At 36.8% G+C, this 72,089-nt stretch overlaps 2 protein-coding genes across 3 annotated transcripts; both read right to left on the reverse strand.

Moving 5' to 3' along the window:
* Nucleotides 1-13,058: 13,058 nt before the first annotated feature.
* LOC115985819 lies at nucleotides 13,059-13,803 on the reverse strand. The gene is made up of 3 exons (XM_031108721.1): nucleotides 13,632-13,803; nucleotides 13,189-13,434; nucleotides 13,059-13,075 (listed from the first exon to the last, which is right to left on the reverse strand). Exons 1-3 carry the CDS (start codon nucleotides 13,801-13,803, stop codon nucleotides 13,059-13,061), a joined length of 435 nt encoding a protein of 144 aa, XP_030964581.1.
* An 871-nt stretch (nucleotides 13,804-14,674) lies between these two features.
* Nucleotides 14,675-26,828, reverse strand: LOC115984272 (collagen alpha-2(IX) chain-like). 2 transcript variants are annotated; one of them, XM_031107236.1, is made up of 3 exons: nucleotides 26,209-26,828; nucleotides 26,136-26,172; nucleotides 14,675-14,907 (listed from the first exon to the last, which is right to left on the reverse strand). In XM_031107236.1, exons 1-3 carry the CDS (start codon nucleotides 26,744-26,746, stop codon nucleotides 14,868-14,870), a joined length of 615 nt encoding a protein of 204 aa, XP_030963096.1. In that variant the 5' UTR covers nucleotides 26,747-26,828; the 3' UTR covers nucleotides 14,675-14,867. The 2 variants fall into 2 exon arrangements, with proteins under 2 accessions (XP_030963096.1, XP_030963095.1); XM_031107235.1 differs by having other exon boundaries at nucleotides 14,676-14,907; nucleotides 26,136-26,827.
* Nucleotides 26,829-72,089: the final 45,261 nt, after the last annotated feature.

Raw genomic sequence — 72,089 nt, forward strand, 5'->3', positions numbered from 1 at the left:
AAAGAGGACACATTTTTCAATAGGAGTGTATGACCCTAACTTGTTCAGATCTTATGCTGCATTTTAGAACTATACAAACTACTTTCGAGATGCTCCATTGCTAGTTGAAACGGCCGTTGATCAGCTATCTCTCCTAGACACCAATATTCCCATATGGTTTACCACCAAGGATTGGAACTTTCTTCTCTCAAATCTTGAGGATGCATACGAAAACTTGGTGAAATAATTTTAAGCCAATGCCATTGTTGAAGGAGAGGAAATTAAGTGCTAGGTGAGAGGAAAGTGGTTCTCAGTTACACGTGTCTACTTGGCCGATATTACACACATCAACAGGCCAATATTACCTATCCCACCGATATATGATGAACTGAATCCAGATAAGGAGGTTCTTCAGGAAGCCGTAAGAGCTAATTTGGAATTCTCCTCCAATGGGAAGCCAATAAGTGTGGCATCTCTTTCTCCTAAATTAAGGCTACTCATAATGATCATGTTTAGCAACCTCTATCCTCTATCTAGCACTGGTTACATGAATCTCAGTTGAGCATTATTCTTGGATGATCTGATCACAGACGTGGAGATTGATGTGTGTTCTCATATTTTCCAAATTGTGGCAAAAATGGTTGACCAGACTACTTCAAGGAATTGTATTCCATTCTGTCGCCTTATCTCAAGGATTTTGAAGCTCAAAGGTGTGCATCCCTCGGAAGATAGGCGCCCATATCCAAGGCCAAGTCCAATTAATATCCGTACTCTCCATGCAAGCATGAGTCATACCAAGAAGAATACCAAGCAAGAAAATCATGCCACTCAAGGAAGCTAAAGCTCTACCTCCCATGTTTATGATGAATAGCTAGACAAGATCATGGCTACTCTCCAAGAGATCACTACCAAAATATCCAGACTAGCTACCATCATGCACTCCCAACACATTCGTTTCGATACGAAGTTCACATCTCTCCAGACTCAAATGGACCAAATTCAGAGGAAGCTAAAGGAACATGAAGACTAGCTATTCCATGACAAAAAAGAGGGAGATGGTGTCGTTGATAGGGGGAGGAGAAGCTAGTAACTACGGTTTGGTTTATTTTTTTTACTACTTTCATTTAAAGCTTTAGTACTCTGATTTTAATTTCAGTTTATATTTAGTAGTTGTGTTTATCTCAATGCTTTGTAGCATTTTTTGTTTTTTTTATTTTTTATTTTTAAGATATTGCTAATATGTCTTAAGTACCTCACACTTGTACCCTAGTAGAATCTTGTATCCTAAATGCATATATTTCGTGTATTTTGCATTGGTTGTGTATTGGACATGAAATTGATCATTGTGGTTGGTCTTCATTGCATTGCATGTCCGGATGAGCATTTACTAGTTAAATGTTCATTGTAGTCATTCTTTAATGACTGTTCTTGTATGATCAAGATATGCTTACATGTTTTATAGTGTTTACAAACTTGATCGCATTTTACTTGCTCATGTACGTACCATGTATTCAACTTGTTATAAGCTTAATAAAAGTTTTGTTTGTGTGCAAGTGTTGTAGGTTACAAGTATATACGTGCAAGTGCTTCACAGCTTCTAGATTACGTGTGAGTGAGTTTTGCCACTGTTCCTAAACTCACGTTTAAGTCTAGAGTCTGTTTTAGGGGTTTTGTCATGGAATACCCGAAGTGGGAGACTGTAAAGTTGTAATTTACATATATATTCTTTGTTAGCTTTAATTCCGTGCCAAATTTGATTATAATTTTATTCAATATTTTGTACCTTGTATTTATTGTGGGATTTAATTGTAAGGATTGTGTGATAGAGAGAGAATGTGTGAAGACTCAATTAATTGAAGACAGAAGAGTTTTCGCGGGTAGCTCAAGACTAAGCATCCCGCGAAATGATGCATGGCCTTGCACATGACTAGAATGTGAAGAGTCAGGACAGATGGAGACAACTATGTTTTGCGAGTAGTTCGTGGGTAAGGCCTTCCCGCGAGACACTCGCGAAACATTCTGTTTTGCCAAACTGTGCTATCTGATACACACTTTCTGTACCCACACTATATATACCCACAATACCCACAAAAGTTAAGGAGTGCTTTAGAGAGAAAACCCTAACCACAAACCTTGAGAGTTAGAGATTGTTATATCCACAATCCTCTACACAATTGCTTGTGGATATTCCTCAACTCCTGTCTTTCCATTTCCATACCATTGAGAGGTTGATCGCCCAAACACTTACCACACCCTTTCAGAGTGTTCAGTGAGGTTTTGGTGCTGTTGGAAAGCATTCGAAGAAGCTAAGGATGGTAGATGCAACATGGAGCTTGTTGCGAGATCCAGAGAGCTAGACAAGACATGGTTCCGAGAAGCTTTGTTGGAATAGGAGCTTGGAAGGCTTAGGTACATAAGGTAGATTAGGCTTAAAGGGTCTCTTGCTAACCCATGTATCCCAACTGATTGTCTAGTGGATCGATTACTGCTTGGAGGATGGCGAAGAGGTTTTTCGTCGAGTTCTGAGGTTTCCTCTTCGATAACACATTGGCATGTTATCTTGTGTTTGCATTCTTCTTCCCTACTCTTTTACCTTTCATTTTACTGCTATGTTATAATGTTTTTGGGTTAAAGTAGCTTGTTTGTTTATCCGCTTGCATTTACTCTACTCTGCACTTAGTATTAAGTTAGAGTAAAATCAATCAAGCCGTCTCTTTAATTTGGGGGTCTAAATAGCTCTTATGTTTTCACAGATTGTCGAGCATTTAGATAATGACTCTCATGTAAAATCATTAAAGAGAAAGTTTCCTTCTACTAGTGATGCATATCTTTGGCACTTGCATTTGGGTCATATTAATTCAAACAAAATTCAAAAACTAATCAAAGATGGACTCTTAGAGCCCATGGACTTTGATGAATTTCCAGTTTGTGAATCTTGTTTGGAGGGAAAAGTGAACAAACGACCTTTTAATGTAAAAGGTAGAAGAGCCCAAGCGTTGCTTGAATTAGTTCATACAGATGTATGTGGTCCTATGTCAACCGAAGCAAAAGGAGGTTATGAGTATTTCATCAGTTTTACCGATGATTACTCAAGATATAGTTATGTGTACCTAATGAGACGGAAGTCCGAAGCCATTGAAAAGTTCAAAGAGTTTAGGGCTGAAGTTGAAAATCAATTAGGAAAACGCATAAAAGCCATTTGATCTAATCGAGGTGGTGAATACCTTCTTGGGGATTTCAAGGATTTCTTAACTCAAAATGGGATTGTATCCCAATTGACTGCACTTGGAACTCCCCAACAGAATGGTGTAGCAGAAAGAAGGAATATGACTCTTATGGAAATGGTTAGGTCCATGATGAGTTACTCAACTTTACCAGTTTCCTTTTGGGGATATGCATTAAAAACTGCAGTGCATATTTTGAATTTAGTTACATCAAAATCTGTTCCCAACACACCTAAGAAATTGTGGAGTGGGCATAAGCCTAGTATGAAATATCTCCACATTTGGGAATGTCCAACATATGTGTTGAAAAGGATGTCTAATAAGTTCGAAGCTAAAACCGAAGTATGCATGTTTTTAGGGTATTCAAAGGAAACAAAGGGTTATTTATTCTATAATGATAGGCCACAAACTGAATGACTCCTTGTGATAGAAATTAATTAATGGGATAATTACACATAACCCACCTGTGGTTAGGGAGAAAATCACGTTGCCTACCCGTGGTTTGAAAAGTGTCACTTAACCCACTTGAGGTATGTTCTGTTTGTTTTCCATAACCTACCTCTATTAAAATCAAGGGTAAATAGATATTTTTGCTCCTATTTTATATCTCTCTCCTCCCAAAACAAAAAAAAAAAGACACTAAAACAAGAGAAAATAAGATCAAAAGATGCTATTTGTAAGAATTTAGAAACTTGTCTCAAGAACTCCAATAAATCACAAACTATATTTTTGTAACACACTCAAAAGAAAATAACACAAGGAAAATTTTACTTATCACGTTAACTTATTTTCTTTTCAATACATTAATTTATTCCTCACGCAGACACACAAACAAAGAGAAAGAGAAAGAGAGAGAATATCACAGTGAGACACGAAAGGAGAGAACCCAACCCCAGAGCTTGAAATCGACCTCACCAACCTCACTCTATTGTACGGTCTTTCATTCTCCGAGAAGACACAAAAATTTATTCCTCACGCTCTTTTTGCCCTTCTCTCTCTCTATTATGTCCATGTCTCTCACCATTCAAAAGTTTGATCGATGGTTTTATCATGTAGGTTGTGGGTCTTGGGTTTGATCGATGTTTCTGGGTTTTGAAGATTGGTCTTGGGTCATGGTGTTTGATTGGCAGTGGTGGCTGGTGATTCAGCAGTGGGTTTGGCAGCGGTAATGGGTGTGGATCTTGGTGGTTGTTTGTGGTTCTGTGGGTTGGAAATTTGGTTGGAATTTTTGGGTTTGTGATGTGTTAATGCTGTAGTGGTGGTGGCAGGTGATTTGTGGGTGGTTGTGGTTCGATGGTGGTGGCTGGTGTTGTGGTGTTTTGTTTTTTTGTTTTTGTTTTTTGATTCTATAGTGTTTCAGTGGTAGTGGTGGTGATGGCTTTGTTGGGTTCTTCATGTTCTTCATGTTCAAAATTTGTGTGAAGGGAGGGACAGACAAATTCCAATTTTTGATTTTGTTCATTTTGCATTTTTGTTCTATTTTTTGTTTTGGGAGGAGAGAGATATAAAATGTGAGCAAAAATATCTATTTACCTCTAATTTTAACAGAGGTGGGTTACGGAAAACAAATGGAACATACCTCAGGTGGGTTAAGTGACACTTTTCAAACCACGGGTAGGCAACGTGATTTTCGCCCAAACCACAAGTGGGTTATGTGTAATTATCCCTTAATTAATTAATTAGCCAAGTTATTAATTAATCAATTTATCATGCTAACGCGTGGTAGTACAAAAAAAATCACAAATAAACTAAATATGCAGTGAAAGATAAATAACACAGTGATTTATTTACAAATGGGGAAAACCTAATGGCAAAAACCCCATCGGGTGATTTTCAGGTCACCACTCCCGAAACTCCACTATTATCACAACAAGCGGTTACAAGTAAAGGAATCCAAGTACCTTACCAACCTACAGTTGAACCTTTACCCCAACAGCCAATTGGACTTGTTCTATAGTGATAGTTCCCTTTTCTGATGCACGACTCCCAAGTACGTGACTAACCAATTTGATGTGCGAATCCCAGTACGCAGCTTACTCCTTTGCATGAATCTCAGTACGTGACTAACTCCACGGCAACCCTTTGATTGTTGTAGTTGATTTGCAGCAGCTTTACATAGGAACACCAATAAGATCTTCAATGTTGGTGCAAGAGACTTTGCTTGGTTACAAAACATGAAGCTCTCTAGGATTAGGTTTTTCTTTTTCCACCTCCTTTAAATAGGAGTTTAATGGGTTCTACTATTTCAAATAGGTTTACACAAACCTTGGGCTTTCCTAGTTCTATAAAGATTATACAAACCCATAAACAAATAGCCTTTTAGAATAAAACATTTCTGGCTATAATCTGAAAACCCATAAGCTCGATCGATCGATACATCTATCAAGCTTTAATGAATCTTGATAGATCGAGCTTCTGTCAAGGAGGTATTGAGACCTGCAGATTTGCACTTTTCTTGAGCAGTTCTTGAGTAGTCTTCATATCTTCAATTTAACCACTTGTAATGATCATCTTGAACCTACTTAGATTTATCCAAATACAAGTAAAGTGTGTTTTGTCAATGGATATGCCAATTACATAGAAATATGTCCCTAACATATAATCTTAAAGATAACAAAGTGTTTTTTAGCACACATGCCAAATTTTTGGAAGATGATTATGTGAATAATTTTAATCCTAGAAATAAAGTTGTTTTGGCTGAAATGAATGAACCTGTAAACGAACACCCAATGGATGAAACTAGGGATGATGTGGCTGTATTGGATACACCACAAGATACTACTCATAAGATGACTAGTACACAGGTGCCTCGTCGTAGTGGGAGAATTGTTCAGCCTCCTATAAGATTTATAGGTTTGGGAGAAACTTATGAAACTATCTCAGAAGAGGCTGAATCAGATCCCTACACTTATGAAGAGGCAATGAATGATATAGATGCACATCATTGGGTTAAAGTTATGAAATCTGAATTAGATTCTATGTATTCCAATCAAGTTTGGGATCTTGTAAAGGCATCTAGCAATATTAAACCTACTGGTTGCAAATGGGTTTACAAGAGAAAGAGAGGGATAGATGGAAAGGTTGAAACCTTTAAAGCAAGGCAAGTGGCGAAAGGGTATACACAAAAAGAAGGTATTGATTATTAAGAAACCTTTTCACCAGTAGCAATGCTTAAATCTATCAGAATTCTCTTATCCATTGCCGCTCATTATGATTATGAGATTTGGCAAATGGATGTCAAGACTGCATTTCTTAATGGCAATCTTGAAGAAGAAATCTATATGATGCAACCAAAAGGTTTCATAGCAAAGAACCAAGAGCATATGGTATGTAAGTTAAAAAGGTCCATTTATGGACTTAAGCAAGCATCTAGGTCATGGAACATTAGATTTGATCAAGCAATCAAATCATTTGGTTTTGAACAAAATCTTGATGAACCATGTGTGTATAAAAGACATCAAGACAAAGTAGTAATGTTCTTAGTGCTTTATGTTGATGATATTCTACTCATTGGAAATGATGTAGGGGTAATGTCATTAGTAAAGGTTTGGTTGTCAAGCCAATTTTATATGAAGGACTTGAGTGAGGCTAACTTTATTCTAGGGATCAAGCTATGGCAAGATCACAAGAATAAGATGTTAGGCTTATCACAAGCTGGATATATAAATAAGGTTCTAGAACGGTTTAGCATGCAAAACTTCAAGAAAAGATTACTTCCTTTCAGACATGGAGTTCCTCTGTTTGATGACCAAAGGCCTAAGACTCAAGAGGAAGAAAATATAATGAGACAAGTTGCTTATGCTTCTGCTATAGGAAGTCTCATGTATGCCATGCTTTGTACTAGACTAGATATTTGTTATTCAATTGGCATGGTCAGTCGGTATCAATCAAATCCAGGACCAAAACATTGGTAAGCTGTAAAGCATATTCTCAAGTATCTACGGAGAACGAGAGATTATATGCTTGTTTACGGGTGTGAGGATTTGATTCCCATTGGCTATACAGATTCAGACTTTCAATCGGATCTAAATTTCAAAAAATCCACTTCAGGATGTGTATTCACCTTGGGAGGTGGAGCCATAAGTTGGAGGAGTACTAAGTAATCTTGTATTGCTGACTCCACCATGGAAGCTGAGTATGTTGCTGCTTGTGAAGTAGCAAAAGAAGTTGTATGGCTCAAGAAATTCCTTTCTGACCTTGGTGTAGTGAGAATGGAGCAAGTTCTTATTACTTTGTTTTGTGACAATAGTGGAGTGGTTGCACAATCCAAAGAATGGTAACATGAATATTCAGACATTATCATATAGTCCATAAGATTCATAGTATGTGATTTTGTATTGTTGACTCCACGTGATACCCGAATGAAAAATGAGCTTATCACAGGTCGCCATATTCTTATAGACATCTATAAGGGATACTATGAAGTGAGAGGGAAAATCTATGGTATACAGCTTAATGGGGGATAACAAAAATCGAGCACGAGGCTTAGTAATGGAGTTATAGTGAAAAAAGGGATAAAGAACAAATGTCATCACCATGTTAAGGAACCTTGGACATTTTGCAAAGCCTGAGCAAAGGGGCGTTTTGACGGTCACCCCAAGATGAAGGTGTCTCATAGAAAAGAGATGAGAGTTTGTCTTTGGACACAGTCCTAAGACTATCATAGCTAAGGTAGTCAGGATGTGCTACCCTCGGTATATGTAGCACTTCAGATATAAGATCTGGAGTGACTACAAAGCACATACCTCAAACTCGAGTGTTAAACTGAGGTACCGAATAATCAAATCTGTGCATGTTAGAGTAAAACTCTTGTATGACCACAAAGGGACAAGTGACCGAGATGCCACAAATTGACCTCCAACCCCTACTGTAGATGACAGTGGAAAGGTTAGTGAAAAGTCCGATAGGATGACTTGGCATTCCGAATGAATGCCGCGTCTTGAAAAGTTCTCCGAGAAGTTCGTACGGGCCTTCTCATCACAGAACCAAATGTGAGAGGGGGTAGAATCAGAAGTAGATGCCCTAGAACGAAGAGGGTTCCGAGACGGAGCAGACTTATGTTTAGGTGTCATAGAGCAACTAACCAAAAGAAAGAAAGAGAGAGATAAGCAGAAAAGCACCAACACAAATTAGAATTAATGAGATAGAAAAAAAGGTACGTATGCATGAAAAATGCATGAGCGTGTAACATGCAACAATAAAAACATCATGGGCTCAACCCAATCCAATCCAACCAGAACACATCATTTCAATATAGTAAACACACATCTAAAATGCAAATCATTGTTAAAATGCAAATATGATGCAATGCATGAACATTTAAGATCATTTAAACGAAACCCATCCCAAAAATATCACAAAAAACTTCATCAAATTTGAAAAACCCAAAAAAATTTCCAAAACCCCAAAAGTTAGATCAAATTGCATGAAATGTATGATAAAAAGATAGAAAAGAGATCATACCAAAGTAAAAATGCAAGGAAAATACATGTTTGTATTGCATACAAAACATATGCAGCGGAATATTAACGGATCTACTTCATTCGCAATTGATAACATGTACTATGTAAGATTTAGAATATAAGAACAAGAGAGTGTACCTTGGTGTGGTGAATTTCAAAACAAAGATTATAAGTACTTGGGAACACTTTTAATCTTCACTCCAATTCCACTTGTACCCAAGAAGTGTGGTCTCTGAATCAATTATATGTGTATGTTTAAGAGAGAATTAGAGAGTGTCCAACACTCACATACAAACCATTTCATGTATCTTCAAAATTCTATATGTTTCTCTCCTTATAACTGATTATCTAATTAAGCTAGCCTTTTGGGCCTTTCCAATTGGGCTTTAGTATGTGGCTTGAAGTGGGACCCAAAGGGAACAAATAAGACTGTAGCTCCAATGGGCCTTAGGCTTTTCTGTCAACTCTTGACAAGTCTAAAGTTACCATTAATTATATTTAATACCACTATATAATTATAATTACACTCTAGGCCTTATTAATAAATTATATCCCAAGACTTTATTGTACATGCAATCCCTTCATAAAATATTTGTAGTAATACAAAGTCATTAATGTAGACTGCCACTTTGTAGATTACTACATCTTAATTCTTGAGTACCCGGTTTAATCTTTTAAGTTATTCATCATATATTTATGAAATCCAATTTCATAAATATATACTTTAACTCTTTACTAAAGTAGTTAGGCCTAACATTCTGAATAACAAACTCATTAAACTTATCTCAAGGGAATATTTTGTATCTCTGTTCAGAGACTATGAATTCCATCTTGAGAATATATGTTCCATCAACACTAAATGTGGCTACCCAACATACTGAGGTTTTGATCGTTACTTTAGATCTCACTCCTGATATATGAAAGCAATCTACACTTCATGATCAGGTCCATTATTCTCTTAAGATTAAGAGTTCATGTAAATAGAAGTCGTGAGATTTATTATTCATTTGACAATCATTAGGAGAATAATAAATCTCATAGCGGTCTAGTTCAATATGTCTTAACTCTTAAAACATATCAACATATCAACTAGAAGTCTCCACTTCCATGATCAAGACAAATCATCTTAGTTGATATGTTATAGTCTTCGCAGATGAAATGCCCAATTTCATAACCGACTACGAACTAAAATTTTTAGTTTACAAAGAACTTGTGATTTATATCTTCTGTGACTTTTCACATAAATCACATACTATGCATCTCATGGACTATATGATAATGTACGAATATTCATGTTAACATTATTTTAGATAATAATTAAACAACTTTATTAATCACAACATTAAGTCATACATAATGTCATACATAATAACATACATAGCATCATACAATAGGATTTAAGTGCACTAATCCTAACAATCTCCCACTTGCCCTAAAGACTATTGTGCACTAATCTAACACTGATTCCCTCCAAATGTGACTCAAAAGTCCTTTTAGGCATGGCTTTGGTAAAGGGATCTGCTAGATTATTTGCACTTACATTCTTTGCTACCACTGCATCTCCACAAGCAATAATGTCTCGAATGGTGTGGTACTTTCTCACAATGTGATTTCCGTTATTGTGATTCCTTGGATCTTTGGATTGCATAGCCGCTCCACTATTGTCACAAAAAAACGTTATAGGAACTTGCTCCTTTCTCACAACACCAAGATCAAAAAGGAATTTCTTAAGCCAAACAGCTTCCTTTGCCGCCTCACAAGCAGCAACATATTCAGCTTCGATGGTGGAGTTTGCATTACAAGATTGCTTAACACTCCTCCAACTTATGGGTCCACCTCCCAAGGTCAACACACAACTTGAAGTGGACTTTTTGAAGTCAAGATCTGATTGAAAATCTGAATCTATATAGCCAATGGGAATTAAATCCTCTTACTAGTAACACAAGCATATAATCTCTCGTTCTCCGTAAATACTTAAGAATATGCTTTATAACTTGCCAATGTTTTGGTCCTAGATTTGATTGATACCAGCTGACCATGCCAACTAAATAACAGATATCTGGTCTAGTACAAAGCATGGCATACATGAGACTTCCCACTGTAGAAGCATAAGGAACTTGTCTCATCATATTTTCTTCCTCTTAAGTCTTAGGCCTTTGGTCATCAAACAGAGGAACTCCATGTCTGAAAGGAGTAATCATTTCTTGGAGTTTTGCATCTTAAACCATTCTAGAACCTTATCTATATACCCAGCTTGTGATAAGCCTAACATCTTATTCTTGCGATCTCGCCAAAGCTTGATCCCTAGAATAGAGTTAGCCTCACCCAAGTCCTTCATATCAAATTGGCTTGACAACCAAACCTTTACTGATGACATTACCCCTACATCTTTTCCAATGAGTAGAATATCATCGACATAAAGCTCTAGGAACATTACTACTTTATCTTAATGTCTTTTGTATATACATGGTTCGTCAAGATTTTACTCAAAACCAAATGACTTGATTGCTTGATCAAATTTGATGTTCCATGACCTATATGCTTGCTTAAGTCCATAAATGGACCTTTTCAACTTGCATACCATATGCTCTTGGTTCTTTGCTACAAAACCTTCCGATTGCATCATATAGATTTCCTCTTCAAGATTGCCATTAAGAAATGCCGTCTTGACATCCATTGGCCAAATCTCATAATCATAATGAGCACCAATGGATAAGAGAATTTTGAATACCTTGTTTTTGTGTATACCCTTTCACCACTAGCCTTGCTTTAAAGGTTTCAACCTTTCCATCTATCCCTCTCTTCCTCTTGTAAACCCATTTACAACCAACATGTTTAATGCCGTTAGGCGCCTTTACAATATCCTAAACTTGATTGGAATACATGGAATCTAATTCTGATTTCATAGCTTTGATCCAATGATATGCATATATTTCATTCATTGCTTCTTCATAAGTGTAAGGATTAGTTTCAGCCTCTTCTAAGATAGCTTCATAAGTTTCTCCCAGACCTATAAACCTTATAGGTGGCCTTACAATAAGGCTCTTGTGTACTAGTCATCTCACAGGTAGTATCTTGTGGTGTATCCAATACAACCACATCATCCCTAGTGTCATCTATTGGTTGTTCATTTACAGGTTCATTCATTTCAGCCAAAACAACTCTACTGCTAGGAGTATAATCATTTATATAGTCATTTTCCAAGAATTTAGCATTTGTACTAACAAACACTTTATTATCTTTATGACTATAGAATAAACCTCCAACAGTTCCTTTTGGATACCCTACAAAGAAAACAACTTCTGTTTTAGACTGTAACTTGTCAGACTTTCCTTTTAACATATGTGCTGGACAACCCCAAATATAGAGATGTCTCATACTAGGTTTATGCCCATTCTACAACTCTACAGGTGTTTTAGGAACAAACTTCGAAGGTACTAAATTCAGAAGATACATTGCAGTATTTAAGGCATATCCCCAAAAGGAAATTGGTAGAGTCGAATAAATCATCATGGATCTAACCATATCTAAAAGAGTCCTATTCCTTCTTTCCACTACACCATTTTGTTGTGGAGTTCCAAGTACAGTCAATTGGGATAAAATCCCATTTTCAGTTAAGTAATCCTTAAAATCTCCAAGAAGGTATTCGCCACCACGATCAGATCGAATGGCCTTTATGTGTTTACCCAATTGATTCTCAACTTTAGCCCTAAACTCTTTGGACTTTTCAAAGGCTTCGGACTTCCATTTCATTAGGTACACATAACCAAATCTAGAGTAATCATCAGTGAAAGTAATGAAATACTCATAGCCACCTCTTGCTTGGATTGACATAGGACCACATACATCTGAATATACTAGTTTTAGCAACTTTTGGGCTCTTCTACCTTTTACATTAAAAGGTTTTTTGGTCATTTTACCCTCCAAACAAGATTCACAAACTAAAAATCCATCAAAATCTAATGGCTCTAAGAGACCATCTTTGATTAGTCTTTGAATCCTATTTGAATTTATATGACCCAAGCGTAAATGCTAAAGATATGCATCATTAGTAGAAGAAAACTTTCTCTTTAATGATTTTACATGTGAATTATTATCTAATTTAGAATTATATAATTCATGCTTATCAAGAGTTAAAATATAAAGACCATCCACAATATTGCCAAAACAGATAAACACTTTACCCTTCTTTATTACAACATTGTCTTTAAGGATAACACAATATCCATGTTTACCCAAATAAGTTGAAGAAATTAAATTCCTACGAACATTAGAGACATATAGACAGTCTTCCAATATTAAAACCTTAGACTCAAAGCATAAATTAAACACTTTAATTGCTACAATTGAAATCCTACTCCCATCAGCCAAAGTAAGAAACAACTCCTCTTCATTAAGCTTTCTGGTCTCCTGGAACCCCCGCAAAGAATTGCAAATATGATTAGTACAACCTAAATCCACACACCAGGAATCTGTGGGATTTTATCCTAAACATATTTCAAGAAGGAATGAACTCTTCATACCCTTATTATTAGTAGCCCTGAATTTTGGACAATTCCTCTTCCAATGTCCTTTCTCACCACAATGGAAACACTTTCCTTTGATCTTCTTTCCTTTGTCGGCAACCCCTAAGGCAATTTGTTTACCCTTTTGCTTGGTGAAGTCCTTCTTCTTCTTTTTCTTACCCTTGCCTTTCAACTTAGGTTGAGAAGTAGAAGCTTCAGCCATATTGGCATCAACACTAAATGTACTAGGAATACCTTCTGCCGCTACCAATTCATTCATTAATTCAGAAAATGAATAAATCTTTTTGTTCATATTATAATTGAGTCTAAATTCCTTAAATGATTCTGGTAGTGACTGGAGTATCATATCCACTTGGGATTCTCCATCTATATCGGCACCTAAAACTTCTAGTGTATTAGATTGGAGATCATCTTAAGACAATGCTCCCTTATTGAAGTACCTTCAGCCATTTTGGTATTATAAATTTGTCTTATGTTTTCTTGCCTTGCAGAATAGCCTTGCTCACCAAACATCTCCTTAAAACTTAGCACAATGTCCGAAGCTAGTTCTACATCCTGCATTTGATGCTGTAGAACATTTGAGATAGATGCTAGGATGTAGCACTTGGCCATTTCATTAGATTTCTGCCAATGATCATATCTCCGTTTTTCCTGAGGATGAGCATCTAATAAAGGAAAGCTAGGACATGGTTGAGTAAGCACATATTTGTGCTCTTCGGCTATAAGAACAATGTCCAAATTTCTTTTCTAGTCAACATAGTTGGATCCAGTCAGTTTGTTTTGATTAAGAATAGTAACAAGTGGGCTAAATGATGCCATGATCAAATATGAAAACAATAAACATGAATATTATAAGTAAACTGGACATTATCAATTTAGCATATAAACATATAGTTGGAACCTTAATAAAACCATAATATAATATATGCAATGAAAACCCAATCCCATATTCAATATCCCTCAGCATAAAGTGAACATTAAATACTATGATTGATTGAGAACTATTCTCATTATTATTGCTATCATGATAACTCTTATCAAACACTAATAATATGCCGTAATACATTTGGCCTCTGAATATTAATAGTAAGAACTCAGCATAGAGGATACTATAATATTTAGTCTAGTGTCCACCATTATCTAGAATCATGTGTAGCCACATTTCATACCCCTAACAGGCTTATCTTGTAGTACCATGATAAAAACACCCTCCGCATGGAATGCAAAGCTCAAAGTTAAGACAAGGTGTTTGATCAAACCACTATAAACCAGGAAATTCAATCTTGTAGGACCATGAAATAAATACTCTCCACATGGAATACTAAGCTCGAAGTAAAGACAAAATATATATTTCACACTACTTTGAACCGATAAGGGAGGCTGTGAGATCCAACCTTTGTATCTCTCTCCCACTAGATGTTTTAAAAGAAAGGTTTTTAAATTATAAAACATGCATAATCTAATTACGCATAGCCTTGCTCTTTATACATTTGAAAACATTTAGAAAAAATTCAAACCATACTTTAGAGGCATTTTTACGAGAAGCTCGCGACTAAGCTCTTCTCGTGAAAATGGGTTAAGGAAAAATAGTGAAAACACAAAATTCAGATAGAAACTTTCGCGACTGTCTCGGGGCTGTTTCATGAGTAAAGCTAACTTGCGAAAAGTTTTGTGCTTTAGAGACATTTTTTGTGAGTAACTTCACGAGAAGGTAACCTGCAAAAAACACGTGTTTTCAGTTTTTAAAGGGCAGATGTAGACAATTTTCAACGGTTTTTCATGAACAAACAACAATCATATAAACATGATAGACAAAGATTGATATCAAAACTGAATTCCATTGATGTTATAGCCTTAAAGATCAATTTAACATACTTAAATTCAAATTTAAACAACATCATAACATCAATATCAGTTTTTATCAAAGCATAGTTTCAACAACCATGCAGAAAATTAAATGCATAATCATCTAACAATATGAAACTATTATCTTTGATTCCAAAACTCACAAAACATGTTAAACAGATTCAAAATTGAAGACCACTCTGATACCATTTGATGGAAAAATACATGTTTGTATCACTTACAAAACATATGCAGTAGAATATTAACGGATCTACTACATTCGTAATTAATAACATGTACTGTATAAGATTCAGAATATAAGAACAACAGAGTGTATCTTGGTGTGGTGAATTTCAAAACAAATATTAGAAGTACTTGGAAACACTTTTAATCCTCAATCCAATTCCACTTATACCCAAGAAGTGTTGTCTCTCAATCAGTTATATGTGTATGTTCAAGAGAGAATTAGAGAGTGTCCAACACTCACATACAAACCATTTCATGTATCTTCAAAATTCTGTATGTTTCTCTCCTTTTAACTGATTATCTAATTAGGCTAGCCTTTTGGGCTTTTCCAATTGGGCTTTAGTATGTGACTTGAAGTGGGGCTAAAAGGGAACAAATAAGACTCTAGCTACAATAGACCTTGGGCTTTTCTGTCAACTCTTGACAAGTCCAAAGTTGCCATTAATTATATTTAATACCACTATATAAATATAATTACACTCTAGGCCTTATTAATAAATTATATCCCAAGACTTTATTTACATGCAATCCCTTAATAAAATATTCGTAGTAATACAAAGTCATTAATGTAGACTGCCACTTTGTAGATTACTACATCTTAATCCTTGAGTACCCAGTTTAATCCTTTAAGTTATTCATCATATATTTATGAAATCCAATTTCATAAATATATACTTTAGTAACTCTTTACCAAAGTAGTTAGGCCTAACATTCTGAATAACAAACCCATTAAACTTATCTCAAGAGAATATTTTGTATCTTCATTAAGAGACTATGAATTCCATCTTGAGAATATATGTTCCATCAGCACTAAATGTGGCTGCCCAACATATTGAAGTTTTGACTGTTATATTAGATCTCACTCTTGATATATGAAAGCAACCTACACTTCATGATCAGGTCCATTATTATTCATTTGACAGTCGTGAGATTTATTATTCATTTGACAGTTGTTAGGAGAATAATAAATCTCACAGTGGTCCAGTTCAATTTGTCTTAACTCTTAAAATATATCAACATATCGACTAGAAGTCTCAACTTCCATGATCAAGACAAATCATCTTAGTTGATATGTTATAGTCTTCGCAGATGAAATGACCAATTTCATCACTGACTACGAACTAAAATTCTGAGTTTACAAAGAACTTGTGATTTATATCTTCTATGACTTTTCACATAAATCACATACTATGCATCTCATGGACTATATGATAATGTCCGAATATTCATGTTACCACTATTTTAGATAATAATTAAACAACTTTATTAATCACAACATTAAGTCATGCATAATGTTGTACATAATAACATACATAGCATCATACAATAGAATTTAAGGGCACTAATCCTAACAAATGCAATCAAACATGCTACTCAACTAGAGATCTAAACAACATTTTAAACTCTCAAAGTCATCTCTCAACAAAAAAAATGACAAGCATTTAAACCAAAAACACACACACACATACAGTAAACAAGTCTAACCAATTTTATATTTAAAAAACAAGTCAAGACAGTTTAGTGAGCATACATTAACACATGTGTTCCTTATGATGGCCAAATCACATTATACTTGCACGTGTATCAAAAGTAGCAAAGAATATTAAATATTGCGTGTAAAGAACATTACAAGATTGCATAAGTTTCTACATGTTATGATGATTTCAGATATGAGAAAATCACTTTAACTCACACATAATCATAATTGGCTGATGGGGACTATCACCTTTGAGGTACATCCTATAACTCCCGTATCTCCTAGAAGACACGCTTGCAATCATATATAAAGCATTTTGATTATTTTTGCTTTTATTTTTCTTTGCAAATTTTCTTTTGTTAAGCATATCATGCATGGGCATATAAGAGAGAGAAAAGAAATACCCAATGATGTTAAGCTTTTGACGTTGTACTTTTGCTATGCAGAAGCATACAGATGTCATTTCATGATTAGCGGGCAACAGTGGTGAAATGATTGTTTATACCTTTCTTTTAGGATTTTCTAGTCCTTCTCGTCAAAAAGACTGATACGAGTGTTAAGTACAAAAGATTACTTAATCTCACTCATCACAAACACGAGCCACAAAACTCACTTGCTTAGTTGTGCATAAAGATGCTCATCTAAGCTACAAAAGATACAAAGTTTAGAAATCTTTGTTTCAATGGCCATCCAAGGTACATAAGTACCAATGTACACAAACATTCTACTTTTGTACTTCACTAATTTTTCTATTTTTTTTTTTAATGAAATACAAAAATGAAGCAAAACTGAAAACAAAAAAACAAAAACATGTTAAACAAAGCAAAGCATAAAACTAGTCTGAATCAAAAAGGAAAGCAAAACACAAAAGTAATGCATACTCAAAAACAAGAAAAGGAGAGAGAGGAAAAGTGACTAAGTCACTTTGAGCCTTTTTCCTTCCACACCTTAGAAGAACCTTTCTGTTTAGCAAACCCTTGATCCAGTGGTCGGGGGGAAGAATTGAAACCGTTCAAGTTCAAAAGGAACATGAGGGCTTTGAGTAGATCTCCAAGAGGAGCAAAAAAGGATGGAAACTGATTATGGTTTCCCAATGAGATCATACTGTTGCTCTGTTGAGTGACTAGCCACTAATAGAAATTTGGTCGAGCATGTCCAATTGCTCCACCATGATGTTACTTCTTCTGTTAAGACTTTTGAGTATTGCCCTTCTAAGCCCTAGGGTTTTTAGTCTCTTTCTTATAAAGTTTAGGAGGTGCTCCTAAGATAAATTTACCCTTGTTTATGTTCTCACTAGCTAAAGCAATTTTGACATCTTGGTTCTCAAAATCAACATTATTAGTAGGTGAAACAAAAACAGTAGTATTAGAAGAAGCAATATTAGGTGAAGAGCAATCATACCCTAAACCAGTTTGATCAGAAGTAGATTTTTGAAAGTTGAGCATCTCGTCAAGCTTTGCACTTGAAGTTCTCTCCAACTAAGCTCTGACTTGAAACAGCTCCGCTTCAAGGTTCTTGGTCTTCTCAACCAAGAAATTATTCTCAAATCTTAGTGCTCCAATGGTTTGATTGGCTTCATCAAACTTCAAGCAGATTTCTTCTCGCTCAAGCTCCACATTGCTGAGCTTTTTGGTAGCCAACCTATACAACTTCTCACGCTTTTCTGAGACTTTGTATAATTTTGCATAGGCTATGTGGATGTCATCTTGTTTATCTATCTTTTTAAACTTAGATTCCACCAAGTCCTTTTCTTCATCCATATCTTCAACAATCCCCTCAGTAGAATTTACAATGGCAGTGAAGGCATTCAAGATTCCATCATCCTCATTTTCCGAATCATCCTCAAGTTCGGTGTCGCTCAATGTAGCAGCAAGTGCCTTGCGTTTCCCAATGGTCATGAGATATGTAGGGCACTCTTGTTTCATGTGTCCCAAGCCTTGACACCCGAAACACTTAGATCCTGATGGAATAGTATACTAACCGCCATCCCTAGTATCCTTCTTCTCTTTGTCTTGGCTCTTGAACTTAGATGAATTGGACTGCTTGCGGTCTTTGTCAAATCATTAGCATTGGCATTCTTCATAAACTTTTTGAACTGCCTTGTAATGTAGGATTTCATTTTAGAATCTTTATCGTCTAAAGACTTATTAGAGTCACTGCTCTTGGCCTTTAGTGCCATGCTCTTTCCCTTACTTGATTTCTTGATTCTTGTCAAACCCAACTCATAGGTTTGCAGTTTCCCAACCAGCTCTGTCAAAGGAATTTTGTCAATATCTTTTTATTCCTCAATTGTAGTGATCTTGGCATGAAATCTCTTGGGTAAAGATCTGAGCACCTTTTTAACAATCTTGGGTTCAGGAATGGTTTCCCCAAGATTAAATGCTAAGTTCACTATGTCCTTGATCTTGGCATAGAATTCATTGAACGACTCATCCTCCTTCATCTTGATCTCTTCAAAGCTTTTAGTAAGCCTTTGAAGCTTCGAATCCTTGACATCCTTGGTTCCTTTATAGGTCATCTAGAGGATGGCCTATGCTTCCTTGGTAGTTTCAATAGAGTATATCTTCTTAAACTCCTTATTTGTGACTGCACTGAATAAAGCATTCAATGCCCTGCTATTGAAGTTAGCCGCCTTGATTTTAGCATCATCCCAATCAGTCGGCGCTTCCCAGCCTATCTCTATAGCTTGCCATACTTTTTCATCTAATGAATGTAAGAAAGCTTTCATGCATACTTTCCAGTATGCATAGTTAGTGCTATCAAATAAAGGAGATATAATTAACAAGTGTCCTCTATCCATGACAACAAGGGTCAATGGATCACATAGCAAAGATTAGCCCTAATTAGAGTGTACCTGCTCTGATACCACTTGATAGGCCAAGAATGTATTGACCCCTTGTGATAAATTAACCAACTAATTAGTCAAGTTAATTAATTAATTTAATTAACATGCAATACACGTGATAGCACAAACAAATCACCAACTAAGTTAATATGTAGTAGAAAATAAAGTTGACACAGTGATTTGTTTACGAATGGGGAAAACTTCCAAGACAAAACCCCACCGGGTGAATTTGAGGTCACCACTCTCGAGAATCCACTATTATAACAACAAGCGGTTACAAGTAAAGGAATCCCAGTACCTTGGACTTGTTCTGTAGTGACAATCTCTCCTTTCAATCCACGGCTCCCAGTACATGACTAACCAAATTGATGCACGAATCCAAGTACGTGACTAACCACTAACTTGAGAAGGATGTTGGCTGCAAAGTTCTTCAGTTCATTAACACGATGAAGATCACGAAACTTCTTGATTACAAAATCCTACAGCATACAAATGCAGCAGCTTCTTCAAGAGAACGATGAACTAGGGCATATGTCTCTGGTCACAATATGCTTGTGAAAAACCTTTGCATTAAGTTTCACTCACTTGTATCTACTGTGACGACCCTTAAAATAATCCTTATATATGTTTAGGATTGTGAGAAAAGAAAGCCTAAACATGTATACATGGATTGGTGTGAAATCAGATATGAAAAACTGATTTCTGTAAATCTCGATAGATAGGTTATCTGTCGAGCAGCTATTAAGCATCAGGCTAAACATGCCTTTTAAACCTCGATAGATTCTATTTGTCGAGCTATCTGTCGAGATTTAAAATCCAGCACTTCTTCACTTGTTTCTTGGACAGATTTGTATGGTTTTAACACTTGGACTTGAACTCTTGTTCCTTGAAGTGTTAAACACATCCTAAATCTACCCAATTACAAGTAAAGTGCGTTTTGTCAAAAGATTAGCCAATTCTAAATGACATATGTTCCTAACAAGATTCACATATGTCGTAACACTCTTAATGCTGTAGTCAAGGAGCTCACCTCCGAGGAGAATCGTCGACCTACTTATCACATGTCATCCTCTGACCATGTATTGGCTACACCCTCTCTTCCCCCATAACCCTCCATTGTTGCAACCACTACCCCTCCATGCTTAACCTTTGGGAGTCCTTCCACTCAGCCTTTAAAAGGTACTTGTTGCGAGTTTTTCCGTGCAAAGAGCCATGACATCTTTGTTTGTCGCAAACTGCATAAGTTCATGCAAGAGTAGAATAAAGCTCCTCCTCCTCAAGCAACTGCTATGTGTCCCTTAGATCCATCGGTTCCAACAGGTCCATCTTTGGCTTCCTCACTTACTATAGCTGATATTAAGGTAGTAGTTCAACAGGTTTTATCCCGAACTTCCACTGCCCTTTCTATTACTTCAGGTAACCATTCTTGGTTTTGCGATACTGCATGTTGTAACCATATAACGCCTGATGAATCACAATTCTCTGATAAGGCACCCTTAGCACATCCTATCTCTATTTACACTGCTGATGGAACTCCTATGCTTGTTAGTCATAAAGGAACAATCTCTAATCCTAGTTTATCCCTTAGTGACACTTTTCATATTCCAAAATTGTCCCTGAATTTGCTTTTCGTTGGTCAACTCTATGAATTAGGAGTAGATATTCTCTTTACTAATCATGGTGTGGATGTGCGGAATCCTCGAACGGGTCAAGTGCTTGGGACAGGCTGTAAGGTTGGACGTATGTTTGAGGTTCACAACTTGAAGATTCCTTCACAAGTTGTCTCTATTGCTGCTACTACTACCACCCTCTCACCTAAATTATGGCATGCTCATCATACATCTTTATCTCATCCTCAGTTGTTAGCTTCTCAAGGTCATTTAGGTTCAATTTAGTTTCCAAAATTTTATTGTACTTCCTGTCATTTTGGAAAACAAACAAAATTGCCCTTTAATAATAGTGACTATTTTTCTTTTACACCTTTTGATCTTATACATTCTGATATTTTGGGTCCGGCACCAGTTCCCATTGAGGGGGAATCCTGATATTTTGTCATATTTGTGGATTATTTTTCTCCATATTCTTGGATTTATCTACTTCACCATAGGTTTGAACTTGTGTACATTTACCAAACATTTCATAAAATGATTGAAACATAGTTCAATCACACCATTCACATCTTTTGATCATATTATGCTCAAGAATATAATGATAAATCTTTCTTGTCCTTTTTAGATAGCAAAGGTACACTCCCCCACCGGTTTTGTCCTTATACCTCTTAATAAAATGGTTGTCTAGAATGAAAACACTGTCACATTCTTGATGTTGTATACACCCTTCTCATTTTTGCCTCTATTCATGAACACTTTTGGGGTGAGGCAACACTCACTGCTATTTACATAACTAATCACGTTCCTTCACCGACTACACACAACAAATCACCCTTTGAGTTCCTTTATGGTCAATCCCTTGACTACTCATCTTTTCGGGTTTTTGGTTGTACTTGTTTTGTCTCTCTTCCTCTTCATGAACAAACAAAGCTCCAACCTCATACTTGTCTCTGTTGCTTCCTTGGCTATGGTGTTTCCCAAAAGGGTTTTCATTGCTATGACCCCATCACTCATCGCCTTCGTGTCTCCCATCATGTTGAATTCTGGGAATATCGTCCTTTCATGAGTCTTCAGCAATTTCCTATGTCCTCTTCCTCAAAGTTTCCCATTTTTACTAATCTTTTCCTTCCTCTTTATCCTGAATTTGTGGAGGATTATTTAACATCGGCTGCCTCTCCAAATGACTTATCTCTAGTTTTTTCCCCGGCACATGACTCGCCTATCTTGGATTCTGTGGCACCATCGTCTCCTAAACCTCTTGTCAGTCCTGACCTTCATCGCTCTACTCGGGTAAGTGTTAATTCTTCTTATCTCACTAATTATTACTGCTCTTTTGCTCTTGCCACCCTCTATGAGCCTCACACCTATCGTGAGGCCCATATTGATCCTCTTTAGCAGTAAGCTATGTCCGAAGAACTAGATGCCCTTCACAAAAATCTTACTTGGGATATGGTTGATTTGCCTCCTGATCAGTCTGTAGTAGGTTATAGGTAGGTTTACAAGATCAAGACCAAGACTGATAGATATGTTGAATGATACAAAGCTCGCCTCGTTGCCAAAGGCTTTACTCATGAATATGGCACTAACTATGAGGAAATATTTGCTCATGTTGCTCGCCTTACATCTGTTAGATGTCTCATTACTGTGGTTGTCATTCACCATTAGCCTCTTTATCAAATGGATGTGAAGAATGCTTTCCTCAATGGAGATCTCCAAGAAGAAGTGTACATGCAACTACCCCCTGGTTATAATCACTTAGGTTGTCAAGTTTGTTGCCTTTGTCATGCTCTTTATGGCCTTAAGCAAGCTCCTTGGGCTTGGTTTGAAAAGTTTAGCTCAGTTGTTGCTTAGCAGGGTTTCACTTCGAGTCCTCATGACACTGCTCTCTTTGTTCGAAGATCCTCTGCTGGTATCACTTTTATTCTTCATCATGTTGATGACATGATTATTATTGGAGATGATTCTATAGGTATCTGATCTCTTCAGCACTTCTTTAGTCAGCATTTTGAGATGAAAGATTTGAGCACTTTCAGCTATTTTCTTGGGCTTGAGGTTACCTCATCCTCTGATGGATACTATCTATCCCAAGCTAAATATGCTTCTAACATTCTCTCCAAGGCTGATATCATAGAAAATAAAACTATTTCCACTCCCTTGGAATACGATGCCAAGCTCACACCCTTGGATGGTGAACCTATATCAGATTCTACTCGTAATCTGGGCATAACTCTCTCATCCAAGCTCCCATTGAGATGATTCAAGATGCTATGGAATGCCAAGACAAAGCTCTACAACTTTTGTGATTTAAGTTTCGAGAGATACGGGTTGCATCAAGATCGAAATCGGGCTTGAAGTTGCTGCACCTGCATTGCTGACGTTCTGGAATGTTCCTTTGCCTACAATTCTAATATGCAAATCTGATGAGGTTTATTTACAGAAACTTCCAGATCTGGTGCACAAAATTTCCAGCTGAAAAACACCATTTTCCTAGTTATATTAGGACTTTGTTTTATTTTTAATATTTTTCCTTAATTAGTTAGGTTTAGATATTATTATTGAGAATATTTTTAGGAGATTTTGGAGGCTTGGGAAAGGGGTAATTAATGTAAAAGGGGGAGGAGAAATCAAAATTGGACACACAAGCCTCTCTCTCCCCTCTCCTCTGAGTTTTCATCATGGCCCTACTTGGCTAAACTTTTATACTTGGTCGAAGGAAACTGAAGCCTGGGAATGAATAAAACTGTGAGATCTAATTTGTTTTTATTGTTCAATTTATGTTTTGAATATCGAATGTTTTTCTGTGCCTATTTTCATGATTGTCTCGTTTAATTACTAGGAGGCCTACTAGTTTATTGTTCGTTGCAACCTACTGCTAGGTTAGATATCAATTTCGTAATTGTTTGATCTCTCTAACTTGTGAAGCAACCAAGATTTAATGATTTGCTGCATCAGAAATTATTAGATCTTAGGAAGAATGCTCGACTAAATTAAATGCAACAGCTTGTGTTTGTGTTGTTTAGTTTCATCGATCTCTCTGATTCTTAAGGCTGCTACTAGATTAAAACTTTAGCGCTTGTCTTAGGTTGTTTAGTAGTTAGGATTTATTAGATCGCTTGTTTTCTAATTAACTACGACTAAGGAGAGATAGGAAAATTGTTCCGTTGGTGAATATTCAAAGTGTGAATTGATATATACTTGCATCGATGATTAGTTGTAAAATTCTGATGGTGGATGTTGACTTAGACCAAGGTTTGTTCTTTTGATTAATTTTGATACTTTAATTTGAATTGTTCCTCAGTTATTTTTTTTCCTTAAAATTGTTTTCATTATACTTCACCCCCCCTCCTTGTTCACGTAGCATAAAACTAGGCTAGATACTCTCCGTGGGAACGATCTTTACTCGCACTACTACATATATTTTTAGGAGTATAGGTTTTATTTTTGGTTGCCTGCGACAGCACACCACTGGGACTACTCGAGACATAGCTCCTAATAATTTCTACTTAGAAGGACTTAACAACATATACAAATTGAATAGAAATTCTCAAGAAAGAACTTACTTAACAACACAAAAAATCATCCAACTTCTACACACCTTATCTAACCCATATAATGGTTTTGAAATTTGGATCGTTTAAAGAACTGGCGAACAAAGGGGTTTAAAATTTTTGAGGTTGAACCGTGGTGATGTCATAATTAATTTAAATTTTTTTTGAAATATAAATTAGTATAAATAGAAAAAATGAATAAATAGTTCAAAAAATAAAAATAAAAACCATCTTTCAAATGTATTTTTTATATCAATGGAATATTTTCAATTGTTAAAAAAACAATAATAAAAAAAATTATTAATTTACATTATACTATCAAGATAAGATAGAATTATATTATAGACAAAACAAATGTTTACAGCATTATATATTTTTATGCAAATGTGTATAATATTTGCACTTGTTTAATCTATAATATAAATTTTAATTTACAATAACACATGAATTTAACATATGAATACATGGGTTTGTAGCACCAATAAATTATGCAATTAGATATTCAAATGTCTTATAAAACACGCAATTAAATGAAAATGGTTTTAAAAAATCTAAAAGCAAATGAATGGTGGAAACATGGCTACATGTCCAACCTTTTCATTGGGAACGGGTACTGTCTGCCATATTGGTAGACAACTTTATTAGAAAAGGAAAAAAAAAATCTTAGATTTTTTTATTTCTTTTGGTTTTGCCACTTTGGGTACTAGTGACAGAAGAAGAAAGGAAACCCTAAACAAGCAAGAAGAATAAATGCAGAAAGAAAACACAGAATATTGGAGAAGAAGGAAAATTGGAAAACGTAGAAGAAGCAGGGTAAAGATAAGATTTGTGCTTTTCATTTCTATTTTATTTTGTGGACTTGGTGTGTTTTGGGATTGCATTTTCGGATTTGTGTTAAGGATGAGAGATAAAAAGCCAAAGTTCAACGGAGAAAATGGAATAACGTCAATGCCCCCATCTTTTTTCTTTTTTTTTCTAGCTTCAACCTAAACCGTGAGACCGGCCACGACTCTCAAATCCGGGTTCATACAGTTCATTGTATTTTTTGTACAGAGTGGGTTTTAGGTTTAAAAAACTGTTTCAAGAGGTGGTTCTTCATTAACCGGGTCGGACCATACTGTCCAGTCCGGATTTTGATACCATTAATAGAACTAAGATTAAAAAAAATAAATAAATAAAAACCATTTCTAACACCCAAATACAAACACTCTAAAACTAAATTCCCAAAAAGAAAAAGAAAAAAAAAAAAAAAGCCCATTGCAGAAACTCTAACACTTAAATACTCAGACCGAACCAAAAGGTAAAAACTAGGGAAAAATATATAAAAATCCAAACAAATAGGGAAAAAAATTATTTTTATCTTTTCCTAGTACCTAACATGGCACTGGCATCCCTGGCGGCACTGGCATCCTTGGCGGCACTGGCATCCCTGGCGGCACTGGCATCCCTGGCGGCCCGGGTAGCACTGGTAGGCTGGCAGCCCTGGTGGCCCTGGTAGCCCTTGTGGCCCTGATGGCCCTGGCAGCCCTGGCGGCCCTGGTGGCCCTGGTAGCCCTGGCGGCCCTAGTGGCCCTGGTAGCCCTAGCGGCCCTGGTGACCCTGGATCCCCTTTGTACCCTTTTGGCCCTTTCTCCCCTTTCTCCCCTTTCAGCCCTGGCTTCCCTGGATCCCCTTGGTCCCCTTTTGGCCCTTTTTGTCGACGAATGTAAATCGCCACTACGATTAAGCTAATTAATATTATTAGAGGCAAGATACAACCCAACACGAACCGCACGGATACTGGTTGTGTTTGACTTGGTGGAGGCCATATGTTGTCATCTAGTAGTGATGGAATGAAAGGGGGACTTGGAGGAAACTCAAATGCTGGCGCTATCAATGGTGGAGGCGGAGTAAGGGAGGGTTGTGGTGGTGGTGGTTGTGAAGAGAGGGTTGGAATTAGTAGTGCGGTGATGGTGGTAAACAGCATGAACAACAGGGCAAACATGGTTGAAATATTTGGATTTTGGAGCTGAAGGTGAAGGTCCGTCTGCTCTGAAATAGCCACAAAGCCATGCTTTTTATAGTTGCTACTCTCAGACTTCACCTACCTTAAAAGCATCTTTATGTCTTACAAATCTTTTTTATCATTTTGTAGATTACATTATTTATCTCTTCCAAGATTCATCTTTTCGCTGACTCACTAGAAAAATCTTAAAAGCATCCGAGAAGATGGAATGATGTTAAGGAACTGTCTCATAAAAATGGGCCAGCTCTTCAAGTTACTCAGAATTTGATACCCCTTATCATAAAAAATGGGCCAGCTCTTCAAGTTACTCAGAATTTGATACCTCTTTTAGTTTATCCTTATATTACACTACTGCAGATTTTCGTTCTATAGAATATTTGACACACACGCTAAATGTGTCCACCGTTCTTGTCAAATCAAGGGTTTAGTATCAATTCTTAAGAATAATTTGTACGAGTAGAACCGAACTATTGTAGTATATATAAGGCACAAGAACATATAGACAAACATATATAATTCGTCACTTATTTAGCCTATGTAAATCTCGAAAAGGTTAAAGATACATACTCAAAGCAGTTCCACTAGGGAGAAAGAAAGATTCAAAGCAGTTCCACTTATTGTCACCCATTATTAGGTTCTTGAAAGATTATATACAAATCTTTCTTTCTCCCTAGTGGAACTGCTTTGAATATGTATCTTTAACCTTTTCGAGATTTACATAGGCTAAATAAGTGACGAATTATATATGTTTGTCTATATGTTCTTGTGCCTTATATATACTACAATAGTTCGGTTCTACTCGTACAAATTATTCTTAAGAATAGATACTAAACCCTTGATTTGACAAGAACGGTGGACACATTTAGCGTGTGTGTCAAATATTCTATAGAACGAAAATCTGCAATAGTGTAATATAAGGATAAACTAAAAGGGGTATCAAATTCTGAGTAACTTGAAGAGCTGGCCCATTTTTTATGATACAGTTCCTTAACATCATTCCATCTTCTCGGATGCTTTTAAGATTTTTCTAGGGAGCCAGCGAAAAGATTAATCATGGGTAAGATTAATCAGCATCACATGACAAAATATAACAACCTCTAACTATACAATTGTTAAATTGTATACCCAACTAATACATCTAAGGGCAAATCACTTTAGAACACGAAACACAAATTTGTCTAGCTAACCCCAAATTTCTTTACATTAACTGTGATGATGCAAAAAATCAACAGTTAAGCTCCTCCTCGTAGCGGATGGACGATGCTATGAATGGGGTTGTCTCTGTGGATGAGAAACCTGCGAAATGAACTGGGTGGAAGAGTAACACACCGGTGTGGCGTTAGCCAAACCGCCTCCGATGCTTAAGTCAGTAAGGGAGAAAGATTCTAGAGAGAAAATGAGTAGAAAATGATTTCATAGAATATTTGTGTGTACCTTTAGCTTCTGTTATCTTCTCTTTTATAGTTGTATGCCTCATTAATGGGCAATGATGTGCTGCAGTTATGCTCAACGGCTAGTGCATTATAGAATCTTTGTCTGGAGGCCACAACTCATTCTGTGACCGTTGATCCATTAGTTACGTTTTGTCATCAATGATCGTAATAAATGCATAATGTCTTCTCTAGGTGAATGACGATCTTTGTATAATGACGACCATAAATTTCTAGTTCATCAGCTACCCCTTTGTTTTTTATCTCGTCTAAAAGACAAGATTAAACAAATTCATCTGACGCTTCATATTCTGTGCGCTATGCATTTATAAGGATTTGATGTCTGGGTGGTTGGGCCCCACGAGTATGGCTAGGATGTGTTTGACGTGCAAACATGTCTCGGTTTTCCTGCGTGAGTTTTGGCCACTTGTTTTGCGTTTTTCGCTCCTCTTTTCTTTTTCTTTTTTTTTTTCTTTTTTTTTTTTTGTATTTTTCCTTATTCAGTTCTCTGTTCTAGGGTTTGTTTCTCCTCTGAGCTTCCTTTCTTTGTTCAGCATTTCCTGGTAAGTCCTTCTTGCTTCTTCTTCTTTTCCGATTCTTCCATGGTAGATTATTCTGCTGTTAGAGCATATTGTCCTTCCATAGCCTTCTTTTTTGCTCATTTAGGTAGTTTACTTGAGTCCGTAGAAGGGAAGCATCTTAAGGGGATCAGTTCCTTCATAGGGAAGGATTGTTCAAGAAATAGTTGATCAAGAGCCTGTATCTCCAAGTACTCCAAGTGTTGTACAAGTTTCTGTAGATATTCTTACATCACTTGATTCTGAATCTCATGAAGAGAAAGGACCTTCCTCAAGGATCAAAATGAATCACCCTCTTGAAGTTATTGTGGGAAATATGAATGAACTTACACTGAGAAAGCGTATAGTTGATAAATGTGTTGCTAACTTTGTGTCTTATTCTTGCTATTTGTCACAGGTTAAACCCACCAAAGTGGAGGATGCTCTCCAGGATGAAAGTTGGGTTAAGGCCATGCATGATGAACTACTTCGATTTTAAAGGAATGATATTTGGACCCTAGTACCTAGGCCAGAAAGAGAGCACATCATTGGCACAAAGTGGATATTCTGCAACAAAACTGATGAGGAGGGAAATGTAATCCACAACAAGGCTCATCTTGTGGCTCAAGGATACTCTCAAGTGGAAGGAGTAGATTTTGATAAGACATTTGCTCCTGTAGCTCATATCGAATCCATTAGGGTTATCTTGACCTTGGCTTGTCACTTGAAGTTCAAGCTTTACCAAATGGATGCGAAGACTGCATTCTTGATTGGGTTCCAAAGGATTCATTGATCCACACTTTTTGGATCATGTATTGCACCTCATGAAGGCACTCTATGGATTAAAGCAAGCACCCAAAGCTTGGTATGACCGACTTACACAATATTTGGTCTCACATGGTTTCACAAGAGGACAAGTTGATCAAACACTCTTTATCAAAAGGGAAGATGGCGAGTTGATAGTTGCTCAAGTCTATGTTGATGATATCATCTTCGGGTCTACAAAGGATGAACTTGCTCATAATTTCTCCAAACTCATGCAAGCCGAGTTCAAGATAAGCATGATTGGAGAGTTAAATCACTTCCTTGGATTCCAGATCCGTCAGCAAAAGTCAGGTATATTCATATCTCAATCTAAATATGCTAAAAATCTTGTGAAAAAGTTTAGTTTGGAATTTGCTAGTTCTGCTAAAACCCCTATGATCCCAAATGTTAAACTCACTATTGATTTCTTACAAAAAAGTGTTGATTATTCTCTATACAGAAGCATGAAAGGTAGTCTTCTTTACCTTACTACTAGTAGAGCTAACATTAGTTACAATGTTGGAGTGTGTGCTAGATATCAGGCAAATCCCAAAGAGTCTCATATGATTATTTGAAAAGAATCATAAAGTATGTCAAATCCATTGCCGATTTTGGTGTGTGGTATAGCAAGGACACCAATGATGTCTTAGCTGGGTATTTTGATTCTAACTGGGTTAGGAATGCTGATGATAAAAAGAGTACTTCGGGGGGTTGTTTTTATATGGGTAATAATCTTGTCTCCCAGATGAGTAAGAAGCAGAATTCCATCTCATTATCCATTGCTAAGACTGAATACATCGCTGCCGGTAGGTGCTACACCCAACTTCTGTGGGTGCAAAAACTCCTCTTTGATTATGGTATTCATCAAGAACATCTTACCATCTATTGTGACAATACCAGTGCCATAAACATCTCTAAGAATCATGTTCAACATCTTCAAACAAAACATATAGAGATACAACACCACTTCATTCAAGAGCTTGTCGAAGATGGCACACTCACTCTTGAGTTCATTCACACTGATGATCAAAAGGCTGATTTGTTCACTAAGCCTCTTGATAGCAAACAGTTTGAATTCCTACACCAAAACATTGGTGTAATCTCCATGGAGTGATCTCTCCTCTTTCTCCTTTTTCTCCTCTTTCCTCATGCATTTGCATCTAGTTTTATGCTTTGCATTGTTTAACATGTTTTTGTTTATTTGTTTTCAGTTTTAGTTTTATTTGTTTTTTCATAAAAATAAATATATAAAAAATTATAAAGTCAGAAAAATACAAAAATAGTGTGTTTTGTGTACATTAATACTTGTGTACCTTGGATGGCCATTGAAACAAAGTTTTCTAAACTTTGTATCTTTTGTAGCTTATATGAGCATCTCAATGCACAACTAAGTAAGTGAGTTTTGTGGCTCCTGTTTGTGATGAGTATGATTAAGTAATCTCTTATACTTAACATTCATATCACTCTTTTTGATAGGAAGGACTAAAAAATTCTAATAGAAATGCATAAATAACCATATCACCACTAAAAGCTTGCCAATCATGAATAACATTTGTGTGCTTCAGCATAGCAAAATTGTGATGTTTTTATCTTAACATAATTGGGTATTTCTTTTCTCTCTCTTATATGCCTATGCATGATATGTTCAAAAACAAAAAATATGCAAAAACAAAAAAAAAAATGCAAAAGGAATTAAAATGCTTTTAAATATGGTTATAAGCATGTTTCTAGGAGATGTGGGAGTTATAGGATATACCATGAAGGTGATAGTCCCCATCAAGCAGTTATGATTGTGTGTGAGTAAATTTTATTTTCTCATATCTCAAATCATCATAACATGAGACATTTATGCACTTTTGTTATGTTTTCACACAAAACACGCGAAATTTTTTGCTACTTTTGATACATGTGCAAGTACAATGTGATTTGGCCATCAGAAGGAATACATGTGTTAATGTATACTCACTAAACTGTCTTAGCTTGTTTTTAAAATATAAAATTGGTTAGACTTGTTTAGTGTGTGTGTGTTTTGGATCATGAATTCTTTTCATTTTCTTGTTAAGAGATGTTTTTAAAAGCTTAACATGTTGATTGGATCTATTGTTGAGTAGCTTGCTTGCTTGCATTCATCTCTATGTGTTTTTCCTCTCTTTGAAAAACTGCTTTTTATCAAGCTCGATAACTTCTCGATAGATTCTCGACAGCTTTCTATCTATTGAGCCTCTTGGACTTCTTTTCTCGACAGATCTTATCGCATATTTGATCCATCGAGCTATCTGAAATTTGTCTTGATAGCTTCTTGACAAATTCTCGATCCATCGAGAAAGTTTCTGTTTGGCCGATAAATTCTCGATAGAATCTCGATCCATCAAGATGATTTTGCCGTAGATAGATTCTCGACAGCACCTCGACAGATTCATATCTGTCGAGATGTAGTGCTCAACAGATCTCGACAGATCCTCGATCCATCATGCTGCGATTTCTATATATATGTTGACAGCGAAACCAGACTTCATTTTCACTTTTCTCTCTCAACTGAAAAAGTTTTTCTCTTGACCCAAACACTCTTTTCTCACTCTAAACCTTCTATTCATGTGATTTTATTCCTAATGTTGTCTCAAATCACTTGGTATGTTTCTTTATTCTCTTTTTTCTCATGCATTTAGACCTAGGTTTTGGGTTCTCTTGAAATTTTGGGGGTTTTTGCAAACTTTTGAGATTTTGGTGAAATTTTGGGGTTAGGTGTTTCTTATTTAATGCTATATGATCATGTATTGCATTCCATTTGCATTTTCACAATGTTTCATGCATTATAGGTGTGTTGATTGATATGTGAATTGTGTGCAGTTAGGTTTGGATTGGGTTAAATCCATGATGTATTTATTTTTTGCATGTCACTTGTTCGTACTTTTTTTCATGCATATGTACCCTTTCTTTTCTTTACATCTGTTTTAGGTTGTGATACTATGTTTCTTTTTTCTCCCTCTCACTCTCTCTCGGATAGGCTACGCATGGAACCCAAGTGCAAATCTACTCTGTCTCGAAACCATCTACGTTCTGGGACATCTTCTGATCCTACTCCAACTCACATTCGGTTCCGTGATGAGAAGGCCCATAAGGATTTCTCGGAGAACTTTTCTAAACATGGCATTCATCTTGAGCACCACGTGATTCTATCGAACTTTTCCGATACTGCTTTACCCAGTTTCATTCACACTTAGAGATGGGAATCTCTCTGTGAGATGCCCGTAAGTTGTCCTATTGTGGTCCTACAAGAGTTATAGTCCAATATGCATGGTTTCGATACCTCTGTGCCTCGATTTGTTACGTATGTCAGAGGTACACGTATTGTAGTCACTCCGGATCTTGTATCCAAGATACTAGACATTCCACAGATAGCGCATCTTGACTACCACGCTTATCAGCATCTGAGGACTATGTCCAAAGACGAGCTCATTTCTTACTTTTGTGAGAAACCTTCTACATGGGGTGGTCATCAAAACACTCTATGCTCGGATTTTGCAAAAGGTTCGAGATTTCTTAACATGATGATGGCATTCGTTCTCCATCCATTGTCTCATATAACTTCATTACAAAGCCTCGTGCTTGATTTTTGCTATCCATTCTTAAGGACCTCTATAGATTTTCCTTCTCACTTTATCCTTTCTCTCATCGATGTCTATAGAGATACGGCGACCTGTGATAAGTTCATCTTTCCTTTGGCTATCACGAGGATTCTTCGCCATCTTTTGATCCCTCTACCTAATTCTCCTTTCTTTCCCACCATGGGTGCCATTAGCGTGACGTCTGTTAGACAAAGTGAGGCCCAGCTTCGACCGAAGCGGCCATAAATAGAGACAACTGTTCCTCCAGCCCCTTCTGCTCCATCCACCTCCACTCCTTCTTCTTCAGCGAGTGGTGTGAATCTTAAGGCCATCATGATGATGTTTAAGCGCATGGATGCTCACCTTGACACTCCCAGTGATGATTTGTGTCAAGTGAACACTCATTGTTGTCATATTGCATGAAGACAGGCTCAAACGGGTGGCTTCGTCGCTTCTCCTTCTCCTTCGCCCGAGGCTTTGGCGGATGAGGATGCTGATGATGGTATTGGTGATGATGATAAGGATGAGGATGCTAGCTCTTCTAGTAATGATGAGATGACGACCTCTTGGTGACTTACCCTTTGTCATTCCTGACAAAAAAGGTGAATAGTTTTGGTTGGGATGATGAGAGTAGTGTATCTAGGGGCAAAGTTAGGATAGGACTTTTTTGTTAAGGAGAGTGTTCTTTTTTTTTCTTAGGGATGTAGTGAGGATTATATGTACTTTTTTTTTCTTTATCTTAGTTACATTATCCTCCTGTACACCAGTCTTGTGACCATTTTATTGATGACATACATTGTACTTATTTCTTTTTTATATATATGATGATGTATGTTGTTATTCACCTACCTTTCCATGTGTTGTTTCTTTTCTCTCTTTATACACATGTTTCTTTATGTATGCAATTCTTTATTTCTGTTTCACACTAAGATGTCTTAATGAGTTCTATTTAAAGTGTTTCAAAAAGACAGGTTGTCAAAATTTATCATGCCATAAACTTTCTTCTTGCAAAGTTTTCAAGAGTTTGTGATAGGATTAGATTTTATTGTATTCAACAAGTGTTTATGAGTTTAATGATTTAAGACTTCCCTCATACTTCATTTGTTTGTTGTGGTTTTGTCATAGATTGCCAAAGGGGGAGATTGTTAGGACATATTTGGAACTTGTTAGAACATATGTTATGTAAATTGGCTAATCCTTTGACAAAACGCACTTTACTTGTAATTGTCTAGATTTAGGATGGTTTTAGTACTTCAAGGAACAAAAGTTCAAGTCTAGTATTGAAGCCATGCAAAACTGTCCAAGAAACAAGTGAAGAAGTGTTATTCATTAAATCTCGACAGATAGCTCAAAAGATAATATCTATCGAGGTTTAATCACGAAACTCGATAGCAGCTTGACAGAAACAGTATCTATCAAGAATTATGAAAATCAAATTTCCAAATCAATTTTCATGCATATCCATGTATATTTGTGTAGGGTTTCTTTTCTCATAACCCTAAACATATATAAGGATTATTTTAAGGGTCGTCTCACTTGATGCAAAGGTTGTTGCAATTGTTGTTACACACATATTGTGACTCGAGACAATTTGCCCTAGTTCATCATATTCTTTGAAGAAGCTATTGCATCTTTGGGCTAAGGGTTTCGTAACTAAGGAGCTTCTTGATCTTCATCGGTTGCATGAGCTAAAGAACTTTGCAGCCAACATCTTCCTCAAGTTGGTGTGTTAGCCACGTACTTTGATCTGTGTATCGATTGGTTAGTCACGTACTTGGATCTGTGTATCTATTGGTTAGTCACGTACTTGGATCTGTGCATTGAAAGGAGAGATTGTCATTACATTGCAAGTCCAATTGGGTATTGGGGTAAGGGTTCAACTGTAGGTTGGAATAAGGTACTAGGATTCCTTACTTGTAACAGCTTGTTTTGATAATAGTGGATTCTCGGGAGTGGTGACCTTAAATTCTCCTTATGGGGTTTTGCCTCGGTGGTTTTTTCCATTCGTAAACAAATCACCCATGTCAAATTTATTTTCCACTGCATTTACTTTAGTTGGTGATTTGTTTGTGCTACCACGCTATTGTATACTAAATTGACTTAATTAATTAACTTGACTAATTAATTTTTTAATTTTCCAAAGGGGTCAATACATTCTTGGCCTATCACATTTTCTTCATATTGAAATTGACTTGTGAAATTGATGGATTAAATCATTATATGATGTTTTCTAACTAGTATAATGGTTAATTGGTCAATTTGATTTGGTTTTGAAACATGGGTTTTTCAAAATTTGGGGTTTTTGTTTAAAACACTTTTGTTCAAGTCAATTGTTGGTGAAATTGGGTAAAATTGAACAAGTTTTATTTTTGTGCATTAGAGCATGCATCATATGTGCATTCATTACATGCATCATATGGTTTGTCATATTTTTTATTGTGCTCTAACCCTTTTTAATGCAATCTGCCCTTGGTTTTGTGTTTTGTGTTTTGTTTTTATTTTCCTTTCTATTCTTAGAGCCAGGGTTGGGAAAACTAGAGCAAAGAAAAACACTACTTGCTCCTCCTCTTCTGATTTTCAAAGTTCTAGATTTCAGTTTAAGTCTAATTAGGAAGCCTATGAGAACTTAAATTTCTTTAGGTCTGTCTGGGCTGAGAGAAAAGTCATTTTAGATGAAGTAAATCCTAAAATCTGTAGGAACTTTGAGAGTTGAGGTTGGTTACCTCTTCTAGATGTATAGCATCCTCCTTCGGCTGCGTTGATTAGAGAGTTTTATTCAAACCTCTTTATTCACTCTGATGACTTTAATATTCACTATGTGAAGACTTGGATAAGGGGTGAAGAGTTTGTCATTACCCATGAGGTAGTGGCTACAGCTCTCAATGTACATTTGGTACAACAGCCTATGTATCCTTACATAGAGTTTCCTTGCATTCATGACATCATGTCTCTGCTCACCGGTACTACCATTAGTTGTGGTACTGATCCTAAGATTACCACTCATAAGCTTACTGAGCTCAATTATTTGTTTTTTAGGATTTCTTGTCATAGCATCTGGCCTATCTCTCAAATACATACCATTCCCATTAAGAGATGTGCTTTTTTGTACACTCTCATCACCAATGCTCCTATTAGTTTTCCTACTCTTTTCATTCGTTCTCTTGTAGAGCTACATAGGAGTAGTGCTAAGTCTCATGGCTTTTTTTTCCCCTGTTTTTATTTATAGGATCCTTTTAGATTTAGGTTTAGAGGACTTCCCCGCTTCAGAGCCTGTTCATATCATCGCTCCTATAGGTGCCACCTTTCTTAAGCAAAGAGTAGCTATGTTAGAAGCTAGCTCTAAATGCCCTAGAGTCGAGTCTTCTACAAGTGATGCATCTAGAGGCCCTCCTTCTGGTGATCCTACTACTGAGGAGTTTGTGGACCCCATTGCTGTCATGGATCCTCCACCATATACATCATCATCTTCTTCTATGCACACCATGTTGGAGACATGTCTCACAGTTCAGGCAGCACATGGATAGCTTTTATTGGATTTGCTCAATGAGGTTGTGGCCTTACGAGCAAATTTAGCTGACGCTATAGGTGCATCTCCATCGGCTCCACCCTCGGATCAGCCTTGATTGCCCTTTGGCAATATGTCACAAAAAGGGAGAGTGCATAGTGATAGGGTGATAGGGGGAGATGAGATATTTTTTGGTGTAGATTGTATTTAGGGACATTGATGATGTGAATGTACATGTTAGGGGGAGACATGCTTTTATGCTTTTGTTTTTTTATGGTTCTTGTTTTAGTTATGTTCTTGTTTCACAAACTATGATTTATATTATGAGGTTATTCATGGTATATATCTTTTATTTATGTTTTGTGAAAACAAGAAATTTATTTTGGTTTACTTGTATTTTCCACACATGCGTTTATGGTTTGTTTAGTGTTTAAGGAATTTATAGGTTAATTCATTCGAAGCTGCTATCTACATTTGCAACTGATAGGTAGTAGTAGTTAGTTTGAATTGTATTCTGGGCAACAATGTGTAATTGGGCTATTTCTACGTTGAGCATTTTATTTCATGTAATGTGTTTTGTCATGGATTGCTGAGGGAGATTGTTAGGTTCTAAGACTTTAGGAACTAAATGTATTAGAACTTCATTTCGTATATGTTGGCAAACCATGATCAAAACATTTAGTCTAGGTTTAGACTTGCTCAAAGTTTGTTTTAATGTAAGTTTGGAATCGAGTAATTACAGGAATATTACTGTGTAATTCTACAGGGCTTGATCAATCGAAGAATAGACTCGATCGATCGAGAATTGCAAATCATAAATTTTTTGTAGTATTTTCAAACATAGCCCAAGCCCATATAATGTGTAGGGTTAAGTGTTTCAGTCCTAATATAAAATGAAAAACCCTAGCTACGTTTTACAAGTCTTTGTTGAGTTGTGTGTTTAATCTTTTGTGAGATCTGAGAGGTTTGTACTTTCAAACACACACATAGAGCTATCAAGATCAAGATTCACATCAAGAACTTGATGGTTGTTTCAGAGGTTGCATAAAGAACATTCAAGAATATCCAAAACCTTTGAGAGGAGACTCAAAGTCACAAGTAGGAGAACTTGTGGTTGTAGATTCAAGGAAAGAAGTAGTCCATGGACTCAGAGCTGTCATATGGTAGCAATAGGATGTTAGTGGTCTAAGTCTTATTGTATCACTACAACAAAATGTATTTTCAATGACAAATTTTAGTGACGAAAATTTTTTCATCACAAAAAAGTACCATATAGTGACGAAATTTATATTTTGCCACTATTTATAAAAAATTAGTAACATTTAGTGATGAAAATTAGATTTCGTCGCTATATGTTGTGTTGAACTAAGAGTGCCAAACAAAAATTTAGGCGCCAAACTAAATTCATCTATAGTGACAAAACCCATTTCGTTGCTGAGTGTGACAAAAATAAGTTGTCACTAAAAAGAAAATCATAAACATTAGTATCATTATCAGCGACGAATACAAGTTCGTCGCTAAAGGTAGCCAATAGTGACAAAATACAAGTAATCACTAAAAGTTTTATGCTAATATCAGATTCAGCCCCATTTTTTTTGTTTCACTTCCCACTCTTTTTTTCAGCTCTCTCACTCGATTCTCTCTTTCCCTCACTCTCTCCCTCACAGCCGCCTCACCCATCTCACCGTTGCCGCCAATCCAACTCATTGCCACCTTAGCTCACCAATTTGGCCTCCCTTCACCTCCCTTTGCACCGCGGACCCTTCGCCTTCCATTGATTCTACTCTTTCCTTCTTTATTTTTCTCATTTTTATTTTGGTTTGTTTATATTTTTTCTCCATCGTTTTGTGGCATAGTTTTGGATGATTTAATTCTGGATTATATTTCTATGATAAAAGGAATTTGAAAAGTGAATTAAGTTTGAAATTTATGTGTATATATATATATATCAATCCAACTAACTCTTCTTCATTAATCATGTATAATTTTTTTCTTTTTGAAAAATGTTAATTTTGAGTAAGTAGGTTTTGCTTTGAGGATGTGTTGGTCTTCCCTGTTCTTGTGGAAGGCTTATTTTATTGTAAGTTGTTTTGTTTTTGTTGTTTCAATTGTGAAGTTTAATGGTGTTTCTCAGGAACATAAGAACATATTGTGCTTGGTAAGCTTTCTAGCCTGACAATTATGAAGTAACATCTGTTTGCTATACCTCAAAAGGACTAGTCACAATTAAGGCCCCTTGCAGTTGTTAATAAAGCCCAGTTCAACCCAGTAAATACTCGATGTGGGACTCATCACACACCCATACACATCACACAATCAATCAAATTGGGGCATCACAACATCACACCTAGCTTCAGCAAAGTAAGTGAATTCTAGTTAAAAACTTATAAAACTTTGTACTTGTGATGTTAGAAATTGGATTTGTGGTGGTGTTGTATTGGAGCAAGTGGATGGCTTGCATGGTGTTATAAGGTGGTTTAAATACATATTGGGAGTGCTTTTCATTTCTTGCATATGTGAATGAGTATTGTTGATTATATGTGATGAATAGTATCTTATTTGATTTAAATACTTGTAAAATTTTATACTTGTGATGTTGGAAATTGGATTTGTGGTGGTATGCTTTGTTGGAGCAAGCGGGTGGCTTGCATGGTGTTAAAAGGTGGTTTAAATACATATTGAGAGTTTTTTTCATTTCTTGAAAATTTGAATGAGTATTGTTGATTAGATGTGATGAATAGTATTTTATTTTATTTCAATACTTGCAAAACTCTATACTTATGATGTTGGTAATTGGAATTGTGGTGGTATGTTATGCTGGAGCAAGCAGGTGGCTTGCATGGTGTTAAAATATGATTTAGATACATATTGGGAGTATTTTTCATTTCTTGCAAATCTAAATGATTATTGTTGATTAGATGTGATGAATAGTATTTTATTTGATTTCAATACTTGTAAAACTCTATACTTATGATGTTAGAAATTAGTTTTGTGGTGGATTGTTGGGTCGGAGTAAGCGGATGACTTGCATGGTGTTATAAGATGGTTTAAATACATATTGGGAATGTTTTTCATTTCTTGCAAATGTGAATGAGAATTGCTGATTAGATGTGATGAATAATATTTTTTTTTTATTTCAATACTTGTAATCATTATAGTGGCAATGTTTATGATTGGTTTTGTGATGGGCTGTTGTGTTGGAGCAAGCGAATGGCTTGCATGGTGTTATAAGGTGGTTTAAACTAATATTGGGAGTGTTTTTCATTCTTTTGAATTGTGATCGGGTATCGTTGATTTACATGTGATGGAAATATTTTAAGTGTTTTCAATACTTGTAAGCATTATATATTGTATGTTGGTGATTAGTTTTGTGGAGGGTTGTTGTGTTGGAGCAAGCGGGTGGCTTCCATGGTGTTATAAGGTGGTTTAAATACATATTGGGAGTATTTGATTGAACAATGTATATTTTTTTAAGTATTAATATAGACTTGTACATTCATGAATGGGATAGAACTTTATCTAAGTAGCTTATAGACTTATATGTTAGAATACATTATCCATGAGCTGTCATTATTTTACTAAAATAACATTCACCTAGCAATTGTAGTCAAACATTAATAAAAGTTGGATAACAATGGATAAGATACCTGATGGCAAATTAAGTCATCCATATATTGAAGGGGTCAATGCATTTATTAATTTAGCAAGGGCAGTTGTGGACTTTAGTGATAATATTTCGTGCCCATGTATCCATTGTGTGAATTGCTATTAACAATCTCTTCATGCTGTGCATATCCATTTACTTCATCATGGGATTATGCAATCTTACATTAATTGGTATAATCTGGAGAATCTTGTGTATTGAATGAGAACATTCATGATAATGAAATGTCGGATGATGATCATATGGATGGTATCGATGCCTTGGTAGGTGACCGAATTAGGGGGGAACCAAGAAATGCAACCGAAGATAAGGAAGTGCATAGTTTTGACAAATTTGAGGAAGATTCAAAGTGTGAGTTATATCCGGGCTGCACTAATTATAGTATCTTGAAGTTTGTTATTGAGATGTTGAATGTAAAGGTAATGACCAACCTGAGTAATAAGGGACTCTATATGATGCTAGAATTGCTAACAAAGGTTTTACAAAAAGGTAACTTGGTTCCAAGGTCAACTTATGAAGCAAAGAAGATATTATGTTACTTAGGCATGTCATACGAGCATATAGATGCATGCAAAAATAATTGCGCATTATTTTGGAAGGAAAATTAAAACTTTGATAAATGTCCAGAGTGTGAGGCGCCTAGGTACAAGGATACACATGCCCAAGGTAAGAAGATTCCTCATAAGATATTGCGTTACTTCTCGTTGACACCAATACTGAGGAGATTGTACATGTCAGGCTAAAGAGCTAAGGAAATGAGATGGTATATATAGACAAACGTGTGGACGATGGGATAATGAGGCATTCGACTGATTTGCAACAATCTGATTTTGCCCTCAAACCTCGCAATGTAAGGTTGGGGTTGGCTATAGATGGATTTAACCTTTTTGGGAATATGAATAATAACTATAGTATGTGGCCTGTCATACTTATCCCCTATAGCCTATCACCTTGGTTGGTTATGAAGGAGCCATATTTTATGTTGTCCTTGCTTATTCCTGGCCCCCATCAACCGGGAAATGAGATTGATATTTACTTGAAACCATTGGTTGATGAGTTGAAGGAGTTATGGGTTGAAGGTGTAGAAACTTATAATGCTTATAGTAAAGAGCATTTTCAAATGTGTGCAACTTTGTTGTGAACAATACATAACTATCCTGGATTTGGTAATGTGTCCGGGTGGAGGACAAAGGGTTGTCGTTCTTGTTACACTTGTAGCGATGAACCATATTCAGAAGTTTTAGAAAGTAAAATTGGATTCATTAACCATCGAGCTTATTTGCTTATGGAACATCATTGGAGACATAGTCGGTTGCATAATGGTTTATCAGAGAAACAGAAGAGATCTTTAGAGTTACTAGTGGGAAAGATACAAGAACAGTTAAATAGAATGCCAAATATAATTTTAAGAAAGCATCCAAGTAACAAGAAGAGAAAACTCATTGGGGAGCCAAATTAGTCAAAGGTAAGTATTTGTACAAGCTTCCATACTGGAAAAATAAGAAGCTTAAGCACAACGTTGATGTCATGCATGTAGAGAAGAACATTAGTGAGAGTACCCACGGTACTTTGTTAGGCATTGAGGGAAAAAACAAGGACACTGACAAGGCATGAATAGACTTGCCAAATATGAACTTTAGGCACACATTGCATTTGAAACAATGTCTTGATGGATCACATGACAAGCCTCAGGCTTTCTTTTCGTTAAGCCCCAATGAAAGGGATGGTTTTTATGAATATTTGAAATCAATCAAGTATCCGGACGGCTATACAGCCAACATATTAAGGTCAGTGAATGCAAAAAATGGTAAATTATCTGGTTTGAAAAGTCACGACTGTCATGTGCTACTACAACAAATTCTTCCAATTAGGTTGCAAGGGTTTGCAGATAAAGACATTAGTATTGTATTGTTTGACTTGGGCAACTTCTTCCAAGACTTATGCTCAAGGATCCTAAAGCGAAGTGAATTGGAGAAAGTAGAAGAACGTATAGTTCTTATACTATGCAAGCTTGAGAGATTCTTTCCTCTAGCATTCTTTGATGTTATGGTCCACCTTGCTGTTCACTTGCTTCGAGAAGCAATTCTAGGAGGCCTGGTACAATATCGGTGGATGTACCTAATTGAAAGGTAATTAGATCCTTTTATGCATCCATCAATTACTTCTTTCCCATGTGGTACAAAATCACATACTGTATGTATTTTTTCCTCGTAGGTACCTTGGAGAATTGAAAAGATACATTTCCAATCGAGCTCGACCAAAATGTTCGATTGCAGAGGCTTACATTCTTAAAGAATGTATTAACAACTGGTCTTTGTATATTGAGAGGATCAAAACTATGCATAATCGAAGAGAAAGAAATGAATATTTTGGTGAATCTAGTGAAGGATTGATAGTTTTTTCACAAATTGCCCGACCTACAGGTGGTAGGTGGAATGATAGCAACTTGTCTCGTGCATTGCTTGATACTGCTCATTGGTACTTGTTGTACAATAGTCTTGAGCTAGAGCCTTATTTAAAGTATATGATTTCATACGCATATACTGTTTGATCAAGTTTTGAATATTATCTACAATGTTTAGCTGAAAATAAATCATTTTTAACAGTGAACACAAAAGCACATTGCATAATCCTACTGGAGAAGTCATAACTCAAATCCAACAACAAGAGTTGCCCGAATGGTTTAGAGAACGTGTAAGACATTTGAAATTTAATCACACTTTAATAAAATTAAATATTAAAATAGTTTCGTCGTTGCTTATTGCTAATTAATATCACTTGTTGTATGTCATTATAGATGAATAGATTGAAAGTTAACAAGTCATCAGAAGCTACTGAACAGTTATGGTCATTAGCAAATGTTCCTAAGCCACGTGTGAAGGAGTACACAGTTTGTATGGTCAATGGTGTGAAGTTCCATACAAAGGACCTAGACAATTGTCTTGTAACCCAAAATAGCGGTATATTTAACGAAGGGGATCATGAGGGAGAAATGCACGAATTCTATGGTCATGTGTGCAAAATTTGAGAATTAGAGTATATGTTTTACCATGACGTTGTTTTGTTCCAGTGTGAGTGGTACAATACTGGTACCAATGGTCGAAGGAGAATGATAAGAACCGATGCACACTGCACAAGCATTGATGTTACAAGTCGGTGGTATCAAAATGACCCTTTTATACTTCCTAGTCAAGCGAAACAAGTTTTCTACCTTCAAGATACCAAATTGGGTGAACCTTGAAAAATTGTGCAATGCATTCAACATAGGGGAGTGTTTGATGTCCAATGATAATACAGAAGATACTGACACATTTCAACAAGAAGTGATTGTTGATATTGTCCCTATCAATGTTGAAGACAATATTATTGAGTATTGTATGGGTGATGTTGAAACTGAGGTTGTTCCTGAAGGTGGAACTTAAAGAGATGCTAATCAAAAGGAAGAGCATGACATACCTGATGTTGATCTTGATATGGATTATGATATGTAGAGTTCATTACAATTGTCTTAAATATTTTATGCTTGTCTTAAAGTTTTATGCTTGTCTAACTAGCAATTTTTTTAAAGTTTTGTGCTTATCTTGAAATTGATATGGATATAGATGTGGTCATTTGTTGTGTTGAGTTAGTAGCAATTATGTTCAAATTATTTTGCACTTGTGAAATGCTTGATATGGATAATGATGTGGACTATGATATGTAAAGTTAGTAGTAATTGTACTTATCTGTCTTGTACTTATCTTGAATTTGATATGGATATTGATGTGGTCATTTGTTGTGTTGAGTTAGTAGCAATTGTGTTCAAATTTTGCACTTGTGAATTGTGTTAGGACATATGTGTTTCACTTGTTAAGAACATATGTCATGATTTTATGTAATTGGCTTATCCTTTGACAAAACACACTGTACTTGTATTTGGGTAGATTTAGAATGTTTTAAATACTTCAAGAAACCTCAAGATCAAGTATTGAAGCTTTCAAGTCTGTTCAAGATAACAAGTTCAGAGTGCAAAATCATTAAAGCTCGACAGCTGGCTCGGCAGCTGCATCTATCGAGCTTAAGGAAGCTGTTCTTCATTCGGTGTACTCGACACCTTCTCGACAGCTGCTCGACACTTGCTATCTGTCGAGGTTTAAGATTTTTAGAATTCCAATATGACTTTCTTGGGATCCGTGAATGTGTTCTTGGGCCTTCTTTTCTCCTAAACCTAGACATATAAAAGGATCAGTTTAAGGGCCGTTAAAGTGTTCACAAGTTACACAAGTTTTGAGCAAACTCTGTTCAAGCAAATTGTGACTGGAGACGAAGTTCTTGCCCTAGTTCATCTCTTTCTCTTGAAGAAGTTGCTGTGTATGTGCACCGTAAGGTTTTGTGACCAAGCATCTTCTTGATCTTCATCGTTTGGATGAACTAAAGAACTTTGCAACCAATAACCTTCTTAGTTGGTGATTGAAGTCGCGTACTGGGATCCGCGCAATTGGTTAATCACGTACTGAGAGTCGTGCATTTGAAAGGGGAACTTTTATTACAGAACAAGTCCAATTAGGTATTGGGATAAGGGTTCAACTGTAGGTTGGTAAGGTACTGGGATTCCTTTACTTGTAACCGCTTGTTGTGATAATAGTGGAGTTTCGGGAGTGGTGACCTGAAAATCACCCGGTGGGGTTTTTGCCGTTAGGTTTTCCCCGTTCATAAACAAATCACCGTGTTATTTATTTTCCGCTTCGTATTTAGTTTATTGGTGATTTGTTTGTGCTACCACGCATTTGCATGATAAATTGATTAATTAATAACTTGGTTAATTAATTAATTAATTTCTATCACAATGGGTCATTCAATTTGTGGCCTATCAAGTGGTATCAGAGCGGGGACACTCTGATTAGGGTTTAATCTTTGCTGTGCTGATCCATTGACCCCTGTTTGTCATGGATAGAGGACAGTCATTAATCATACCTCCTTTATTTGATGGCACTAACTATGCATACTGGAAAGTACGCATGAGAGCTTTCTTGCAGTCTTTAGATGAGGAAGTGTGGCAAGCTACGGAGATAGGTTGGACTAAGCCTACAGAAACGCCAGCCGACTGGGATGATGCCAAGATTAAGGCGGCAAACTTCAACAGCAGAGCTTTGAATGCATTGTTCAGTGTTGTCACCAATGAGGAGTTCAGGAAGATATCCTCCATTGAAACTGCCAAGGAGACTTGGACCATTCTCCAGACAACCTATGAGGGTACGAAGGCTGTTAAGGCCTCAAAACTTCAGAGGCTCACTACAAGCTTTAAAGAGATAAAGATGGAGGAGGATGAGTCTTTCGATGAGTTCTATGCCAAGTTAAAGGACATAGTGAACTAAGCCTTCAATCTTGGGGAAACCATTCTTGAACACAAGATTGTGAGGAAAGTGCTCAGATCTCTGCTCGAGAGATTTCATGCCAAGATTACAGCAATAGAGGAATCAAAGGATATTGACAAGATCCCTCTGACTGAGCTGGTTGGAAACTTGTAGACCTACGAGCTAGGGTTGACAAGAATAGGCAAGTCGGGTAAAAGCAAGAGTATGACACTGAAGGCCAAGAGCAGTGAAACAGATGAATCTTTTGATGATGAAGATTCCAAGATGAAGTTCTACATTACCAGGCAGTTCAAGAAATTTATGAAGAACGCCAATGGAAAGGGTTTTGACAAGGACCAGAGGCAATCCAGTTCTTCTCAGTTTAAAGGCCAAGACAAAGGGAAGAAGGATGCTAAGGAAGGTGGTCAGTACACTGTTCCCTCAAGACCTAAGTGCTTTGGGTGTCAAGGCTTCGGTCACATGAAGCATGAGTGTCCTACATACCTCAAGAGCATTGGAAAGAGCAAGGCACTTGTTGTTACCTTGAGCGACACTAAGCCTGAGGATGATTCCGACAATGAGGATGACAGAATCTTAAATGCCTTCACGGCCACGGTCAATCCTACTGATAGGATTGTTGAAGATGTGGTTGAAGAAGAGGAACTGGTGGAATCTAAGTTTGAGAAGATGGATGATCAAGATGACATCCATACAGCCTATGAGAAGCTGTATAAGCTTTCTGAGAAGTATGAGAAATTATATAGGCTAACCACCAAGAAGCTCAGTGATGTGGAACTTGACCGTGAGGAGCTTTCCACAAAGTTTGATAAGTCTAATCAGACTATTGGAGCACTGAGATTCGAGAACAATTTCTTAGCTAAGAAGACCAAGAAGCTTAAAGCGGAGCTGTTTCAAGTTAGAGCTTAATTGGAGAGGACTTCAAGCGCAAAACTGGATGAGATGCTAAGCATTCAGAAATCTATTTCAGATCGAACAGGCTTAGGGTATGGTCTTTCTTCCTCTAATACTGCTTCTTCTAGTACTACTATTTTTGTTCCTCCTACTAATAATGTTAAAACTGAGAACAAAGAGATTAAAACTGAATTAGCTAGTGAGAACTTAGACAAGGGAAAATCTATTTTAGAAGCACCCCCTAGGCTTGAGAAGAAAGATGTTAAAAACCCTAGCGCTAAAAAGGCTGTAAGGTTGAATTTTTTCAACCATCTAATTGGCTTTATTCCGTGCCAAATTTGCTTGTATTTCAGCATTTAGTAACCCTGTATTTAGGTGGGCTTGTTGTAAGGGTAGTGAGTGAGATAGAGTGAAGTTTGCTCAAAAGTGTGCAAGAAAACAGAGACTCCCGGCTTGGCCTCGTGGGTAACTCGCAGCTGTAAGCCACCAGACGCAGCACACGTGCCAAGCATGCCAGAAGGTGAACAGTCATGCTAGTTAGAGCACTACAGGACAAAACAGGACAACTGGCCATACGGTTATCTCGCGACTGGATCTCGCGACTCAGTCAAGTCGCGAGGCCAAGCCACGATCCAGCCCTGTTTTGAAAAACCTGACGTTTCACATTCCTCTCTCACCCTAGTATATATACCCCTTATACCCACAAAAGAAATAGAGCTTCCAGAGAGAATTTTGAGAGAGAAACCCTAGAGTAAAACAAGATTGATTCATCTACAATCTTTACATAAATGCCTTTTCAAATTTCTCAACTCTCTTCCTCTCCATTGCCAAACCCTTGAGAGGCTTTTTACCAAAACCTTGTTCTCACCATATCCATTACTATGAGAGGGCTGTTTGGTGTTCTGGGAAGTAGTTATGAAGGAACCAATCTTCATTGGTTGATGCTATGGTCTAGTAGCGGAATCTAGGAAGTTAGAAAAGAAAAAGGTTCGGCGCAACCTCGTTGGAGCAAGAAGCTTGGAGGGCTCAGGTGCACTGGGTAGATTAGGCTTGGAGGGTCTATTACTGTCCATGTATCCCAACTACATTTTCTAGTGGATTGTTTACCGCTTGGAGGGCGGCGGAGAGGTTTTACGCCGAGGGCTTCGGTTTCCTCTTCGATAACACATCGCGGAGTTGTCTTTGTGTTTACATCTTCCTTCCCTTTTATCTTTGCCTTTTATTATCTGCTGTGGGTTGAGATTTTAATTTGGCTTAGTTAGTTTTTCCAATTCCATATTATAGCTTATGTTAAGTTTCCACACATTAGTTGTTTGACATAATGCTTGAATTGGTTAAGTTGTAATTTGGGGGTCTAAACGTTCAAGGGTGTTTATACACATATTTGAACTTTCAATTGGTATCAGAGCGGGTACACTTGTTGTGGTTTTTTTACCTAAGTGTGATCCTAGACCCCTGTGTTGTGGTAGATATGTTGGATAATACCATGCTGAATTGTAGCTTAAGTGTTTGTGAAAATGACTCTATGCATATGTCTGAAGGGTGTTTTACCAATGATCTTGTAGAGTTGTTAAAAACTAAGAAACATGCTAGGATATTTGTTCACATGTTGGAATATTTCGAAAATCAGAATCATGTCTTACATAGTAACATATCTGAATTTAAATCATTGATTAAGAAATATAAAAGAAAGAATAGAATGTTGTGTGAGATGATTGAGAGTTTGAAAATGAAAGATCAATCTGAAAGAAGCATGAAAACTGATAATGAGTTTTTGTTTGAAGGTCAAGAATGCTTGTCTCATGTGAGCTTATTTGTGCATACCTTATTGAAGGTGTTTAATGCATGTTTGTGGTATCTTGACAATGGTTGTTCTCGCCATATGACAGGGGATAAGTCACTGTTTGAGACACTCAAAGAAAAGGTTGGTGACTGTGTGACCTTTGGTGATGGAAGTCATGCTCAAGTCCTAAGGCAAAGGAACTATTGAGATACCTAGATTACCGCTGCTGAAAGATGTGTTATACATAAAAGGGCTGAAGGCAAATCTGCTGAGCATCACTCAAATTTGTGATGATGATTTCCTGGTACAATTCTCTAAGAAGGGATGCTTAATCATCAATGAAGAAGGGATTCAGGTTTTGGAGGGAAATCGGATTACAGATAACTGTTATAGAATATTTCCCACGGCACCCATTTCGTGTAGAAGTGCTCGTGTGGATATGTTGGAGCTGTGGCATCACAAATTTGGGCATGCCAATTTCAAACAAGTAGCTAAAGTGTCCAAACTTGAAGCAGTTGAGGGACTTCCTAAGTTTGGAAAGGTGAAGAAGACCGTTTGTGGTGCATGCCAAATGGGAAAGCAAACAAAGGCAAGTCATCACAAGGTGAATGTGATTGCTACTTCTCGGTGTTTGGAGTTACTTCATGTTGATCTAATGGGGCCTACCAAAACTGAAAGTCTAGGGGGAAAGAGATACATTATGGTCATTGTGGATGATTACTCAAGATACACTTGGGTTGAATTCCTTAGAGAAAAATCAAAAGCATGTGAGAGGCTGGAGATTCTGTGCAAGAAACTACAAAACGAAAAAGGGGTCCCTATTGCCAAAATTAGAAGTGATCATGGGAGGGAATTTGAAAATGCAAGATTCAAGTCTTTCTGTGAAAAGAATGGAATCAAAAGAGAATTTTCAGCCCCAAAACTCCACAACAAAATGGAGTGGTAGAGAGGAAAAATCGGGTGATTCAGGAAATTGCAAGAGTCATGTTGCTTAACAAGCAAATACCTCAAAAATTTTGGGGAGAAGCTGTCAACACCTCGTGTCACATTGACAATAGAATATTTTTCCGAGTAGGAACAAATAAGACTGCCTATGAGATTTGGAATGGAAAGAAGCCTAGAGTGAAGTATTTCCGGGTGTTTGGAAGTAAATGCTATATCCTAAATGATCGAGAGAATCTTGGGAAGTTTGATGCGAGAAGTGATGAGGGTATTTTTCTTGGGTACTCTACTACGAGTCGGGCGTATAGAGTTTTTAACAAGAGAACTAAGACAATGATGGAGTCCATCAATGTCAAGATTGATGATGCCTTATCTAAGGTGGAGATGATTGATGATGGAGAAGGGCTGAGCACCAAAGAGCCCGATGTTAAGGTTGAAGCTCTTGATATAGAAGGTGAAGAACCTACACTAGAAGAAGAATTGACTCCCATCAACCCAAGAACGGAAACGAGATCGATGTCTAGAACATCAAGTCCTCTTACTCCTCCAGAAGTCCATCCTCCTATCTCTCGAAATGATGAAGTCTCCACATCAAAGAAGCCATCTTCAAGAGTAATTAAGAACCATCCAGAAAGCAACATCATAGGGTCTCTAGATGAAGGTCTTCACCTCAAAAAAGGAAACATCCTGTTAGCCAATCATGTAACATATCACTGCTATCTTGCGCAATTTGAACCAAAAAGGGTAGAAGAGGCCCTTCAAGATGAGAATTGGGTTGAGTCAATGCATGAAGAGCTGAATCAGTTTGTGAGGAATGATGTGTGGGAACTTGCTTCAAGGCCTGAAAATGTTCATGTCATAGGCACAAAATGGATTTTCAAAAACAAAACTGATGAAGATGGAGAGATAATTCAAAACAAATCTCGGTTAGTAGCTCAAGGATACACTCAAGTAGAAGGAGTAGACTTTGATGAATCCTTCGCTCCTGTGGCAAGACTCGAATCCATTCGAATTCTCATGTCCATAGCATGCACTATGAACTTCAAACTCTATCAAATGGATGTAAAGTGTGCATTTCTGAATGGATATCTAAATGAAGAAGTGTTTGTTGAGCAACCAAAAGGATTTGAGGATCCTCACTTTCCAGATCATGTATTGAGATTGAAGAAAGCCCTTTATGGCTTAAAACAAGCGCCTAGAGCCTGGTATGATCGGCTTACACATTACCTTCTAAATAGAGGATTCAAAAGGGGGTATGCCGACCGAACTCTGTTTGTCAAAAATGATGAAGATTATTTCCTTGGGGCAACCATTAAAGATCGTGCTATTTAATTTTCTGAGGAGATGAAGAAGGAATTTGAGATGAGTATGGTGGGGGAACTCACATTTTTCTTGGGTCTTCAAGTCAAACAACAGAAGGAGGGTATATTTATTTCACAAGAGAAGTATGCTAGAAACATTGTCAAGAAGTTTGGACTAGACTGCAAAAAACATGCCTCCACTCCCATGAGCTCATCCACTAAACTGAATGTTGATTCTTCTGGAGTAGAAGTAAGCCCTACCTTATATAGAAGTATCATTGGGAGTTTACTATATCTTACAGCCAGTAGACCGGACATTGCATTCAGTGTTGGTGTTTGTGCCAGATACCAAGCTAATCCGAAGGAATCTCACCTGACTGTTGTTAAGCGAATCATTCGATATGTGAATGGTACTTCAAACTATGGTCTGTGGTATTTAAAAGATTCAAATGCTTGTCTTGCCGGGTATTCAGATGCTTACTGGGCTGGTAGTGTAGATGATCGGAAAAGTACCTCAGGCGGATGTTTCTACCTTGGTAACAATCTTGTCTCGTGGATGAGCAAGAAACAAAATTTTGTGTCTCTATCTACTGCTGAAGCAGAATACATCGCCGCTGGAAGTTGCTGCACTCAGCTTCTTTAGATGAAGAAATTACTTCATGATTATGGAATTCCTCAAGAGATGATGTGTGTCTTCTGTGACAACACCAGTGCCATCAATCTTTCCAAGAATCCTGTCTAACATTCAAAATCTATACACATAGAGATACGTTACCATTTCATTCGGGATCTGGTAGAGGAAAGAGTTGTGTGTCTTGAGTTCATACACACCGACAATCAAAAGGCGGACATCTTCACCAAGCCTCTCGATGGTCCACGGTTTGAATCACTCCGTAAGACCATTGGTGTTGGTACAATTCTTTGACTCTCTTGTGTGATGTGTGCTTCACATATTTATAATATGATAAGCTTGTTTGTGTTGGGGCACACACTACTTTGTTAGCTCTTTGTGTAGCATGATTATTGATTGTTTGTCTATTTGTGTATACTGTTGCTCCTTTTTATTTTTTTATCAATCTTTTTCTTCTCTTATGTCAAAAATCCAAAAATCACATAAAAATTAGAAAATCAAAAAGTTTGATTGACATTGTTGAGCTTCTGTCTCAAAACTTGTTTTGCCTTGTACCTTTGTGCTAATGGCTTTGTGCATTTTCAAGCATTGCTTGTTTCTTTGCACTTATATCACTGTGGGAGAAATCTTGAAATCTATGTGATTATTGTAAATAGATCTTCAAACTTGTCATGAATGATTAGTGAATGGTTATGATGATCTTGAGACATGCATAGATTTGTGTCTATATATCTTCCCACTCTCTATTTTTGTTTTTGCTAAAAAGAGCTCACCAAATGTAAATCTCCAAATGAAAAGAGATATTGAGCTGCAAAAGCCTGTCGCACATTCTAGTATTCGACTAGGAAAAAGGGTAAGCGACCTAAAATTAAAGTGAGTGTTTATTCAAAAAGCCAAAGGCTAGTTCATTAAAGTGAAATATCAAATATCACTCACACAATGAGAGGTGATTGTCTCAAAAAGGATCAAAAAGATCAAATGGTATGATTGAAAGTGGAGTCAAATATAAAGCTCCAAGATATGGTATCAAGTTTTGTGGGAGGTCATATATACATATTTCTATAATTGAGATGGATTACATGATCTAGTGCTAATTGTGTATGCCTTGGTTGAATTGATCATTGAAGCTTCACATTAGACTAAGGACTATCTCATTGTTGATATCCACACACAACACACAAGTTTATGTTCAATAAATGCCATATTCATTTGTGTGATTGTACTTGATGAAATGTGTTTTCACATGCTCAATCTTTATTAATTCAAGTACAAAAAGATTTTTGAGTGTTTTAGGTGTTTTTGGAAAGTATTTTGTTAGAAAAATTTGAATATTTTCAAAAATCCTATTTTGCCCTGTTTTGGCGACTCAGTTGCAGGTAAGTCAAGTCGCGTGTCTCAGTTGCGTGTTCGCGGGTCATATTTGGCGACTTGTTCGCGAGTGGAAGGTCCAGTCGCGAGGGTTACTCAGAGATTTTCGCGGCTCAGCTCGCGGCTCCCTCGCGGGTAGACCTTCCAGTCGCGAAAAACACTTAGAAAATTTTTTCAAACTTTTGTCTTTGAGTGTTTTGGCGGCTTGAACTGGCGTCTTTGTGGCGACTCACTTCAGTCGCGAAAAACGCGTGTTTGGCAAAAATAGGGGTTGTTTTTAAAACTTATTCAGTTTTTCCCTCGACCTTTTTGTGACTGTTCATTGTCTCTCTCAACTGCTCTTACCCATTCACACCGTGCCTCCATTTTCAAACCTCATTGTTGCTTCTTTTCAGCTCAAAATCTTCAAGTAACAGGTATGGGTTTTCTGTCTTGAACTCTATTTTACTTGTTTTTGTGCTTTTCCCTCTGGATTATTCACATTTGTTTATGATTTTGAGATGGGTTTTTGGTTCGGCAGTTACTCTTTGTCCTTGCTTAGCTTGTGGAAGCTATTGATTTAGTTTGATTTTTTTTTTTTGTTGTTGATTTTGTTCTTCATCATGTGCTTAGCTAGGGTTTGTTATTTGTTGGTTTCTCATCTTGTCTGATCCGTTGTTGATGTGTTGAATCAAAACGTTCATGTGTTGGCTGTGTGTTTTACTATGCTGATTGTGTGGTTTTAATCTGACCCTCTCTACTGCGTAGCTACATTTGGGTCATTTTTGTCCCTCATTGCTATTTTTTAGTCATTTTCATCTAGCTATTAGGGTTTCTTCATTATCCCTAAATTACCACTAACCCACTACTAATAATGTCTGTTTAATTGTGTTCTGTCATTTCCTCTATTCATGATTCGGACTAGATATGTCACCATTCAAGAAAGCAGCTGTGAAAGGAGGCAGTTCCAAAGGGAAGGAACATGCCATTGATGTTGATGACTACCCACCTCAAACAAAAGAGACTCGTTCTTCATCAAAGAGATTTGATCCCAACAAGTTCAGATCCTATGCAGCCTATCAGTCTCATGAGAATTATTTCCAAAATGCTACACCATTACTAGAAAGAACTGTGGATCAATCATCACTTCATGACACTGACATTCCGAAATGGTTTGCTCACAAGGATTGGAATTACCTTCTCTCTGATCTAGATGATGCGTATGAAGATTTGGTAAAGGAATTTTATGCCAACGTGATTGTGGAAGAAGATGAACTTAAGTGCTGGATTAGGAAGAAGAGCTTTTCAGTCTCTCCTGTATATTTGGCAGAGATCTTGCACATCAACAGACCAATATTTCGACACTCACTGTTTTATGATGATCTTTGTCCTGATGAGGAGCTTCTCAAGGAAAGTCTTGGACAAGACTTGGAGTTCTCACTCAATGGAAAATCTATCAGTGTTTCCTCTCTTCCTCCAAAACTGAGAGTGCTTACAATTGTGATGTTTCACAATTTGTACCCTTTATCAAGCACTGGGTATATGAACCTCGGATGTGCTTTGTTTCTTCATGATCTAATCTCTGATGTAGAAATTGACATCTATGCTCATATCTTTCATGTTCTGCGCAAAACAGTTCTACGAACTGAGTCTCGAACGTGCATTCCTTTCTGCTGTCTCATTTCAAGGATCTTGAAGCTCAAGGGAATTTATCCAACGGCAGATGAATCTCCTCTCTCGAAACCGAGTCCAATCAACATGCGTACATTCAACGCCAGCATTGGACATAGTCGGAAGAGAGCCAAACCGGAAACTTCCGCATCTCACAGTGGCTCTCATTTCAGCACTCTCTCCCTTGATGAAAAACTTGATCACATTGTATTCTCTGTACACGAGTTGAATACAAAGATGTCTGGACTCATATCTACTCTACACCATCTCAGCACTCGATGGGATATGAAGTTTACCTCACTTCAAACTCAATTGGATCAAATTCAGAGAAGGCTAGAAGAGGATATATAGTCTATTCCATGACAAAAAAGGGGAGTGACCTGATCAGAGGGGGAGGATATTTCCTAAGGGGGAGTGTTTTTGCATTCTTCTTCAGTTTAAGTTGATATATTGTTGATGTTTTTCAGGTTATATTGTTCTTGTACCCATGTTGCTTTTGTAAGCTTTTAGGGTTATGTTTTATGCATAGTTTGTAGGCTTTTTGGTGTGTACCATGCTTTATGCAGCCTTTCATGCTTTGTTTAAAAAAGTACTTCTATATAAATGTACTGCATTTTCTTTTAAGTACTGTCACTCTTGTGCCTTGTAGGATTGTTCTTAGATGCATATACTTAGTGTATTATGCATTGGTTAAGTGTTTGGCATGCAAGAGACTTGCATTGAGCTTGTTAGCTTGTATGTCCTAGTGTTCATTCCAAGTGTGAATGAGCATTGTGGTCACTACCTTGTAGTGATTACTTGGTTGATCAAGCCATGATTTGTTTCTTAACTCCATCTTTGCTTGATCACATATTGTCTGTTTTATATGCATTTCATGATTTTCTATTTACAATGATCATGGTGTATTGTTATGTTTCAGGAGTCTTATGTTCATATGATTCAAGTGCTTCACAGCTTTTAGAGTTAGGTGTGAGTGAGTTTTGCTCAACTGTTCCCAACTCACATGTTAAGTCTAGAGTCTATTTTAGGGTTTTGTCATGAAATAGCCAAAGGGGGAGATTGTAAGGTTGAATTTTTTCAACCATCTAATTGGCTTTATTCCGTGCCAAATTTGCTTGTATTTCAGCATTTAGTAACCCTGTATTTAGGTGGGCTTGTTGTAAGGGTAGTGAGTGAGATAGAGTGAAGTTTGCTTAAGAGTGTGCAAGAAAACAGAGACTCGCGGCTTGGCCTCGCGGGTGACTCGCGGCTACAAGCCGCCAGACACAGCACACGTGCCAAGCATACCAGAAGGTGAACAGTCATGCTAGCTGGAGCACTACAGGACAAAACAGGACAACTGGCCATACGGTTATCTCACGACTGGATCTCGCGACTCAGTCAAGTCGCGAGGCCAAGCCGCGAGCCAGCCCTGTTTTGAAAAACCTGACGTTTCACATTCCTCTCTCACCCTAGTATATATACCCCTTATACCCACAAAAGAAATAGAGCTTCCAGAGAGAATTTTGAGAGAGAAACCCTAGAGTAAAACAAGATTGATTCATCTACAATCTTTACATAAGTGCCTCTTCAAATTCCTCAACTCTCTTCCTCTCCATTGCCAAATCCTTGAGAGGCTTTTTACCAAAACCTTGTTCTCACCATATCCATTACTATGAGAGGGCTGTTTGGTATTCTGGGAAGCAGTTAGGATGGAACCAATCTTCATTGGTTGATGCTATGGTCTAGTAGCGGAATCCGGGAAGTTAGAAAAGAAAAAGGTTCGGCGCAACTTCGTTGGAGCAAGAAGCTTGGAGGGCTTAGGTGCACTGAGTAGATTAGGCTTGGAGGGTCTATTGCTATCCATGTATCCCAACTACATTTTCTAGTGGATTTTTTATCGCTTGGAGGGCGGCGGAGAGGTTTTACGCCGAGGGCTTCGGTTTCCTCTTCGATAACACATCGCGTGTTGTCTTTGTATTTGCATCTTCCTTCCCTTTTATCTTTGCCTTTTATTATCTGCTGTGAGTTGAGATTTTAATTTGGCTTAGTTAGTTTTTCCAATTCCATATTATAGCTTATGTTAATTTTCTGCACACTAGTTGTTTGACATAATGCTTGAATTGGTTAAGTTGTAATTTGGTCTAAACGTTCAAGTGTGTTTATATACATATTTGAACTTTCAAAGACTAACTCTCAAAAACCTAAACAAAAGAAACAGCAACTCTGTCATCATTGTGGAGCTGCCGGTCATACTCTACCAAATTGCTACAAGTGGCTTGCCACTCAACAGAGCAATGGAATGATAGCACCTGGGAAACAAAATCAGCTTCAATCCTCTCTCACTCCCCTTGGTGATCTTCTTAAATCCCTCATATTCCTTTCGAACTTGAACGGTTTTAATTCTTCCCCTTTACCGCCAGTTCAAGGGTTTGCTAGACGAAAAGGTTCTTCCAAGGTGTGGAAGGAAAAGGGCTCCAAGTTATTCTGTCACTTTTCTCTCTCTCTTCTTGTTTTTGTGTGTGCATTACTTATGTGTTTTGCTTTCATGTTTTGAGTCAGTCTAGTTTTTATGCTTTGTTTGTTTAACATGTTTTTGTTTGGTTATTTTTCATTTTTTACCTTGTTTTGTTTTTCTTTATAAAAATAAAAAAAATTGAAAAATCAGAAAAATACAAAAACAGTGTGTGTTTTGTGTACTTTGGTACTTGTGTACCTTGGATGGCCATTGAAACAAAGTCTTCTAAACTTTGTATCATTTGTAACTTAGATGAGCATCTCTATGCACAACTAAGTAAGTGAGCTTTGTGGCTCGTGTTTGTGATGAGTACGATTAAGTTGTCTCTCAAATTTAGCACGCATATCACTCTTTTTTACGAGAAGGATTAAAAAATCTTGAGAGAAAAGCATAAATAACCATCTCACCACTGTTGCCCGTCAATCATAATAAGACACCTGTATGCTTTGACATAGCAAAAGTGCAGTGTCAATGACATTTGTGTGCTTAGGCATAGCAAAATTTGAATGTCAAATATCATTGGGTATTTCTTTTCTCTCTTTTATAATCCCATGCATGATATGCTTAAAAGAAAAACATGCAAAGAAAAATCAAAAGCAAAAAGATCAAAAATGCCTTAAATATGATTGCAAGCGTGTATTCTAGGAGATGTGGGAGTTATAGCATGTACCTCAAAGGTGATAGTCCCCATCAAGCAGTTATGATTGTGTGTGAGTTAAAATGATTTTCTCATATCTCAAATCGTCATAACATGCATACACTTATGCAATCTTGCGATGTTTTTCACACATAACACGCAATATTCTTTGCTATTCTTGATACATGTGTAGGTACAATGTGATTTGGCCATCACAAGGTTTTACATATGTTGATGTATGCTCACTAAACTGTCTGGACTTATTTTGAAATATAAAATTGGTTAGACGTGTTTAGTATGTGTATGTGTGTGTGTGTGTGTGTTTTTTTTTTGAAGATCCATGTGCTTAAGTTTTTCATTTGAGAGATGTTTTTGAGAGCTTAATATGTTGATTGGATCGTTGGTTGAGTTGCATGTTGGATTGCATTCGTGATTGTGTTTTTCACATCTCGAAAAACTGTTTTTAATAGCTGGCTCGACACCTCCTCGATACCTCCTTGATAGCTAGCTATCTTTCGAGCTTCCTTGAGCTTGTTCTTATTGCAATCTTGCCTGCACCTCAATACCTGGGGGATCTATCGAGATTGGGTCTATATGCTCGATAGCCCCTCGACACCTCAGCTGTCGATGAGTATTTCCTCGACACCTCCTCGACAAATCGCTCGATACCTCTCGATACCTGCATCTGTTGAGATTTACTGGCTTTCCTATATAAAGCCCCTGCGCGATCCGGATCTCATTTCCATCGATCTCTCTTTCGATACTTCTCTGTTTCTCTCCCAAAAACACTCCAATCTCACTCCTATCTTAGTTCTCAAGGATTTTTCAAGGTTTTTCAAGTTTTTCTTCTCATGGTAAGCTTCTAATCCTTTCTCATTCATGCATTTCATGTTTTGAAACTTAAGATTTGGGGTTTTATGGAAATTTTTGGGGTTTTTTTTTTTTTTTTTTTTAAATTGATGAGATTTCATTGAAATTTTGGGTTGGGGTTTCACTTAAATGTGTTTAAAACCTCATACATTGCATCACCTTAGCATTATAATGGTATTGCCATGCATTTAGATGTGTGCTATATGTTTGTGTGCTAATAGGTTTGGATTGGATTGAGCCCATGATGCAATTTCCTTTACATGTCACATGTTCATGCATTTCCCATGCATACGTACTTCTTTTCAATATATTTGATATATTTGAAAATGTTTGGGACTTTTCTAATTGTCTTTCTTTCTCTCTCTCTCTCTGTTGTTTACGTTAGTCGTGTCTATGGCACCTAAGCGTAAATCCACTCCAGCCCAGAATCCTCTTCGTTCCGGTGCTTCTTCTTCGTCTAATCCTACCTTATCTCATATCCAGTTCTGTGATGATGATGCCTTTAAGGCATTCTTAGAGAACTTTTCTAGACGAGGCATCCATTCGGAACGCCAAGTCATCTTGACGGATTTTGCAGACACTGACCTTCCCTCTGTCATTCACAGTAGGGGATGGGAATCACTATGTGACGTCTCGGTCACCTGTCATCTCGTGCTTATCCAGGAGTTCTACTCCAACATGCATGGGATTGATCAATCAGTACCTCTTTTCTTCACTCGCGTTCGAGGTACGCGTATTCCTATCACACCGCAGCTGGTTGCGGATGTGCTTCGGGTCCCTAGGATAGAGTTTCTTGACTATCCTAGTTATGAGCGTCTGAGGATTATGTCCAGGGATGAGCTCATGTCTACTTTTTGTGAGCACCCCTTTTCTTGGGGTGAGTGTCTTTTTACACCATGTCGACCTTTTGCTAAAGGTTCTAGATTCATGAACATGGTGATGACTTTTGTTTTGCATCCCCTCTCTCACTATAACTCCATCACAGAGCCTCGTGCTCGATTTTTGTTGTCTCTTCTTGAGCATCTTACCATAGACTTCTCTTCTCATTTCATTCTATCTATTATAGATGTTCATCTAGTTCAGCGTCCCGTGAGAAGCTCATCTTTCCTTCAGCTATCACGAGGATTCTACACCATTTTTCTATTTCTTTTCCTTCTTCTGACCACTTTACCGTCATGTGTGCCATAGATTACGCTACCGTTAAACATAGCGAGGTCCAGCTTCGGTCGCGGCAGTCGGATTCAATAGCTCCTTCCTCCCGTTCCGCTCCATTCCGTTCGGCTCCATCCACATCGGCTCCTCCTTCTTCTTCGGGCGATGTGTCTCTAGGAGATATCATGGCGCAACTGCAGCGCATGGATGCTCGCCTCGATACACTCTCTACGGAGTTGTATCAGGTGAACGTTCGTGTCGGTCGTATTGCACGACAATAGGCGTTTATGGGTGGCTTTGCTTCTGAGGCTACTCCTTCACCACCTTCTCCCGTGGCTTCTGCTTCTGGGGATGAGGATGATGATGATGGTGATGACGATGATGCTTCTAATGATGATGATGGAGATACTAGCTCTACCGATGAGATGTCTACTTGACACTTTTACCCTTTGTCATTCGTGACAAAAAGGGAAAGTAGTTTTGGTATGAGAGTAGTCCATCTTAGGGGGAGAGTTAGTATATAATCATTTTGTTAGGGGGAGTGTTGATACATTTTTTAGGGATTTAGGCAGGATAGTATGTATCTTTTCTTTTCTTTCTTTTTAGATACATTACTCTTGTACATGAGGTCTTGTGACCATTTCTAGATATACATTTTACTTATCTCTTTATTTATATTGATGTATGTTTTTCTTTCACCTACCCCTTCATGTGTTGTTTCTTTTCTCCCTTTATACACATGTTTCTTATTCTTATATGCAATCTATTATTTCTGTTTCACACAAAGATGCCTTGATGAGTTTTGTTTAAAGTGTTTTAGAAATACAGGTTGTCAAAGTCTACTTGCCATAAACTCTCTTCTTGCAAAGTTTTTCAAGAGTTTGTGTTAGGATAGATTTTATTGTATTCAACAAGTGAATATGAGTTGAGTGATTTATGACTTCTCTCATATGTTCATTTGTTTATTGTGATTTTGTCACGGATTGTCAAAGGGGGAGATTGTTAGGACATATGTATTTCACTTGTGAAGAACATATGTCATGATTTTATGTAATTGACTTATCCTTTAACAAAATGCATTTTACTTGTATTTGGGTAAATTCAAGATATTTTAAATACTTCAAGAAACCTTGTTTCAAGATCAAGTATTGAAGCTTTAAGTTTGTTCAAGAAAACAAGTTCAGAGTGCAAAATCATTAAAGCTCAACAGCTGCATCTATCGAGCTTAAGGAAGCTGTTCTTCATTCGGTGTGCTCGACACCTTCTCGACAGCTGCTCGACACCTGCTATCTGTCGAGGTTTAAGATTTTCAGGATTCCAATATGATTTTCTTGGGATCCATGAATGTCTCTTTGGGCCTTCTTTTCTCCTAAATCTAGACATATAAAAGGATCAGTTTAAGGGCTGTCAAAGTGTTCACAAGTTACACAAGTTTTGAACAAACTCTGTTCAAGCAAATTGTGACCGGAGACGAAGTTCTTACCTTAGTTCATCTCTTTCTCTTGAAGAAGTTGTTGTGTATGTGCACCATAAGGTTTTGTGACCAAGCATCTTTTTGATCTTCATCGTTTGGTTGAACTAAAGAACTTTGCAATCAACAACCTTCTTAGTTGGTGATTGAAGTCGCGTACTGGGATCCGCGCAATTGGTTAGTCACGTACTGGGAGTCGTGCATCTGAAAGGGGAACTGTCACTATAGAACAAGTCCAATTGGATATTGGGGTAAGGGTTCAATTGTAGGTTGGTAAGATATTGAGATTCCTTTTCTTGTAACTGCTTGTTGTGATAATAGTGGAGTTTCGAGAGTGGTGACTTGAAAATCACTCGGTGGGGTTTTTGCCGTTAGGTTTTTCCCCATTCATAAACAAATCACTGTGTTATTTATTTTCCGCTACGTATTTAGTTTATTGGTGATTTGTTTGTGCTATCACGCGTTTGCATGATAAATTGATTAATTAATAACTTAGCTAATTAATTAATTAATTTCTATCACAAGGGGTCATTCAGTTTGTGGCCTATCAAATTGCTTGATATAGATAATGGTGTGGACTATGATATGCTAAGTTAGTAGCAATTGTACATATCTTTCATGTCAATACATAGTTTCAAAAAATGCCCAAAAAGGCCAAATACACTAATAATATACCAAGGTATGAGATAGCAAGATTGGATAGAATGAGGCAAAACCAAGAGAGAATTGATGCTTTAGGATTGAAGAACATCTCAACTTCTCTAAAGGATTCTACTTAGTCCAATTGTGCAAAAGGGAAAAGAACTAGAGCTACTATTGTGGTAGATGATGATTATGTACCACCTATTGGTGACGATGACAATAATGATGAGTCGTCTAATTTTTTAGTCCATAAGGTACTATAAATGTGATGTATTGTTTGCTACAATAGATGTTATTGTTATTAGAATTATTACATTAGATGATAACTTTGTAGTTCCATTATTTGTAATGACTTTGTTGTTCTATTATATGTATGTTTGTTAGTTACAGATGGCACCAGGACGACTTACACACTCGCGAGGTGAGGCATCTATTCCCATGGTCCAATCTACGAAAACACCTCCTGAAGCAAGTCCTCTTGCCCAAAGTTCTTCTAGTGCGGAGGCACAAGCTACCGACGCATTTACTAGCACAATTGGTAATTACATAGAGCATACTTAATTACAACTGCACCATGTCTTTAATATTGAGATTATACTTCACTTAATTTGGCTATAATGTATATGGAATGTATAATTTTTTAACATTGATAATGTTTAAATAGGATCTACTAGCAGAAATACCCATGAAACAACACATGGTATAGCACTACGGGTACTTGTTGAAAAAAGTGGTAAGTTGCCAGTAAGTATAGCTGTAGAGTATGCTGCTCCTGTTAAGAAGAATACGTGCAAACTTGTCAATCAAATTGACATACAAGTGTGAAGCAATTTTTCCAGTCACAACATGAAAAACTGGAAAAGTGTTGATGCTGCTACTAGAGATGTGGTGCTTAAAAATATTGCGGTAAATTTACATTGATAACATCTAACTTGTATTTGTTGTCACTAAGCATATTAAATTCATATAATAATATTTTTATAATACATATACACTTCATTTTACCGGATTATTTTGAGTTACAAGGAGATTCCAACTTGGTAACGAAAACATTAAATACAAAATGTGGAAGATTATTGAGTTGCAGCACCAACAAGTTGCATTAGGTTTATAAAAAGCTCATTCAATCTCATGTTGATAAGTATGCAAGAAGCCACCTACAAAAGAATGCCACACTTGAGCAGTAGACTGGACTCATTGATGGGAAATGGACCAATGAGGAATGGCTGGTAAATTATTTATGTATATATTATTATTATCCCATGTTTACTATATTATGTTGTCAAATGATTAGATTAATACTTAGATGAAGTAAATGTATACTATTTTATTCATGATTTAATAAATATCTTGAATGTTCTTTATTAGAAAAAATCAAGAAAGAACTCTAAAAATAGGAACAAAACTTCAGGCAAACATAGATGCGGGACAAAGGCACTTGTTGTTAGGGTTGATGAGGAGATGTGTGTTTTTTCATTTTCTTAAATCTTAGTATATTACATGTTGTGATTAATTAACTATATCTATCTAACACTCGAATGTTAATTAATCAGAAAAATAATAATGGTGGTCAAGTTCCAAAATTGGCAAAAATCTTCAAAGATGTTCATTTCAATCCAAATACAAATATGTGATACACCATGAGGATGAAGTGACATATGTATGTGTATCATTCCATCCCTATCATGTTTGTAAACCTATAACATATGTAGTATTAATATTGTGATTGTTTATTTCTTTCTCTCTTTCAAATGATAGGAAACTATTCTCAAAGTGCTAAAGGATCATTGTCAACATCCTAATGCAATTCCCCTTACACAAGAGGAGATCTCAAACTTGGTTTTTAAGAAGAAGTCCAGTTTTGTAAAAGGACTTGGCATGAGACCTTCCTCTTCTCTAGTAACCACTGCCTCATCTAGTTTCTCGGTGGAATATATCTATCAGCTAGAAAGTGAGATAATTGAGCTCAAAGAGTCAAGAGCTAGGGACCAAGAGGCGCGAGCAAAGCAAGAAGTGGTCCAAAAGAATATTCTTAACTTTTTGAGGAGCAAGGGTTATGATAATGCTCTTACCTATGGGGGTGGTTTATCTTAAAGTTAAAACACTTATTGGTTAGTACTTTATTTTAGCAATTAACCCGCACTTCATGGTATAACTACTTTTTTGATGCATTATTTGAAACTAATTGTATTATATTACACTTGAAAATCAATATTTGTTTTCTACAACTTATACATTAGGAGCTTTGATTTTAATTAATTGGTGTGGCTACTCTTAATGCATTGTTAGAAATATTTCTTATAAAATAGTTAATATTTTTACTTTATGATTTTAATGTAGCATTTTTTTTTGTATTTGTGCAGATTTCTAATTGTTAAGTTTTAGACCCCTGTAAACTAGATTGTTTAACCTAATTAATTAACCAAGTGAATACTTAGGTTTATTATTCAGATCTGGGTTAAAACAATAAAGTCATATCATGTAAAGCAGTGGAAAATAAAGAACACAATGATATGATCACCTAGGAAAACCAAACCGGTAAAAAACTTAGGGAGGATTTAACCTAGCTATCCTCAAGGTAAAAAGCAAATCCACTATAGAGAATCGAAGTTTACAATAAGACTTAGACCACTAACATCCTATTGCTACCACATGTAAAACTCACTGACACGACCACGTGCAAGCTCCAAATCCACCAACTCCTTCTCTATTAGGCTTTTGCAACACAAGCACCCATACAACCATCCTTGAAGGTTTAGATCATCAGCACCTTTGATGACTAGAGAGGACAACAGCTTCTACAACACTGGATCTTGAGATTCTTCAAGGAATAACACCAGTAAAAGACATAAGAGAGTTTTTGGGTACAAAACCCTAGATACAAAAGAGGCACACTCTTTTTTCTCTAAAAAGCCTTATAAAAACGTGCTTAGGGTTTCCTTTATATACTAGAAGAAGTAGATCTGAAACCCTAATCCTTTTTGGGCTTGAATTGTTGTTGGGCTAAATTTAAATTCTGCAGACCCGTATTTTGATCGGTCGGGCCTGTCTTTCGATCGATCGAACTAGGCAGATTTTGAATTCTTCTTTCTGTAGCTTGTATGTTCTTGAATCTTGACTTGTATCACCTTGAGCATTGTCTAATAATACCTATAGACTCTAGGATCTATTTCTAGACAAGTCCATGTTCACGATTTGCCAATTGTTCTAAACTTTTAGAACCTAACACTTATTGGTGGCTTTTAGGGGATTTACTTTTGGCATTACTTGAAGACATATGAGGACATCTTCCGTCGGTTCTAATTATATTATGCTATACTTTTTGTATTATTATAAAACATCTTGAGTTATTATATGTGTTGCAAACAATTATTGTATGGAAGGAGTTTGGATTGGATATTTTTTTTATTTTTTACATGTGGAATGTATGGATATTTTTTTATAAATGTGTTGTTGAAATAAATGTGTTATTCGAATGTGAGGTTTTAATAATGTAATGAAAGGTTACAAGTTAATATCAAAGCCATGAAAAAAATAAAAACAGAAAATAAGTTTTAGCGATGAATTTTTCCATCACAAATATAGCAACAGAAAAATTTTTTGTGATGAAATATTTCGTTGCTAAATGTAGCAGAATTTTGGAAGAAATGGTTTTAGTGACAAATAATTTCGTCACTATATATGCCTGGATTTTCTTAAAAATAGTTTTAGTGACGACATTTTTCGTCACTATATGTACCTAAAAATAGTTTTAGTGATGAAATTGTTCATCACTAAATATGATTTAATAAACTAAAGTGTTTTTGGCGAAGAAATATTTTCGTCATTGAATAGTGTTTTTAGCGAGGAAAGCATTTAGCAACGAAATGTTTTCGTTGCTAAAAGTTTTTTAAAAAAACAAATTGGACTTTTAGTGACGAAATATTTCGTCGCCATGACTTTTAGCGACAAGGTTTCAACAACAAAATGAGTTTCGTCACTAATTAGTAGATTTCGTGGCTAAAGGTCCTTGGCAACAAAAAACTGGACTTTTAATAACGAATTTTTTCGTCACTGAAAATACATTTTGTTGTAGTGTAGTATGATGCAAAGAATCAGCTGTTGAGCTCCTCGTCGTAGTGGATGGATGAAGATGTGATTGGGGTCATCTCTACTGGAAGAAAACCTGCAAAATGAAACGGTGGAAGAGTAACACGCTGGTGTGGTGTTAGCCAAACTACCACCGATGCTTAAGTTAGTAAGGGAGAGTAATTTTAGAAAGAATAGACTGGAGAGTGATTTTTGTAGAGTATTTGTGTGTACCTTTAACTTCTGTTACTCTCTCTTTTATAGTTGTTTACCTCATTAATGGGCAATGAATCGCTATATTTATGCTCAACGGCTAGTGCATTACAAAATCTTTGTCTAAAGTTCACAGCTCACTCTGTGATCGTTGCTCCGTCCATTATGCTTTGTCATCAATAAGCGTAATAATGCATAGCATCTTCTATTGGTTAATGATGATTTCAGCTTAATGATGATCGTAAAATTCTGACTCATCAGTTGCCCCCTTGTTTGAATTCTCATCTGGCTAGATGAGATGAAAACATAGCCGTCTGACACTTCGTATTCTGTGTACAACGCATTTATGACGAGTTGATGTTTGATTTGGTGAGTGCCAAGTGTACGGTTAGGATGTGTTCGACGTGCAGACTTTTCTCAGTTATCGCGCTCACATTTTGGCCATTTATCTTGCATTTTTCCCTCCTATTTCCTTTTCTTCATACTTTTTCCTTGTTTAGTTTGCATTTTAGGGTTTGTCTCTTCTTCAAGCTTTCTTTTTCAGTTCTACATTTCCTGGTAAGTCCTTCGTGCTCCTCTCTCTTTTTATGTTCTTCCTTCGTAGATTACTCATCTATTAGGGTCGATTGTCCCTCAATAGCTTTTCTTTTTGCTCACTTAGGTTGTTTACTTGAAGTTATGGAGGGAGAGTGCCTCAAGCGGGTTAGTTTCTTCATAAGGGAGGATTTTTTGTATAGGTTTGTCCTTTCTTCTTTATTTCCTCTGGTTTCTTGTTTTGTTAAGGTGGCTAAGTTACTAAAAATGTCTGGGGAGTTTAGGTCTAGTGAGTTGGAGACGGGGTTATCTTCGCCTGATGATTGTGTGGTTCCCGAGTTTACTTCCCCTTCTACTCCTTATAAAGTTTGGAACATCCCATGTGCTTTCTCAGGAAAAGATGAGAAGCGAATTAGAGATAGGTTTCAATTTCCTGATTCGGTTAGAATTAGGATCCCAAGTGACGAGGATAGGGTCTGTCACTCTTATGCTAATGAAGTCTGTGTCTATGAGGCAGACTTTACAAGTGGTCTTCGTCTTCTCATTAACCCTTTCGTTAGGGAACTTTTTGCATACTTGCATCTTCCCAGCACAGTTAGTGCCTAACTCTTGGCGGATCGTCATTTCTTATATGGTGGTGTGGATGTCTGCCAATGACGAGGATGTCATCAAGAAAGATGAATTTCTTCACTTTTATCATTTGAGAAAGTCCAAAGACCTTGGCTACTATGAATTTAAGTCATGGGATAGGGATTCTAGGTTAATACTTGACTATCTATCGTCCCTCCGAAATTGGAAACCAAACTTCTTTTTTGTCTCTAGCAATGGTTGGGAGTTCGTCCCTCAAGTTTTTTTGTAGTTGGGGAACCCCTGTGTCTAGTGCGTCTTTCTCATCTTTCTGTTATTTTTTACTTTTTGTGAGTGACAATGGTATGTGACATACTTGCTTTTTGCAGTTCCTTAACACCCTCATCTAAAAAAGAGGTATCACTGTTGTGTTGAGAAGGTGAAAGAATACTTGGAGACCATCAAAGACTTTGACGAGCTCATCTCTCCCCAATCGCTATTCCTTCATTTTCTAGGTCTGGAACCTTTTAGGAATGCCCCAAAAAAATCTTGAAGTTGTGAAAACGAGTAAGTGGTCCATCTTTTTTTTTTTTTAATTTTTTTTTTTTAAGGAATGACAACCAAATTTAGTAAACAAAAGCTGGCTAAAGCTTAGGAGAAGAAGTCAAAAGGTGGCCTCCTGTCAAGGAAACGTTCGAAGGTAGACGATGTTTCCAAGGATGATCCTGTAGTGGCTCCTCCCTCTGCCCATTCACCTGCTATGCGTCTTGCTTCCCTTACCTCGTCTTTGGAGGTGATTGCTTCTGCTGGGGAGGAGACCAAGAAGAAGAAGAAGGTTGCTAGCAAGTCTTTTCTCCCATCTTTCTGGGACAATGCCGATACTGCTACCCTGAAGGCTCACGAGGCTCTTTTTGTGGACGACCTAAGTCCTTTGATGGCGAAGTCATCCAGTGTAGTGATGTTGTCCCGTATTCAGAAGCTCATGCAGGTATATGTTAATAACATAGATTGCTTTTTCTCTTTTGTTTTGTTTTTGCTAAGAGAGTTTTTTTTTTTTTTTTTTTACACGTAGGCTTTGGGGGAATCTATGTTTGTCTTTGGGAAGCTTCTGGATTTGGAGAAGAAGGTGACCACAGCTGAGCCTATGATCAAATCCCTCTCTGCTAAGAATGAGATGCTAATGAACAAGGTTGCCATCCTTGCTGTTGAGGCAGAGAATGACAAAGAACATGTGGCAGCTTTGGAGAAGAGTCTTCAAGTGGAAAAAGATTTTTACAAGTTAAAAGATAAACAGATGGGTAATCTGCAGTTTAAGTTGCAGAAAGCTAGGGCTACGACAATGCAGGAGTTCAAGGACTCCGACTCTTACTTAAACGAGTTGTGTGAGTATTACATGAAGGGCTTCGAGCTCTTTAGGAAATGGATGGCGAAGCATCACCCAGATTTGGCTGCTACTAGACATAACCTTTTAGGCTTTTGCAATAGGAGAGTCTTGGTCTTGGTCATGATTTTGATTTCTAATTATTGTTGCTACAAAACCATTTATAGTAAGAAAGTTAAAAAATATATAATTTTTAGCAATTTAAAAAGAAACTTTATCTTTTTTAACAACTTACTTTCTAATATACCCTATATTAAAACTTCTATTTTTACATTCATCCCATTAAAATAATATAAATAGCTTATTAAAATATAATAAGACTTCACCACCACCGTGGCAGCCATAACCAATTGCAAAAAAGAAAACACAAGACAAAACCACTGCCACAACCACAGCAACAACCAACATTATCAATAACCCACCACAAAACCCATTAAAATAGAGCAACACAACTAGCCACAACAACCACCATTACAATCACAAGTAACCCACTATTGCTAAGTAACACCACTGAGACCCATTGAGCAACCCAACAACCTAGACCCATCAACAATTCACTGTGCCACCAAACCCATCAACAACATCATTGAAACCCATCAAAACCATTGCCGAGGCACCACCGATTCAAAACAACCAAGACCCACTAGCACCGACACCCATTAAATCAGGCCCACAGCACCATCGTGCCACATGATCTCACCCACCAAATTAGACCCACGAACCATCGGACCACTATCGTCGAACCACCAAGACAAACAAAGGCACGAGAGAGAGAGAAGAGAGAAGTGAGAGAGGAAAGAGAAAATAGAAGAGACTGAGGAAAAAAGAGACGTTGGTGAATAAAAAACTGATTTTTATGTTTATCTTCATGCTACAGTGAGCTGTTATCAATAATAGCTCACTGTAGCTGAAAGCTAAGATATTTTAAATATAGCAATTTTGTTGTAGGTATGTTTTTATAGTTTGAAGTGTTAAAATAATTTTTTAGCAATATTAACATATTTACTGTGTGAGTGCTCTAAATGTTTTTTCCTCACTAGTAGTTGCATCAAAATTAACTTTCAAAAATGGGAGACATGGGTGGGGTCCCAACATCCAAGGGCTCCTTGTTGTGAATTCCTCGCCTGTAAAACATTAAATGATACGTGTTTCTTTTCTTCTTCTTCTTCTTCTTCTTTTCTGAGAAATGGTGTGTATCTTAGTCGTCTAATTCAAATTTAAGAACAAATAATCAACTATTTTCCTTTTAGATTGTATCAAGATGCGGTTTCTCTTATTATCTGTATTGTGCCATAGTAAACTACTGTTAACAATATGAGCTCATCTAATAGATGAAGGAAAAAAAGATAATAAAAATAAACTTAATTGGCAAAGTTCTATATGTGATTAAGATAGTAGGTACAAGTGACAAATGAGGTGATCGTTACATGTATAGTATCCTCTTGAGTTGCATCCCAATCCCCACATTACCATAGTAGTAAGACTATAAGAGCCAAGACATAATTGGATAATTCTTTTCTCTCTCTTATATGCCCATGCATGATATGCTTAAAAGAAAATATGCAAAGAAAAATTAAAGCAAAAGGAATCAAAATACTTTAAAATATGATTACAAGCATGTATTTTTGGAGATGTGGGAGTTATAGGATGTACCTCGAAGGTAATAGTCCCCATCAAGCAGTTATGATTGTGTGTGAGTTAAATTGATTTGCTCATATCTCAAATCGTCATAACATGTAGACACTTATGCAATCTTGCGATGTTTTTCACACATAACACGCAATATTCTTTGCTAGTCTTGATACATGTGCAAGTGCAATGTGATTTGGCCATCACAAGGTTTACATACGTTAATGTATGCTCACTAAACTGTCTTGACTTGCTTTTGAAACATAAAATTGGTTAGACTTGTTTAGTATGTGTGTGTGTTTTTATGGATCCATATGTGCTTAACATTTTTTGAGAGATGATTTTGAGAGCTTAAAATGTTGTTTGGATCCTTGGTTGTGTAGCATGCTTAATTGCATTCATATCTATGTTTTTCTCTTCTTGTAAAATGTTTTTAAGCAATCTCGACAACTACTGGACACCTCTCGACAACTAGGCTATCTATCAAGCTCTTCAGCTTCTTTCTATTGCAATCTCGATAGCTTCTCGACAGATTCTCGATCCATTGAGAAAGTTTATGTCTCCTCGATAGCTTCTCGACAGATTCTCGATCCATTGAGAAAGTTTATGTCTCCTCGATAGCTTCTTGATCCATGGAGCCTCTTTTGCTATGGAAACCTCTCAATAGCTCCTCAATAGCTGTATCTATCGAAGTTTAAATCTCGACACCTTTAGATCAATCGAGATACCCTTGCATGCATTTCATTTTTCTTTGTTTTGCATTTTTTTCCTTTGTGTCCATAACATCTTGTTTTTCTTTTTCTTGTAGGTCTATGGTTCCTTGTTCTCCTCGTTGCCTCTATATCAGTTTTCTGTCTATCTCCGGTCAAGTCTTTTGGCTTCTTCTGCCCTTTGACAATCGTGTCAAAAAGAGGGAGAAATTTGAGAATTGAATGTCATTCCTCAGTGGGAGTAATAGACTTTGGTGGAGAACTTCATGTTAAAGGGAAGAAAGTTTTTGATGTAACTAACTTAGGGGGAGAGTTAGTTTGATACACATTGATATTGATATATTTTTTGTGTTGTGTATCTTTTGGTTTTGTAACCATTTACATACATCATGTGTTGTTTCTATATTTGAGGATAATGTATGTGTTTCACTCTTTATCTCACATGTGTTGTTTCTTTTCTCTCTTTATACACATGTTTCTTGTTTATTTAACTTGTCATTATTTTCCACATGGTACCTTGATGTGTTTTGTTTAGTTCCTTTCAAGAAAGACAAGTTAAAGCCAAGTCAAGATTCTGAACCTTCTTCTTGTAGCAACTTCCAAGGTTTAGATCTTTTAGACTAGGCTTATTTATTTTTTTTAATTTTGAGTAGAATGTATTCTAGGACATTCAATGTACTCTTGTGGTTTTGTCATGGATTGCCAAAGGGGGAGATTGTTAAGGACATATTTTATGTTATTGGCATATCCTTTGACAAAACGCATTTTACTTGTATTTGGGTAAATCTAAGAAGGTTCAAGATGATCATTACAAGTGGTTAAATTCAAGACATGAAGATTACTCAAGAATTGCTCAAGAAAAGTACAATCTACAGGTCTCAATACCTCCTCGATAGAAGCTCGATCTATCAAGCTTACGAGATTCAAACTATAGCCAGCAATGTTTGTATTCTAAAAGGCTATTTGTTTATGGGTTTGTATAATCCTTATTGGACTAGGAAAGCCCAAAGTTTGTGGGTTTGTATAATCCTTATTGGACTAGGAAAGCCCAAGGTTTATGTAAATCTATTTGGAATAGGAAAGCCCATTAAGCTCCCATTTAAAGGAGGTGGAAAAAGAAAAACCTAACCCTAGAGAGCTTCATAAGGTTTTCTTTTTGAAACCCGAGCCTCCTCCTACAAAAGAATGAGTTCTTGCTGCGATTCTTGTACGCCTTTGGGTTCTGTAACCAAGCAAAGTCTTTCACACCATCATTGAAGACCTTATCGGTGTTTCTATATGAAGCTATTGCAAATCAACTACAACAATCAAAGGGTTACTGTGGAGTTAGTCACGTACTGGGATTCGTGCAAATGAGTAAGCCACGTACTGGGATCCACGCATCGATTGGTTAGTCATGTACTAGGAGCAGTTCATTAAAAAGGAGAGATTGTTACTACAAAACAAGTCCAATTGTGTATTGGGGT

Source organism: Quercus lobata, chromosome 4 (assembly GCF_001633185.2).
Source record: "Quercus lobata isolate SW786 chromosome 4, ValleyOak3.0 Primary Assembly, whole genome shotgun sequence".
Classification (NCBI taxonomy): domain Eukaryota; kingdom Viridiplantae; phylum Streptophyta; class Magnoliopsida; order Fagales; family Fagaceae; genus Quercus; species Quercus lobata.

What these genes read in the sequence shown, in the direction of transcription:
- LOC115984272 (XM_031107235.1), bottom strand. Translation starts at nt 26,746, where the DNA reads ATGTTTGCCCTGTTGTTCATGCTGTTTACCACCATCACCGCACTACTA. An exon ending in GGATGCCAGTGCCATGTTAG is followed by an intron (nt 14,908 to 26,135) that starts GTACTAGGAAAA and finishes TGTTTTTTGCAG; the next exon opens with GTTACCTTCTCGTGAAGTTA.
- LOC115985819 (XM_031108721.1), bottom strand. Translation starts at nt 13,803, where the DNA reads ATGGCCAAGTGCTACATCCTAGCATCTATCTCAAATGTTCTACAGCAT. An exon ending in TAATACCAAAATGGCTGAAG is followed by an intron (nt 13,435 to 13,631) that starts GTACTTCAATAA and finishes ATGAATTGGTAG; the next exon opens with CGGCAGAAGGTATTCCTAGT.